At 38.4% G+C, this 72,089-nt stretch overlaps 2 protein-coding genes across 2 annotated transcripts; both read right to left on the reverse strand.

Moving 5' to 3' along the window:
- Positions 1-3,203: 3,203 nt before the first annotated feature.
- On the reverse strand, positions 3,204-6,004 carry LOC149198887 (uncharacterized). The gene is made up of 4 exons (XM_089400397.1): positions 5,561-6,004; positions 4,869-5,441; positions 4,196-4,759; positions 3,204-3,986 (listed from the first exon to the last, which is right to left on the reverse strand). Exons 1-4 carry the CDS (start codon positions 6,002-6,004, stop codon positions 3,264-3,266), a joined length of 2,304 nt encoding a protein of 767 aa, XP_089256523.1. The 3' UTR covers positions 3,204-3,263.
- Positions 5,207-55,223, reverse strand: LOC149198888 (TMV resistance protein N-like). Its single transcript, XM_089402199.1, has 5 exons — positions 54,907-55,223; positions 8,104-8,261; positions 7,030-8,018; positions 5,561-6,944; positions 5,207-5,429 (listed from the first exon to the last, which is right to left on the reverse strand). Exons 1-4 carry the CDS (start codon positions 55,221-55,223, stop codon positions 6,666-6,668), a joined length of 1,743 nt encoding a protein of 580 aa, XP_089258325.1. The 3' UTR covers positions 5,207-5,429; positions 5,561-6,665.
- Between the last annotated feature and the right edge of the window lie 16,866 nt (positions 55,224-72,089).

Consider the following 72,089-nt stretch of genomic DNA (forward strand, 5'->3'; position numbering starts at 1 on the left):
GAAGAATTACCTGTGGGTTGTACTTCCAGTACCAAGTAGTTTTTGCTTGCTTCCGCTGTTATAATCTGGTATCTTCTTGTGTCCCAGAAGGTTGCCAAGCCTCCTTCTCGCCCTTTGCTTTCGATTTCTAAAACTTCAAAATTTCTTCCTAACTTAACTCGTAGCTTATCTATGAGAGCACTGTTACATTTGGTTTCTTGTAGAAACAACATGTCCGGGTTATATTTTTGCATCTGCCGTTTCAGAATCCTCTGTTTGGCCTGACTGCTTATCCCTCTTGCGTTCCATGAGACAATCTTCATATTTAAACAGTTGGTTGGAAGGACGGGTAATCACTCAGCTGTCTTATCTTACCGGCGTTGATCAGCATCTCTCCGAGCTCCTGCAGGTGTTCTATACTTGACTTGCGGCCTCTACGGCGTTTGTGCCTCGAGCCCGAGGTTCTTCCCAATATTGTTTTGTAGTGTGGGGTGCTTCCTTTGATTATGCCTAACTTTCTCTTCTGTTTTTCTATTATTGCCTTCTGCCGCGCTATGAAGAGGTCATTGACCTTCCTAATTTCTTCCTCCGGTACTGCTTCAATCCCTTTGGCTCTCCAACTTTCTACCAGCGCGGTGAGGTCCATCCCTTCCATAGCTAGGGTTTCTTCTAGCTCCAGATCCTCACTCCCTGCTTCACTTGTTAACATCTCTGTTTCTTCTTCCGTTTCTGTTGTTCTATCCTGCATGTGGATTTCACCAGTGAATGCTCCTTCCGCCGTTCCTTCTCCTGTGGGTTCTTCCTGTCCCTCTTGCCCTGCCTCCACATTGGGTATGTTCTGCTTTTCCTCCGAGTCAGTCTCCAGGTCTAGGATCTCAAATGGGTTACTGAAGTAGTTTCTTTCTGTATTTCCTTTAGTGTTCCTTCTCCTGTTGGCCCGCTGCCTGTTCTTTGGTTTGGTAAAGTTGTTCTTGTCTCTGTTGTTCTGAGTTTTCTCTTCTTCTACCTCCTTTCTATTCAAAGGACAATCTCTTACCAGATGTCCATGCTCGTGGCATTTCCGACACCTAAAAGGTATTTGCTCATAGTCTAAAGCCTGAAAGTATTCCTCATCCCTGTACTCGAGCCATACACCTTCATGTAGAGCGCCTGATACATCCAGTTCCACACAGATTCTAGCATAGGTGGTGTATCTTTTCTGCATGGTGGCCTCCGATGCTTTAACAAAGGTGCCGAGCTTATCCCCTATTTGCTTTAGGGCATTCAAGCCCCAATAATCGATTGGGAGAGAGAAAATTCTAATCCAGACCGGCACTTGAGTGAAGGAATCCTTCTTCGGGACGAAGTTTGGCTTCCAAGGTCTCATATATAAGCCTGCTGCTGCTAGGAAATACGGGCCACCTTCAAACACTCTATCCTTGTCTTCTAGACTTGTAAAGACTACTGTAAAAAATCCTTTGGCTCCCAGATGTAACTGCACATCTCCTTTTGGCTTCCACTGTTGTCTTATCCATTGGCACAGAGTCCTCTCAGATGGCCAGATTCCCATAAATTTACAAATGATGGCATGTTCAGCCATGTGTTCCCTGTAGGCCTGGATTTCAGGGTCGATGATTGTCACCCGTAGGCTATCTTCTTTCTTTGGCTTACATGCATTGCTGGTCACATGGGTTCTGTTGGGGATCGCGCTGGTCTCCCCCTCCTTCTCCGGTTGGATTATACTTTTGTTTTTTGGTTCTTTGTCTTTTGTTGGTTGTTCCTCCTCATCTTCTGAGGGCTGCACCTTGGCAGCAGTTTTGTCTTGTGTGTCTGCACGGTTCTGCTTCTCTTTATTCTTGTCTTCTGAGGTATTGTCTGTCTTGTCAGACATTATAGGTCTTTTTTCCTTGTTTTTCCTGCTACTCTGCATCGTGCTGTTCAGTCCTTCGATTCTGACTCCTTCTTTCATTTTCTGTTGTTGTTTCTGCAAGACAATCTGCTTAAAAGTTGGGGTCCCACTGGACCCCTCTGCCCCCATCCAGTCCGACAGCAGTTGCCCCTTTCGAAACAATGCTGCCAGTCTGATTCTATGGTATTCCAGGCCTGTCACAGCTGCGTAAACGCATAAACCCTAGCTCCAATTTTTCTCAGAGCCGCCATACTTTTGTGTTCTTCTCTAGAATAATTATGTATCAACAAAAACATCTTGAAAGTCTTTTGTCTAGCCTAGGGTGATGGTAGAGATGTGATTCATAAAGACATGCCTTTATCTTAGTTTGATAATAATAGTGAACTCATGTTCTTATAAAAAAAATCAATTGCTTAAGTTCCCTAATAAGAAAGCCTTATTGGAAATATAGTTCAATTCTTAGTGATCAACACAACATTGAAATTTTGGGTTCCAAGAGGAAATGGAAAACTTTCTAGATGACACATACTTCCTTTTAAATTGTTTTATAATTCCTTTAAATTGCATTTAGCTTCCTATTAACATAAGATTATCAATATTATTAGGATGCAATTTTGTTAATATATTCCAATAGCAGTAGTAGATTTATTTATCTAGATAAGAAATATCATGCTTCATGCCGGATAGATTAAAATATGCCCTTTCATAGGTTTTTTCTTCAAGGTTTCAATGGTGGTATAATATGGTATAGTCCATTGAATATTTACCCCTTTTATTAAAAGGAGAACTACTCATTGGGAGACGTGGCCATAGCCTCATATTAACTTATGGCAGTAGCTTGTGTATAAAAAAACTATAGATACATAAAACATATGTTGGTGTAGGATGTGATATAAGCAAAGGCACCCTAAGGAGTAGTGAAGTTCACTGTACATCTTTCATGAGAAACCAATAGTTAATTTTTCTTGGATAATACATTGGAATATATAAGATCTTAAAACATGTAACTCTTTAGGTTATCCATGTTGGGAAAAGGCTAATTGTCATTCTGATACAACTAGTTAAAAATATGGAAATCAATGCATAATTTAAAAAAAATTATTCTTTTTTCCATAGTTTAAAACTGGTTTGGGATTAATGGGTATTTGGTTTGCTTGAATAGATTTATGTCTTATTTCAAAGAAATAATGTGTTTGATTATGATTCTCTTATACTTTTAACTCTCCACAACACATCCTTGAATTAACAATAAAATTAATGATAAGAAAGAATGTTATTATAGTGAAAAAAATGAGAAAACATATTGAAAATAATAAATAAAATGTAGCTCATTTATAATACATAGCATTAAATACATCATCTTTGTTCACAATACTGAAAATAAATAATTTGTTTCTCAGCAGACATCATCATCATCATCATCATCACCATCATCAGCATCATCAGCATCATCATCACCATCATCACCATCAGCAGCATCAGCAGCAGCATCATCATCATCATCATCATCATCATCATCAGCATCATCATCATCATCACCACCATCATCACCATCATCATCATCATCATCTAACTCAAACAATGCTTGTTCTTTTTCCTCCTTGGAGCCCTTGATCAAGACTTGCATCAATCTCTTGGCTTTCTCTTCCATACTCTTTGAATATAGGGAAATCATATCTTGCCCATTTTCTATAATTATTTCCCCATCTTTATCTATTAATATCATCCATGGAATGTGATAATCAATAGAGTTAAAGATTCTTTTCAGCTTTGCATTGTCATCTCTTTTAGACACCATTTCTTCTAAAGAAGAAAAGTGTGTCCAAAATCTTATAGCCTCGTGTTCCAATAAATTTAACAAAGGCATCTCCTCCATCTCAACTTTTGGCATTTCAGGATTTGGTAGTGGACAATAACTAACAGAAGTGGTATCTGTGAGCTTTGATCTTTTTGTCTCATTGAAATCAAATCCATTGATATAAATTATATGAATATCAGCAATAAACTCTATTAACACATTCCTTAAAAAAAATGTAAACTCCTTCATAGATATCCCTTTTTTAGAGCCATCTCCACCAAATAAGCATATCATTTTTTGTTGAAGCAATACCTCTTTTACCTTTCAAAATAAAAGAAAAAATTAATCTTAAAACAATAATAATCATCTATTTAATTTTTTTAACTTATTATTTTTAATAACAATATTAAAAAAACAAATATAAATTAAATACTAATCTTTAATTTATCATCCCCTCCCCCAAAAAAAATTATATAACAAGACAACCTTTAATCTATCAAACTTTAAACCAACAATGATGGACTACTCACCTTATGCCATACGCTTTCTTGATTGTAGAAAAGAAGCTCTAAAGTAGACGTAGTCTCTATTTGAGACCACTCTTCCTCCTCTAATTCTTTAATTTTGTCCACCGTAAAGGGATAAGCCTTTGGCCCCCACCTATCTAGCAAAGGCAGTACAGGTTTATCAGCTGTAAAGACTTTCCCATTTGGTTCTATTACCGTGATTATACTCATGTACTTTATGCAATCCTCACCGACCCCAAAGTCATATCCTTGGTCCGGTAGACACCCTTTAATGAGGAAATACTTCACTGCTCTGCTTAACATCCATGGATTTTGAAGGACCAACCACGGAGCATCTCCTGAGAACTGCTCAAACATCTCCAATTTTATATTTGTATTTGGGTGCACAAGTGGAATTGATATAACTTCTAAATTCAATGCCTCTTTCTTTGTGTTATACAGTTCCATCAGAGACCCCAAACGAATATCATAACACATGTCAAGAGGCCTGATGTCTAACAAAATCCTTTTTCCTTTCAATTCTTCCACTCCGCAGCTACAAGGTTTGGAGCTTTCATTTGAAGCGCCCTACAATTATCAATGTCAACAAAATAAAGTAGAGAGAGTCAATAATGTGACGCGAAATTTGTAAATTCTGTTTTAAAAAAGAAATATAACAAAAGTCAGAACTTAATACCTTCTGTGATGCATAATTCTTTCCAAAGATTCCAGTCGGAAACAATTCTCTTAACAACTCTATGTTACTCTCTCCACTTCTTGCTTCAAGTTCCTTCAACCTCTCGTAACTTCTACACTTCCTCAACAAAAATTCCTCCACTTCACGGCGATTCAAAAGTTTCCAGCAAGGACGATAACCTTGAGCACCCTTCTCGTCTCCCGCTACCTTCGTTCTCATCTCAAAATAACGGTTCGGATCATATCCAGGTAATCGTCGCTGTTGATCTGCAACATCTAACAAAGAGATCACTTTCCCTCTCACATCAAGATTGCGATCGTCCCGCTCCCGATGGCCCATATAAATTATTTCAAATTTTGTTTGTATTTCATCTATCGTTTCTTCAAATAAAGGCCACGGGAAATCATAATCATAATCATAATCAAAGATGACAAGAAAGAGGGAGTCTGCAGAAAGATGGTGAGACAGATGGAATGGCTCTCCTTCTCCATTACTGAGAAGGCTGTCGAATTCTGTTAACAACTCCTTTTCTAGAGTCGCCTTCCGGTCCTCCGACAAATCCTGAACAGAAATCTGAAATCAGTACAAAGTAAAAAAAGATACACAATCTATATTCATTTTAAAAGTTCACATAAAATACATGAAATAACACGATCGGTATATCAATATGGATGGATGGATGTTATGTTAACCTGTCCTGTCAACACTGTTAATGGATTTCCTTCTCTTTCAATTTCTCCCCATCTCTTCACCAACATTTCGCTTTGCCGCATGTCTACCAACTGTAATGTTTTTATCTTCACCACCTTGTCCATCTCTTTCCCTTCCAACAAGAAGCAATCATCTAGATATAATCGTCGCAATGAGGCAAGACACTGAAAACATTCAGGGAGTCCTTTTAAACTGTGGCACCCACTCAAGAATAAAACTTCCAAGGCGGCGAGGCAGTGGAAGTCGTTACACAAATCTTCAAGGTTTTTGCACTCATTTAAATACAGCTCTCTTAAATTTACTAATCCCCCAAATCTGTCTGGAAGCTTCTCTAAATTGCTACACCGCACCAATAAAAGAACTCTGATAAAGGAGAGGCTGCAGAACCCATTAGGTAGTTCTTTTAAGCTTGAACAGTCTGACATATCCAGTGAGGAAGCCAACGACTTCAGGTCTCCAATGCTTTCTGGAATACTTCTTAATTGGCTGCATCCCCTAAAATATAACTCAGCAAGTGATGTTAAGTTTCCTAAGCCGTGGGGGAGATCTACTAGCCTCTCGCAATAGGATAGATCCAATAATTTCAATGCTGTGAGTTTCTCAAAATTACTAGGAAGCACTTTTAGATTCTTGCAACCCTCAAATTGAGTTTTTCCAGAGAAATCAATGATCCAAAATCTTCAGGCAATTGCATTATACTCGAACAGTACTCCATTCTGATTACTCTTAAAGATTGGAGCTTTGAAATTGAGGCTGGTAACTCCTGTATAGATCTGCAATTTGAAAGTGTGAGTTCTTGCAAACCACGTACTAGATCACCCAGGTCTTCAGGCAATTTGTTCAACGCTACAAAGTGAGTTAATCTAAGTATCCGCAAACTCCCGAGATGCTGAAGATCGCCGGAAGAGATTTCGAAGGCATGAGAATGTGACCTTCCATCAAACTCCATGTACCTAACACTCGAGGGAATCTGCAAATTATTTGTGACAAACATAATCAAATTGAACCATTAAAAATAATAAAACTATCTCACACACGAATTCATTTTTTGAAGAAAATTGAGGAAAGAGATATTGGACTAAATATTTAAAAGAGACTTGCCTCGTGGAAATTCAAATCCCTTGGTTCATACTTCAAATATTTCAATCCCTTTGACTGGGACACATCAAAGGGAAGATGGGGAACTGCAGCTTGTAGAAAAACCAACTCTTTAAATGTTTGACTACATTTGCCCTCTACTTTTATCAAGTTCCCCAATGCAAGAACTCTTATCGAACTGCACAACAACTCCAATTTTGATGCTGATATATCTAATCGATCTTTATTATTTTCACTCAGCCATATACCTTTGATCTCTGGAATTTTCTGCATGATATTATTAAACAGAATTGAGTAGTTATCATAATGATAGAGACATATTATGGAACAAAATTAATTTCATCATTGATACCTTCTCATTTAGCAGCTCCTCAACTTGCTTTCCACTGGTGAAAGTGAATCTCATTCCCTCTGTCTTTTTCAGACCGATTGACAAAATGACATCGTGTACAACAACAACCCCATCTGTGCCCCTGCTGACAAGTGATCTACTTTCCAGCATTTTCAATTCAATCTCTCCCACAATATCTGCCACTGTGTCCCAGTCCCATCCTTTGAAAAATGAGCATATGTCCAAAAATGGATCTCTGCATATCTTAGGTAGATGGTTATATGCAAAGAGGTAGGATTCTATTTCTCCAACTTCACTGTCCCATTTTTCTTTGTCTTCCATCAATATTTTATAAGCTTCTTGTTTATCCTTTTCTGCACGCATGAATCCCCCTACCACTTCCAAAAGTTTTGGAATTCCACCATATGACTGTACAAGCTTATCCAATTGGGTAGAATCTAGTTGGTTGTCCTTGTCATCCGTTCCAGCATAGATTTCGCTCCCCAAAAGCTGCATGGCTTCTTTGTCATGAAGGCCTCTCATAGCATAGGTTATTGTTTTCACTTTTAACGCTCTGCGCACATCTGTATCACGTGCAGTGATAAGCAGCCTCACCTTCTTGGCCTTTTCCATATCCTTGGGCAAAAGCTGCCCCAGCTCCTCTTGCCGCAAAACATTATCTATGTAGATAAACGCGGGCACTTCCTTTAATATCCTGCCCACTTCTCCCTGTCCATCCTGGCTATTTCTAATATCGGGAGCCGTCCCATCCATCAAATCTTTTAAGATCAATCTCTGCAACTCTACTATCTCTGGCTTTGAATCGATATTTTTGAAGAGTTGAACTTTAGAATATTTCCATCCTTGAATGTCAGCGAACGAAAAGACGGCATCTGCAAGGGTGGTCTTACCTATTCCACCGAATCCATGCACCATAATTGCAATGGCATTCTTGTCACTCCCCCATTCCAAAAGATCGATAATTTCTTTTACCGACTCCTCTATTCCAACTGTTTCAACCGCATTAATTATCAGATCCATGTTTGTGGGAAGAACGAATTTAAAATAAACAAATTATTTCAATCATATATTCACCTGCATGATCCGGATATCTTCTGGAGAGAGGGGCTTTCTTGCGGCCATTGGCATCTAAAATACAAATACCCATCTGGGTATTAATTTGCCTGTACATACCATCTATGTCTCGTCTAAAATTATCCAGATCATCCTTGTTTACTGGGGTTTTGAAAAACCTGTAATAAGTCAAGGAAAGTCCATTAAAACACTGGATTCTGCCTATTGGACATGGTCATCCATTAATTATGGAACACGTGGACTTTTTTTAGATGACGTGATGTAAATTTTAATGAGTAAAGGTTTGAGTTGTAAGGTGCAGGTTATTGTCTTATAATTTTTTGAGCAGGTTTGTCTCTATCAAATATTTTCGTATAACATTTTATATTTTTAAGTTTTATATTAATAAATTATTATTATTTTATCATTATAAAATGTAGTGTTCCAAAAGGTGGAGTATTAAGAAATGGATTATGTGATCTGGAAAACCACTCAAGAACCTGATGGATAACGAAAGCTTGAAATCTAATTTTTTTCAAATTTAATTAAATAATAAAAAATATTTTAATTCACAAAATTAAAATTAAAAGTTAATTCTTCAATATTTTATATTAATAAATAATAGTTAAAAAATTAGTTTTTTAATATTTTATATTAACAAATAATAAATGACATGAAGTTGTTTAGTGATAAATTAAATTAGTTGGGAGATTAAAATCTGGGGATTTTTTGTCCTAACAAATCTGATGGTAGGGGTGTTTGAATTTTGTTTCTGATGGTGGAAATGGATTCAGCACCATCAAAAATCCCAAAGCACCCAAAATCTTGAAGCTTGAAATTTGTACTTTGGAAATTTCCAAAAAAAATTACCCCATTTTACCAAAATCTAGGCCAATTTACTTCATTTTTAGACTACTTTATTTATTTAATATATTGTTTTTTCTTTTCATGTTAGTTATAGTTTTTTATTTTTATTATTTTTTTAATTTCTAATCCACAAATATTCACTCGAATCATTATTTTAGTTTTTTACTTTTATGTTATTTTTTGAGTAATATTTTCGTTCCTTATTTTCAATTTAAATAGCTTTTATCAATCATTACTTTATTTTTAATAACTTTTCTCAATAAGCTAATGTGGATTTTCATAGTTGTTCATATTGTTAGAGATTTTTGGAACTAAAATTATGATATAAAATATGAAGAAATATAACAGTTGATGAAAAAACAATTTTGAAGAGATAAAATTCAAAGGAGGGTCAACGGACAAAGTGTTAATTTTCACATTGCTCTATGTCGTTTCAATTACTTTTAGCCCAATTCAATTCTTCAATTAGCAATCTTTTCAATAAAAATTAATCTTTCCAATCATTAACAGTAATTGAACATAGAACAATAAATGCAATGATAAAGGAGACAATCAACACGTCAACAAGAGACATCGAGTTTGGTCAAAGACTAGGGGAAAACCCCACAAGGAGGAAAACCTTTTGAAAATTATTCTTCTATTAGATTGTCATAAAATGTTCAACAGAGAGTACAATGAGCCCTATACAAAATCATCTAAGAAAATAACCCAATAACATTCAAAATTATGTTTCCAGCATCAATATATATCAAACACAACTTTTCTAGTTTGCGGTCAAGTTTAGCCCTAAAGCCCAACCGCATGGAGGAAGAGGTGTGGATGTGGCTGGGACCTTCCAATTGCACCCTTGAGCCTGCTGGCCTGTGGTTATAACCGAAAATTTCCTTTGACGAGCCTGCAGTGGTGACTGAAAACCCTAGAACTTGTGCGAGCTTTAGACCTTGTATTTTTGGACCTATGTGAACCTCTTTCCTCAACCCAACCTCAAACCTGTGCGAACAAATCAATGAAGAAGAGAAGAAGATGATGCTTGGTGATGTCCAAATGAGCTTGAGGTCACTTGTATTAATAGGCTTCCAAGGGTGACCAATTTCCTGTTAGGGCCCACCTATCCAAATGTGCATATGTGGGCTTTTCTTCATAAGAACACTTTCCCTGGTCCAAATTGAGTGCTTCAATAGTAAAAAATGGTCCTCTCGAAAAGAGGAATCTAGTCCCATGGTTGGAATTTATCACTGAGTTGCAAAATTAACACTCCCTCTCAGCTAGGGACAAATTCCAACTGCATCATGTCATGTGTATCCGTCGTCATATCATGTCTCATCTCTGCTCAACTCTATCTGCTAAAACATTCTCAAATCTGAAGAAGAAGAATCTGGGAGCATTAGCTACCACTCTCTATAACGTTAGAGAGCATATCGCAATCTGAGAACAATATCAAGGAGCACATCTCAACTTGAAACTACATTGAGGAACATATCTCAATCCTGAATCTCATGGGGGAGAAAAACACCTTCAACCCCATATCTAGCAATAGGTGATATAGGGGATCACATCTCAACCCATCCTATTGCCAACTGATATTCCCAACAATGACCCTCAAGAGTCATGTAGTAGAACACCTACATCATAATCAACTTGGATTGTACAACCCCAAGTACACTCTCAACCCGTTGGCTAAATACGGAGCAGTAATCCCAACAAGCCTAGTTTGTGGGTATGATGCCAACTGGGGTATATTATGAAAAGACCAAGATAGGGGAGCAACAACTCTAGCCCTATGTAACAGATAGGGGAGCAACATATACAAACCTTTTGTCCAAATATCCCTTAACCCTAGGAGCCCTCTATCTCAATTCCTCACACTAGGAGCTCAGACAGTGGGGAAGAGTCATCTCAGTGTTCTTGATCGGTGATGCCCCTTATCAGAAGGGGTCGTATCCATTAGTCCAAGTTTCTCTTTGAAGACCAAGAACTTCCCTTTCAGAAAATCCTTGGTGAGAATATCTGCAATCTACTCATTTGTTGATATATGATGGCGTCTAATGGCTCCTCTATGCACCATGTCTCAAATGTAATGATATTGAATCTCTATGTGCTTGGACTTGTCATGAAATACATGATTATTTGCGAGAAATATCCCACTCTTGTTTTCACAATATATCATTGTAGTGTCTAGGACCTGCTCATATAGCTCTCCAAAGAGCTTCCTAAACCAAATTGCTTTGCAGCTAGCCATGCTAGCGACAATGTACTCTGCCTTAGCGAGTACTCAATGCTAAATAATTTTGCTTCCTGCTCATCCTAGATATCACGGAAGATCCAAGACTAAAACAACATCCAGATGTACTCTCCATGTCGACAATGTTTCCTTCCTAGTCAACATTGGTATATCCATGAAGTCGAACATCTTCGGCAGAATATCTCAAACCAAGGGTGATCATCCCATGCAAATATCTCAAAATGTGTTTGACAGTGATCCAATGTGCATGGAGAGGCTCAGTCATGAATTGACACAATTTGTTTACTGCATAGCATATATCTGGATGGATGTTCACTAAGAACATCAAAGCCCTAATCAATTGTCTATACTTGAATGGATTCGCCAAATTGGGTCCTGCAGCTTCTCCACATAATTTCTTGAAATTCATTTCCATCGGTGTGGGAAAGGACTTGCATTTTGTCATTCCAAATCTCTCCAACAACTTCATGACATATTTTCCTTGTGAAAGGAAAATCTCACTAGGCCTTTGCCACACCTCAAGGCCTAGAAAGTAGTGCATGAATCCAAAGTCCTTCAGCTCAAATTCAAAGGCTAGCTCCCTCTTACACTCTATCATTAGGGGCTCACTACCTATCAAGGATAGATCATCAACATATAAAACCAAAATCAACGACATACTTTGGACTACTTTGAAGTATAGGTTGGGATCAACATTGCTTCTTGTGAATCCCCACGTCACCAAATAATTGTCTATGTGGGCATACCATGCTTTGGGGGCTTGTTTCAAACCATACAATGCCTTCTTCAACTTGAAAACATGTGTCTTTCGATCCTCTACCTCAAATCCCCATGGCTTATCAATGTACACTTCTTCCTGTAACATGCCATGGAGGAATGTTGTCTTCACATCCATTTGATGAAGGCTCCATCCTTGATTAGCAACAAGAGAAACTATCAAACGAATGTTTTTATATCGAGCCACAGGTGAAAATATATCATCATAATCTTCTACCTCTATCTAGGAGAATCCTCAGGCTACGAACCTTGCTTTATATTTCTCAATGCTACCATCAACTCCATGTTTAATCTTGAATAACCACTTTGAAGTCACCACGGATTTCTTTTCCGATCTCAGCACAACATCCCATACATAATTCTTCATAATTGATTCATATTCTTTGGCCATAGCATCCTTCCAAACTTGTTCTTTCATGGCTTCTTCAAAGGTGGTAGGTTCGACTTGAATCATAATACTCATGGCTACAACATATCTCGGGTATCTGCATGGCTTCTTCCTTTCTCTAAATGATATTTGAACGGGAACTCATATTTCATCATCCTGTAATCTGCCATGGAGCCAAAGTGGTCTTTTCCTGGAAGGAAGATCACATGGAGGATCTAAGGGATCCATGGGCTCCATGGGATCATCAAAAATATTTGTCTCGGATTCAGGCACGAAAGGACCATCTATAATATCCATATCATAATTCTTCTTCTCAAGAGGAGGAGTCAGAGGAAGGTCCCTTACTTTCCTAAGGTAAACATCTTCATTGAACGTTACATCCCTACTAATTTCAACCTTCCTTTTGTTGAAGAAAAGGGTAACTAGGTTCGGTATTTGTCAATGTAATTTTGATCTTTGTACTTGTCAAGAAAAAGAATTATTATTTTTATAAATTATATGAATGAGTTTCATGCTCATTCCATAGGTCTAGGAAAGTCAAAGAGTCAAAAGAAAATTGAAGAGCTTTTCATGAGGCTATGTGTAATGTATATGGGTCAAACCGAATGTCTAGAACAACCCTCCAAGACAAGCACAATCCTCAGGATGAAGTTGGCCAACAAATGAACTAAATAAAAGTCATGTCAGATTGCAAATAGAGACACATATGTTCACACTTACAAGTTGGCTTAATATGTGGGTCAAACCACTATAAATAGGCGTGTAAGTTCAGAATTAAAGTCAAGAAATTTCAGACATCTCTCTACAACTCGAATCTCTGAAATCTCGAACAAGTATAGGGGTCTGCAATCCGCATTATAGAAGGACACATTTTCGGATGTCTCTGAAACAGTCTCAATGTAGGAAGATCTCGATGCAGGAAGAATACTAACACAGTCTCAGTGGATATCAACAGTCTTTGCATATATGTGATGAGAAGGATCTCAGTATTACTGTCTCGGCATGGTTAAGGATCACGATGATCCCACAGTAGAACACACAGTCTCAGCGTATCTATTATGAAGAGGATGATACACTCTTGACATACTCACAGTCACAGTCTCATTGTAATGATAAGAACCTCAGTGATCCTTTAGTGATGTTCTCTGTGTTGGCATACATTCTAAGTACAACTATACTCTCATAGAAGTAATCATGTAAATACAATCATGATCTCGATGAAGACAAGGTCGGTATAGAGACCTAGTTGACATGGTGATGATCTCAGTGAAGGTGCAGCAATCATCTAGTTGAAGGTGCAGCAATGGTACTACTGTAATGCAATAATGATGACCTTAGTGAAATCGCAGTGATGAAGATGATCTCAGTAGTAACAAAGGAAGAGGATTTGTGTCTTGGTCTTGGAGTGGCATAGAGGGTAGAGTATAATGGTCTTGGTGTTCATCAAATAGAATCTCTATAAGAAGAATTATGTGCGGGTTTCTCTCTCCAAGAGAGAGAGATTTTGGACTTGGCAAAATGCCTACTTCTTGTGTTCTTGTCTCTTTGTTTTGGTAGTAGTTTGATGAAGTAAACACACACACTCAGAATAAGAAGAAGATTAAGATAAGATAAATGGAAAAATCATTTCACAAATTTTTATCAAGTATAGAAGAATCTATCTAATGCTAACTACCCTAGATTCTTCAACACCTTTGACCAAGAATATATATTCTAAAAGCTTTAGAATTTTCACAATATCCAACAAATGTACCTTTTCTTCCCATGGCTTCTAGCTTGTTTCTTTTGTCCTTTGGAAAATGGAAATATATATGGCATATAAAGATACAGAGATGGCCAACATCAGGCTTGACACTTGTGAACACTTCTTCAAGGGTCTTGTTGTCCAATGCTTGATGAGGCACCCTATGTTGAACCTATACAGAAATATTTGTTGCTTCTCCCCAAAGGAACTTTGGCAAATTTTAATCGTGGAGCATGGCATGGGCAGCTTCTACAATAGACCTGTTCTTTCTTTCAACTACTTCATTTTGTTTAGGAGTATAAGGAACAATTGTATCTTTCTTGATATCTTCCTTCTTGCAATAATTGATGAACTCGTTCGAAATGCACTCTCCACCATTGTCAGACCTTAATACCTTGATTTTCTTCCTTGTTTGATTTTCGACCAAAGCTTTAAACTCCTTGAACATTTCGAAGGCTTCATCCTTGTGCTTCAAATAATATATGCATGTCTTTCTTGAGAAGTCATCAATGAAGGTGATGTATTAGAGATGTCCACCAATAGAATGTAAAGGCATCAAACCACATATGATCTGAAATTGGAGGAGAACTTCTCCTTCCTAAAAAGTGATCATTCTTCTTGATGTTTTGCAAGGAAAAATGAGTCTTATGACAAAATAGGTTTTCAAAGCTCTCTTCAAGGACTATGAGTTAGTTTTTCATGTAAACTTAAAACATAAGCAACATCTCATCATCCAACTCATATAGGCATTCATGAAGAGCAACAACAAAGAATTTGGTGATGGAGTTCACCCCTCTTGGGCTACATCTTTGGGCCTGCCAACATAACTAGACCGCTCCATATATTCAGTGAAAAAAGTGCATAAAGTTTGCTAATAAAACAAGTGGTTATTTTCCCCTTCAAGGAAATGTTCTACTACAAAGAACTCTCACTATAAACAGCATGACAACCTACAGTCAGTCATGAAACCATCAACAATAAAAAGTGTCTCCTACAAAGACCTTGTACTCCATCTGAAAATGAGCATACATGAGCATACAAGCACTTCAATTCCACATTGAAATACAAAAGAAATATTTCCTCAACAAGACATAGTGAGAAAAGAATAAATGAGTTGAACCCTGCAAGTAACAGTCGCTGCAGTAAACATATGAAGGTAAGAACTCCTCCAAAATACCTTCAAACACCTTCAAGAACTGCTCCAAAACATTGATTAATCCATACATCCATGGACTTGAACCTGCAAAAATTCTCTTTAGATGTGCTCCAATCAGCAAATAGAGGTCACCATTGGATCCAGAATGTCCAAAAACCCTACCTGGACTCTTCTTGAGCTCCAAAAGGCCAAAAAATCACCAAGTTATGGCTCCAACAAGCTCTGAAAACTCCTTCTCTGTTATCCGTCCTACAAAATGGATAAACAATATAATAGTGCTACAATTTCTCCAAGTTTTATGTTATGGAGGCGACCATTTCACCCATCGAAGGTGCAATTTGTTAGATAATTAATTTTCCCAATAACCCTTAAGTGCAGAAACTATGGCCACATGGGCCATGTGGATGGGGGATGGGGCTAACTACCCGCCCCCGTTGGTCTAGCCCCTTAAACTTCAGGGTTGTGGTCTTATTAGTGCCCACAGGGCCAAGGACTGAGCCAACAGCCCGTCCTTACCACCGAGCCCCCTCTTCCATGGCGTTGTGGTCAAGTTGGTGGCCATATGGCCCAGGCTAGCCCCCATTCAAACTCCCTACCGGTGAGCACTCTACCAAGGTTCTATGGCACCCATACGACTGGAACCTAGGGATATCCCAAACCCCTTCTCTGCTAATCTCGCTCCACTATACCGATGAGGTCATATGCAAGTCACCGTGATAAGGGCTAGAGTTAATCTTAAGCCCTTTTCCATTGAGCTCTACTTCGGTGCACCTGTGGTCTTGTGGATGGTTGGTGACTAGGGATTGGGGCTAGTCCCCGATCCCCAACCCTTTTGTGCCATGCTCATATGGAGAGAAGACGACCAGGGGTCAGGGCTGACCGCCTAGTCCCTCCTCTCATATATGCGCTTCATAAATCTTAAATAGGTTTGAGGCCCTTGTGGGGGTAAGAATCACCCTTGTGGCGCAGTGGCAAGGTGATAGGCTACTAGATGTAAGGTCGTAGGTTCGAATCCTACCCATCCTATTTGACCCATACCAAAATTTTGGCCAACTGTGGGGTGCCATGTGACAGCCTCTAGTTGGGCCACATGGCACACCCTAATTAGTCCACCACACACAAATCGACCTAATAAAATTTTACCAATACGAGGTTGCCACTTGGCATGATCTCATTGGTCCATACATACCAAGTCAACTGATGATGTTAGCAGTACGATAGGCCAGTCAATTGCCCAATCAGCAAACCTGCTAATTTTTTAGCTATTGGGACAAACTATTAGGACACGATAACTTGATCATACGATATCGGATTGAGGTGAAATGATTGTTGTTGGATTCAGAACAATGAACATTTACACTTGATGTCAATTTTGAAAAATTTTGGGCACTTTAATTTTGAGCTAAAATTTGATCACCAGATCATACCTCCCCACTAGGAACTTTTGGACTCCAAAATTTTACTTTTCCTAGTAAATAAAATGAGGTTGAAAATCAAAACTTACCCAGAACTCAATCCATAATGCTTTGTTTTCAATTGGTGCCCTTCAAGCTCCAATGAAGGTACTTCGCCTATCTTCTTTGTGAATACCTACCGTCCTGTCAAGAATCGAGGAAAAATTCTTATTGTTGATGTAGGAACAAAAACACTAATGAGTGGGATATGAATATTCTCTTTAAACCCATATTTCATGGCTCAAAAAACTTCATCCTGAAGTTCCTTTGTTGAAGACAAACTTGACTTCCCATCTTGGAAATCATAAGCAATATAATGCCTATCATGCATTGATTCAAATTTTCTTTAATGTCCTCAAACTGAGCTTGTACAAAAAAGTACACTGCTACAAAAATTCAATGACATAATTAGATTTTCTTGCAAAAACATAGTCATCTTGTATAATCTTAAACAAAGATTTTATTCACAACAAGTTTCATCTTGAACACTTGCATTGGTGAGTACATGACAAACTTGGACAACAAACATTGTACATTCCAAAAGTCTTCAAACATTTGGACTTATAAACAAGCCAACTACATAACATGTCATTGAAAAACACATACTTGTTGTTCATAGTGATTATTCTTGTTCACTTTATACAGTACCCAAAACAGGTAATGACAACAACAAGCTTTTACAATTTACAAAGCAAAAAACTATACAAACAATCTACCCAATCTTTGCCTCTTCTAGGCTTATGGGTTCTCTTCTTGTATCTACTTTTCTTTGAAGGTTTCCTTAAGAACGTTGCGAGTCCTCTTTTCCACTTCTTTCCTCCCTTGCATTGGTTTGCACAATCTCTTTATCCTTGTTGGAACAAAGCTCTAGATGAAGTTTCCAACATCGATCATTCCCATGCCCATGCATCTTACAATGGGTACAAAAGTACTTTATCTTGCTTGCCGACAAGTCCTAAAATGTGAAGGAGATTCATCAGGCTTGATGCCAAGAATCTAATCCATTCTTTTGACCATTACCATGTGTTTCTCACAAACAGCCACACAATGGTCAAATGCATCACACAAAGTGCAAGGATACATGTTCCACAAATAGTCAAAATTACCAACATTTGGAAAACACCCATGAAATTTATACCTTTCCATTAGGCTACAACTTTGACGATCTGGACCAGACAATGACATGCAAGTTCATTTAAAGCATTCATCTCTCTTAGGAGACAAATGAACATTGTCACCATGATCTTGGTGTGACATATCATCCTCTGATGATTGATTTTCCTCAAACCATTTATAGCATTCTCCAAACTCTCTTTGACCATATCCCAATCCTTGATATTTTGGTATCTCTTGTACCATGATTGGATTGGTGATCCTTTAGCCATTGATGTCGAGGCCTCCTCCTTCATAACCCATTTTAGATAGAAGCTTCATAATAATGCCTCTAGTATGTTGTTCAAATGCTGCAAAAGAGTTTCTATGAGAATAAATAGAAGGATTTGAACTTGAGATGCCTATTACCTCCTTTAAATTTCTATCTACCTTTTCTGCTTCATATGACGATGATGACTTTGTAGATGACTCTAGCCACCCACTCTTACCAAATGACATATGATGAGAATCTATGAGATGATTACAAAATGCACATGCATCATTTTTCTCATACAGTTCATAACCTCTGTTTGAACCATGCTTACATATTGGCTTCACATTGGAAGATTCCTTTACTGTCACAGGAGTGGAACTTTCAGCAACTTGTTCCTCAAGCACTTGCTGCAACTGAAGGCGCAGATGCCTCTTCTCCTCTTCATCAATTTTAAGCATTCTTCTCAATTCAATGTTCTCCATTCGAAGAGACAAATTCATCTCCTCTATCTCTTATAGACCCTTCTTTCCCATTAAACAAGCTCTGAAAATTTGTTCCCTATTATCTGTCCTACAAAATGGATAAGCAGTCTAACAACGCTACAATTTTTCCCTTTTTTCCACCATGGAGGCGACAATTTCACCCGCCAAAGGTGTAATTTGTTGGATAATTAAATTTCCAAATAACCCTTAAGTACGAAAACTATGGCCACATGGGCCATGCGACCGAGGGTCGGGGCTAACCACCCACCCCCGCTGCTCTAGCCCCTTAAAATTCAAGGTCGTGGTCTTATTAGCGCCCATGGAGCTGAGGACCAAGCCAACATATGATGAGAATCTATGCGATGCTTACAAAATTCACATGCATCATTTTCCTCATACAGTTCATAACCTCTGTTTGAACCATGCTCACTTATTTCTTCACATTGGAAGTTTCCTTTACTGTCACGGGAGTGGAACTTTCAGAAACTTGTTCCTCAAGCACTTGATGCAATTGAAGGCGCAGATGCCTCTTCTCCTCTTCATCAATTTCAAGCATTCTTCTCAATTCAATTTCTCCATTCAAAGAGACAAATTCATCTCCTCTATCTCTTAGAGACCCTTCTTTCACATTAAACAAGCTCTGAAAAATCTTTCCCTGTTATTCGTCCTACAAAATGGATAAACAGTCTAACAATGCTACAATTTTTCCCTTTTTTCTGCCATGGAGGCGACAATTTTTCCCGCAAAAGGTGCAATTTGTTGGATAATTAAATTGCCAAATAACCCTTAAGTACGAAAACTATGGCCACATGGGCCAGGTGGCCGAGGGTCGGGGCTAACCACCCACCCCCGCTGGTCTAGCCCCTTAAAATTCAGGGTCGTGGTCTTATTAGCGCCCACGGGGCTGAGGGCTAGGCCAACAGCCAACCCTTACCACCGAGCCACCTCTGCCATGGCATCACACTCATGTTGGTGGCCATATGACCTGGGGCTGGTCCCCATTCAAACTCCCCACCAGTGAGTGCTCCACCAAGGTTCTATGGTGCCCATATGACTGGAGCCTAGGGCTATCCCAAGCCCCTTCTCCACTGAGCTCCACTCTAGTATACCAACGAGGTCATATGCAAGTCCCTGTGACCGGGGCTAGGGCTAATCTTAAGCCCTTTTTCATTGAGCTCTACTTGGTGCACCTGTGGTCATGTGGTTGGTTGGTGACTAGGGATTGGGGATGGTCCCAAAGCCCCAACCATTTTGCACCATGGTCATATGGAGAGCAAGCAACCAAGGGTTGGGGCTGACCACCAGGCCCCTCCTCCCATATATGTGCTTCATAAACTTTAAATAAGTCTGAGACCCTTATGGGGGTAAGAATCACCCTTGTGGCACATTGTCAAGGTGCTAGGCTACTGGATGTAAGATCGCAGGTTTGAATCATGCCTAGCCTATCTGACTCATTCCAAAATTTTGGCCAACTGTGGGGTGCCATGTGGTGGCCTCTGGTTGGGCCATGTGGCACACCCTAATTGGTCCACCACACAAAACGACACAATCAAAATGAACCTATTCGACCAATACAAGGTTGTCACTTAGCATGCTCTCATTGGTCCATACCTGACAAGTCAACTGATGATGTCAGCAGTATGGTAGCCCAGTCAGCCGCCTAGTCAGAAAACCTGTTAATTTTTTAACTGTTGGGTCGAACGATCAAAACACGATAACTTGAGCATACGATATCGGATTGAGATGAAATGATTATCGTTGGATTCAGAACAATGAACACTTTAAATTGATGTCGATTTAGAAACATTCTAGGCACATTAATTTTGAGTTAAAATTTGATCACTGGGTCAACATATGTAAGAATGAATGAGATGGTGAATGTCATTTTTCTTGTTCTCGCTAGAGGGGAATGGTCCCCTTGTCTTCTTTCCATTGGCACAAATTGTAAATAATCCATCATGTTGGCTTGAAAATCAGGAATACTAGAAACCAATTTATTCAATTTCAGAAGAGCGTCATAACGTAAATGTGTCAATATTTGGTGCCATAACTCACTTAGATAATTAGTATCATGGACCAATGCTATAAGAGGTCTTCCAGTAACTCTGTAGAGTCCTTCAAATATTTATCCCAATGTAAATGCATCTCTCATGGGTGATCCAACAAGAAAAGTAAGAACATTTCCCCTGATGAAGGCAATCCTCATCCCTTTGTCTTACAAAGCAGATATTTATACCAAATTATTCTTCAATCCTAGCACATACATTAAATCATGGAGCACAATAGATTCCCCAAACTCCAAATGGAATTTGATGGACCCAAAGCCTTTCATGGAATGAGTGGAGTTTTCTCCAGGAATAATTTTCAAATTTGACTCCCTCTCTACCAAATCAGAGAGAACTTCCTTATACCCAGAGAAATGATGAGTGGCCCCACTATAAACCAACCAACTATCCCATGAATCCAAAGGAGAGGAACTATTAAGGGAAGAAATAAGAATATATTTAGATTGATTGCCTACATTACTTTCATACCTAGAGAATCTTGACTTCTTTTGAGGATGATGATATTCTTCATGATAACATAGAGTATATCTTCTTCTTCTTTAATCTCATCCATTGTGATCATTCCTTTGGTCATCTCTTCTTCTTCGATCATCAAACCCGTTGTTGTTGCTTCTAGTGTTGTATCATGGACCCTTGTTCTTTTTGGGGCAATCTTGAGCATAATGACCAAGTTTCTTGTGACAATTATTGCATTCAATGTGAGATGTCGCTCTATCATTCCTTCTCTTTGCATTTCAAGGAGGAGGTTTTCTTGAATTTGATGGACCTCCTTTTCCTTTCTTCTTCTTGTTTTGAGTGACAAATGTAGCGGGCTCTCCCTCTTCATTTTTTTTAATCCTTCCTCTTGATATCATCCTTGATTCTTCTTGACTGAGCTTTCCAACAATCTCATCAAATGATGAGAAGACATTTTTGTTGCTTATGGTAGTAATGAATGTTTCCCAAATGGGAGGGAGACCTCTAAGAGTTACAATCACCAATTTCTTGTCAGGCACAGTTTCCCTGAATCTTTGCAATTGATCTCTAAGACGAGATATCCTCATAATGTAGGATTGCACAGACTCTCCTTTTTTCATATTCATGTCTTTGAGTTGATCTTTCAAGGAGATGATTTCATTCAAATTATTGATGCCATACATGTCATCTATTTTATCATACATTTCCTTAGACTTTCTCAAATTTTCAATATATGTAAGAAGACTATCTTGTGAACCATTAGCTATAATTTGATTTTCTTTTGACTCACCTTTCTTGTGATTTTTCTTGACAGTAGCAGAAGCATTTTCCGAAGGCTTGGGTACTTTTCCTTGAATGTATTCCAAAGCATCATTGTTATCAGATATGATATCCACCCTGATCTTCCATGCAACAAAGTTAGATGAGTCACCCAACTTCTTATGTTCCTTGAATAAAGAGGAAGACATCTTGACTGTTGAGAAATCCAAGGCATTCAATGTTAACAATTTCTCTACTTGATAAATGCTTGTGATATGTTTTTACTTCTTAATTTATGATATTTCTTTGTTATCTTCTTAGTGTGTTCTTTTCATCAAGACAATTACCAATAAATAAAGACAAGTGACACAGTATATAGGATTCTCAATACAGGGCCAAAACCTCTCACCTTTTGAGAGGAAAACCTGATAAAATTCTTCTTCTAGATCTTCAATTGATAGGTACCAAGACCATGACACAAACCCTTAACTATTGTATCCTCCCAAGAACCTTGTCACCCACCTTGATTTTCTACCTCTTCCTTCCTTTGCCTTTCCTCCTAGAGAAACTCAGTCTCTATATCTTATATTGCACCTTCACAACTTCCCTAAAGAATGTCGGTCTGTAGGTCTTCTAGAGAGAACCCCAGTCTCTAATTTGATCACTTAGTAGAGTCTCTCTCTTTCTGCCCCAAAAGAACTTCACTGCCTTAACTTCGCACTGCCCAGAAGAATCTGCTGCCTAGACTTCGCACTTCCCAGAAGAATCTACTGCCCAGACTTCGCACTACCTAGAAGAATCTGTTGCCCAGACTTTGCACTTCCCAGAAGAATCTGCTACCCAGAATTCACACTACCCAGACTTCACACTTCGCAGAAGAATATTTGCTATACCCAAAATATGATGTCCCAGAAGAATCTTTGCACTTCTATTTTTCTGCTCCTTCACTCTCCTTTTAGCCCTCTTTCTTTTGCCTTCTCTTCGCACTTTTCTAGTGAATGCTTGTCTAAATTGTCTGTCTCCAAATGAGGCCGAGTAGGGTTATTTATACCCTTCTTTTTTGTCCTTTAGGCTGAATTGACAACTTGAGTTTAGGTTGACCTCATCTTGCAGTTTCTTCATGGTTTGTAGGTCAACTTGAAGGGGCTTGGTGACAAGTTCTTGGAGGATGCTTTACATAGATAATATTGACCTATTACAAAGTGTAACATGATTTCATTTACATGAAAATGACTCTTTTATGTCTATATGAATAAACCCTAAAGACTCTCAATGGGAGTCTTGACTCAAAAACAAAATCCCTTGCTCATGAAACCCTTGAAGCAAGTCAACATAATAATTACATTTTTCTTATTTACATTTCTTTACATATAATTACATGTCATTATGAAGACCAAACCTAATTACACTTTTCAAAATTGACTTGATTAGATAGGCTCCTTAAACTTTCCAAAGATGATTGCTTCAATGCTTGTCTCCTTTTGGGCTTGTCCTTCACCTTAGCTCTAAAACCATGTTAATTTTCACACTACTCTATGTTGTTTCAATTACTTTTAGCCCAATTCAATTCTTCAATTAGCAATCTTTTCAATAACAATTAATCTTTCCAAACATCAACAGTAATTGAAGATAGAACAATAAATGCAATGATAAAGGAGACAACAAACACATCAACAAGAGACATCGGGTTTAGTCAAAAACCAGGGAAAAGCCCCACCAGGGGGAAAACCCTTTGAAAATTCTTCTTCTATTAGATTTGTTGAAGGATCTAGGGCAATAAGGTATAGTAGGATTCTTCGTTACTTGATAAAAAAATTTGGAGTCTTGTTACTTTTTCTTGTTAGCTTAATCTTCTTCTTCTTATTATTAATGCATGTGTGTGTGCTTCATCAAACTGCTACCAAAAGCATAAGAACAAGAGCACAAGATGTTGGCTCTCTGCCAGGGCCAAAACCTCTCTTCTCTTGAGAGGGAAACCCTTCGGTAAGTTTTCTCTTATTGAAGATTCTTTCTTGATCAATGCCAAACCCTAGACCCTTGACTAGAAGAACCTCCAAGCACAAGTCAAGTCCTTCCTTTTCTCTACACTATGTTTCCCCAACACTTTGTCTACCTCCTTCCAGCACTTCATTCCCTGGCACTTCATCCTTCTTCCGGAACTTCATTCTTCCTTGCACTGTAAGTAGATATTCTGGAAGAGATACTTTTACTTAGTGATATCCTTCACCTAAGGATACTCATTCCTTCTCTTGATCATCTGAGTTCCTTCTTGGTGTATGGTGGAAAGCTTAGTGTGACAGCACTACAGCCCTAATTCTCGCACGTGTGGGAGGTACCCTAGATAATTAGGGTCCTTTTTCCTTTTCTAGAGAGACAGGCTTCTTCGACTTGGGAGACCTTGTAGGCCTAATTTTAGACCCAACCAGCACTAATTCATGAACTGTTTGATCCTGTTGTTATACCCACAGAATTACCCACCTCTTCTTTGCACGTGTAACTATTTCTAGCCTTAGAAACAGTCCTCTTCACTTTGTCCTTCTTCCTCCTTCCTTCGCTTGTCTTGGAGACCCTTTAGGCTTATGTTCTTATCCCAAATAATGAATTTTTTGTGACTGTAATAGAGGGTTTCTATGATAGCAAAGAGACCCTCTTCTTCTTCACACGTGTGACTGTCTTTTAGCCCTAGAACAGACTTCCAAGGCTTCGGTATTTCTTCCTCCTTTTTCGCTATACTTTTAGACCCTTTCTTCGTCCCTTCTTCACCCTTTTTCTCGAATACCTTCGTTGATTTCAAAGAGATGGATGGCGTTGTTATGGAGTGGATAGCCTCTATATATAGAGGATTGTCCCTCCCTTTAGGCTGACTAGAAGACAGTTTGTAGGCTGACTTGTTGTCTTACTTAGGATGGCTTCTTTGGTGGTGTAACATGCTTGAATGAGCTTCTTTGGTGGTGCCTTTGCATAGGAGGAGACTTGAATTTGCTTGGAGGTATTCTCTCGAATTTAGTAGATATTCATACATGGTGTAACATGCGCTTAAGGCCTTCAACATTTCCTTTTGACTATTTGACTCACCTATAGCACTTAACATGTGCTAGACCTACTTCAATGAGCAAGAAACACGTTGACATATATTATAAAAATAATATTTATTTTCTTGAATAAGTACAAATATCAAAAGTACATTTATGAAGACCGAACCTAGTTACATTTCCTTCAACAAGATTGTCATAAAATGTTCACCAAAGAGTACAATGAGCCCAATGCAAAATCATCTAGAAAAATAACCCATTAACATTCAGAAATATGTTCCCGAAATCAATATATATCAGAGGCAACTTTTCTAGTCTACAATCAACTACAGTCAACTATGGTCAGATGTCAAATTTAGCCCTAGATCCCAACCGCATGGAGGAAGAGATGTGCATGTGGCTAGGACCTTCCAGTCGCACCCTTGAACCTACTAGCCTACGGTTATAGCTGAAAATTTCCTTTGACGAGCCTGCGGTTGTGACCCAAAACCCTATAACACGTGCAAGCTTCAGACCTTGTATTTTCAGACCTGTGCGAACCTCTTTCCTTGACCCAGCTCAAATATGTGTGAACCAATCAATGAAGAAGAGAAGAAGATGATGCTTGGTGATGTCCAAATGAGCTTGATGTCACTTGTATTTATAAGCTTCCAAGGGTGACCAATTTCTTGTTAGGGTCGACCTATCCAAATGTGCATATATGGCATTTTCTTCATAAGTACACTTTCCCTTGTCCAAATTGAGTGCTTCAATGGTAAAAACTGGTCCTCTCGAAAAGCAGAATCTAGTCCCATGGTTGGAATTTGTCACTAAGATGTCAAATTAACACAAAGGGATTAAAGAACCCAATAATGAGGGGAAGAATAAAATAAGACTAAAAGACAAAAAATAGGGAAGGAAGAGAATATTAAGGGGGTTGGTGTGGGGCGACGGGGGGTTAAATAAATTGTGGGTGGAATCATAAAAATTAATAAGAGTAAAAAGGTAAAATTTAAAATAAATATAAAATAAGAGGGGGACAAAAAATAGATAGATAGGGGAGGGGAAATAAAATTGAATCTAAAATAAGAGGAGGGGAACAAAATATACATAGAAAGGGTAGGAGAGAGAGGGAGGAGCCAAATTAGAGAATAGAAAAGACAGGGGGGTTTAAAAGTTTTAAAGAAGGACAATAAGTTAGGGAATGCGAGAGGTGTAAATAAAAAAGGGAAGGCAGGGAAGAGAGATAAAAATTTGAAAAATAATAAAAATGGGGGTGGGGGGTAGAAAGATAGGGGGAGTCAGAGAAAGGAAGAGAGATTGAAAACCAGAAAAATCAAGAAAAAAGGGGGGCGGATTATAATAAATATCATATGATAAGATGATGGATGGTAGACTTCCATGATTTTCTTATCCTGTAACCATCTTCTCTATTAAAATTAAGAGGGTTATTTTCTATTTCAAGAGCTTCCCGAATAAATCAAGAGTTATGGAAAGGAACATATGCTAATATTTTGATTTGATCTAAACAAATGAGATGCTTAGAATGAAAAGAGTGATCTACAATGGATGAATGCCCCCAAACCCCAATATTTAAGGGCAACCCAAAATTTATAAACCTAGTGTTCCCCTTCGACCTATTGTTAGTGAAATCAGAGCCCCTATCCATGCCATTGACTGTTATTTGGCCAAAAAAATCCACCCCCAAGCCAATGGTACAGTAGAAGCCTTCAAAAAGATATTGGAGAAGGGTTTAACCAAGATATGCTCAGCAAATCAGGATGATTACTACGAGAGAGTGCCAGCAACTCTATGGGCATATCATACAACTGTGAAGCAGTTACACAAGAATACACCTTTCCATCTTTTGTATAGATGAGAATCTATGGTGTCAGCTGAATTTTCTATTCACAACCTTTCCATTACCTAGGCCACTCATATAATAGACAAGGAATCAATTCATGAGTAGCTAGATGAACTCTCGGAGCTCGATGAGGCAAGGTTTATGGAATATTTCCACCAAATGGTCGAGAAGCAAAGGGAGAAGGCGCGGCATGACCAACATATTAAAAGGAAATCATTCATAGTCAGCGAGCATGTTCTGCTATATGACAGCAAGTTCTTGAAGTTTATTGGAAAACTACAAATGCATTGGTTATGATAGTTTGTTGTTGCGGAGGTAAGGGAGTCATGAGCAATCAAGCTTGCGCAACTAGATGGGGTATTGCTACCAGGTCGGGTGAACAGTGCATGCATGAAACCTTTCCAAAAATCAAAAAATGTTACTTAGAATTGATGGGATCTCCAAAAGGAGACCATAGGTAGGTGTAGGTAAGAGTCGGTATGAGTCATTTATTTGTGTCATCATTAGCCGCGTCCGTCAATTTTTATTTTCCTCTGATCAATCAGTCCTTTACAATTCCAAATAAAAATTCAGCCAAGTCAGTCCCAGTTGTGGCTGTGTTAAGTTTAGGCAACAATGGTATGTTCTATGCTTTAGAGCAATTTTACTTCAATTTCTTTGTGAGCCCAATATCAATTTCAGTTTAGCAATGACATAAACATGTAAGTAAAATTTTGATAGAACATAAACATAAATAGTAAAAGAAAAGCCAAGACAACAGGACACAAGATGTGGCACCATCCAGGGACAAACCCCAATGTGGGGAAACCCTTGATCAAATCTTCTTTTAGTCTTCAATAGTTCAGCAGAGAGAGATAGTACAATTTACAAATTCTGGTAATTTATAACAGCAGCAAAAGAGCCCTAACCAGAAAAGTTGATGCTGGTCAACAAGGCAGATTTGACCTCCAAAAAAGCTCGGTCAAACCCATTCAACTTGGCCTCCAACGTTCCTCTGAATCATCCCAAAACAATCCTGAAAATCACGTTCAAACTTGGTCAACACAGAAGTCAAACCTGCGGTCAATTCTGTACAGTCAACGCTGGTCAAACAGTACAAAATGCCTCGATTTCTATGCCCAGAAATGCGGCCTGCCCAAATAGAGATTTCCCTCAAAAAAACGCAGTCAAACAGGTCAACGCTAGTCAAAACCCTTCCTGAAATTTGGTCAATGCCCAAAACAGAAAATGACTATCTTCTTCTTCGCACGTGTGGAGAGGCTGCCCAGAAATCTGTACCCAATCATGTCAGGAGAGAGAGGTGTGTGAGAAGTGAAGTGTGTCCAAATGAGGATGAGGCATGATGTATTTATAGGCAAATGTTGAGGATGAATAGACGTGACTGTTGGGCTTCTAAACCTACATGAGTTTTCTAGCCGACCTTGACAATTTGTCCATAATCAAAATAAATTCATAACTTAATTTGTACATGTCAAAATGGGATGATCTTTAGATCAATCCTACACCTCTCGGAGAGAGGAATCCAAGAAAAATATCAAGGGTCAGAAATAAGATGACCCATGTGGATTTTGGCCCGAGTTGCCAATTTTAACATTATTCCACCACATCACAACTGATTGTGGTTGGGGGGGAGGTGGGGTCACACGTGTTAAGAGTCCTTTATGTAATAATTAGACGATAATGTTGGTGTCAGCCCAGATTCCCATTAAATCTTTCCAATTATAGCAATAATTAATTCCTAAACGTCTTCCATCACTATAACATAATTACCCATCAACTCCACCTTTCCTTTTTCAGAATTGTTTCGTTCGAGTCAGGTCCAACTCAGTCGATGGTAGGATTAACACGATTAAGTATGCATAGGGAAATTTGTTGTAGTAATTAGTTAGGAGGTCTCGTAAAAAATGTTGTGTTGAGTTGGTCTACTTAATTTTCATGGCAATGTCGAATTCCTGAAAGTCTGAAGCCAAGGTGGTAGAGTCGTTTCATTTGCAGTCTGGTTCTAATTTCTGTTGTTCTAGAATTAGATACCAGCCCCCTGTAATTTGCGTTTATTAGCGGCGCTTCGAGATGACGAAGAAAATTGTATATGTTCCAGAGTTTGGGTTGGATGAAAGAATTGGAGTAAGGGATCCACTTTACGGAAAGTATGACAAGGTCGGGCTAGTCGACAACGATCTTTCAAACTCATTCCAATTTCCGGCCATGAAACACAATGTCTACATGGATTCAGTCACAAAGGAAGACGAGAGTGAAATAATCAAAGTCAAAATTGATTTCATAGGAATCCAACGGTCCACCTTACTGAATTTGAGAAGTTTGCTGGTGTTTGGGATGACTCTAGCAGCGATGCAATGTACAAAGTTATTGGTCAGTAGAATGCATGGAGGATCGCTCTAGCTCAACAAAGAATACCCATTTCATGCAATAGAGATTCAAAGGCTCACAGGTTTGTTAGCAGGAGGAGACATAGTTTCAACCACATTCCAAATGACTTCCAAGAGAGCGAAGAAGACAAGGGATGATGACTACTACACCAAGTATGATGCTAAGAGAGGAGGAAAGGGAGCGCATAGATTTGATCAACTCCCCAAAAATCAAGTTCACTTGCTACATTATTGTGAGGAAGCTGAAGCGTCACTTCTCCAAGAATGAGTGCACGTTGAATACGATTTCAGTCGCAGAGCATTGCGTAGTAGGCTTCCAGCTAAATTGGTGTGCTTTTCTTCTCCAGGAGATGTTCGAAGCATGTGAAGATGTATACAAGTGGTCCACCCATTTTATTTATGGTTATCTTGTTGTTGCTATGGCAATGTGCAAATATTGCCAACCAGAGGGTCTGGAGCTAGATTCCATCACAGAAGACCGTTTGGTCCTAAGGTATGCACCTTAGAGAACTTCGAGGGACCCAAGCAACAAGGAGATAAATGAGGCTTCATTTAGTAGATGGTACATAAAAATGTTGGCAGTAATCAGGGTTGCGGAACAGATTCCCAGGTCCCTAATTGATGAATATTTGGCAGAGATTTATTTCATTATTAGTCATGGGAGCACCTAGGTATGGCAACACTACGTTCACACACATACTTTCCAGATGTGGCCCCATAAGTTTATGTTATTAGCCAAATCTTTCCACATAGAGGTCAGTTCGTTGCCAGGAATTGCAGGGGAGATTTGGGAACGTAAACACATATATTTCTTTGACGGGATGGTACCTCAAGAAATACTAGGAGAGACAGTTGCGGATTCCAGGAAATGCCTGGCCAAGGAGGAGATACAACCAGTCATCAAACTGCTGAAGAATCAAATGAGCTCCTTGAAGGAAACCATCGCCAACATGGCGATCTCAACAGGTTCAGTTTCCAAATTTCTTGAGTTTCAAGTTTAATACAACATGGTCCTTTGAGTACTTCCCCTTTAGTTGTTGCAATGTTGGTAGTAGGACCTCATTCACAGTCCAACCCCACCATCCCAAAACCCCGTAATTCAAAAGCTAAATAACCTCCAGTCGGGACCAAAAGCAGAAATCCACTCTGGCCAGTCACATTGTTGACCTCACCATTGAAGAGCCCCAATCCAATACTACCTCATCCATCATTGAAGAAATTCCACCCTCCACTTTAGTTGCGACATCTTGCTCATGCAAACCATCATCGCATACTCCATCCACAACCGCTACCCTCTCAGACACTATACCCTCTGGGACACTATTGGGCACGAAGACGAAAATGGAAGTTGATTCCGTTATCCAATCCATCATAGAAGTCCCCAACGGAGAACTCGTCATCACTTCCATGATGTATTTATTGCTCGAGTAGGGTCCACTACTGAGCACAGGACCCATCATTACCCAATCACTCACCACCACTATCAACCCAGTGTCACTGCCACTCCATATGTTTCCTCTAGTTACACCACTCCCCGTCTCCATAAAAATCACTTCCCCATTGGTTGAACCATCACAGCAGGCCACCTCTCCCCACGGACACTCAGAAAAGTCAGTCACCAATGGGGAACCCTTGCAGAGTCGGTTCCCATATCCATCAACTATGCACCAGGATGATCTTCAGGGCTGGTCCTTAGCCCAATTCTTCACCTTTATTCAGCAAGCCGCACAAAATGCCACAATGCTACACAATGATCTAATTGTCGACCATGAGCAACAACAACAACAAATTGTTGCCCTCATAGCCGAACGTGATCAGCTCTGCCAAGATAAAAAATAACTCCAGGGGCGCCTAGAGCAAATCACCACAAAATTCCAAGTACTGTGGCCTTCCATTTCTGATGTTGTGACTAATGCCCCAAAACATTTTTCAGTTTTCAAACTGGTTGAATGCTGCAACCATATCCAGACTTCATCCAATGACTTAATCTCTACCAATCAGGAACTCAAGAAAAGCCTCGCAGCCATAAGAAGTGCATTGTCGGACCCTGCGACAACATATGCCAATGAGATAGAACGGAAGATAAACGTCGCAACCACCCTCAAGGATTCCATTGTAAATGTTGCAAATGATGCCTACACCCTCCTACAACAAGTTCACGACTGGTCAGGAAGCCTTGTGAAGAAAAACCAACCGGTCTACCCACTCCATGACCAAGTCAATGAGCTCATCACCGATTCCAGGAACACTAAATACAAAGAACAGAGGAAAACACTCAGGGCATAGATAGGCATTTTGGAGGCATGCATTCAACATATCGAAGATGAGTCAGCCACGAAAAAGAAAATACTTTGGGATCTTTGTACCCCAGTTCAAGCACACCTAGAGACACTGCAACAACTAACCGAGGATATGGAAACACATTGGACTTCCTTGTTGATTCCCCGGCCAACCCACCCGACATCCAACGCAACATCTAAATTCCTTGGTCAGGTAGCTGCAATCACAAAGGTCTGGCAGACATTGTTCAATGACTACACTCAATTCTGCCAGGTGACCATCACGATTGTCCCTGAATTGGGGCTTCATTTAAAGAGAACAACCAAGAGGAAGTGCTAGCAAAATAAGCAGCACCACTAGCGCTAGCAAAAGCATCAGCAACAGTCCCACCAGTAGAAGCATCAGCAATAGCACCACCAACAGGAGGATCAACAACACTAACAACGCCGAAGAAAGATTGACTTGGGGACGAGTCAATGAATTGTGATCCGGACCTATTGGGGCCTTTGTTTTTGGAGAAATTAAGATGTTTTGGAGAAGTCAAAAGGCTGGTGACAAGTGGCGAAAATGGTCGTTAAAGATATGCGGAAACAATAGTCAAGGAAAGGGGAAGGAACTTGTGGAAAACCAGAATTTGTGGAGGGGTGGTGGGAAGAAGCAGATACAGTCAAGCGAGAAAAAATCAAGGGAAGCCGAGGAATGAAGACAATCAAGCAAGGGAGAATGAACTAGAAGTTTGGCACGCAAAGAGAAGAAAGAAGAAGATAAAAGGCAGAAAGGAGAACCGAGAAGGGTTGGTTGTTGTGTCGTGACTGCTATGGTGGATACTGCTCTTCCTGTGTAGCGGAGCGATGAGAGCAGCTTTGTGTCTATCCTTTCGTAACCTTGTATTCGACCTTGTTAGAGTTCTAGATGTTGAGGAATAGGCCTTGAGCCTGATGTAATGTATTTACCTTGCATATTAATGAGGAAGACTACTATTGGGATCATAGTGTTTTACCTGTGTGTTATTCGGGTTCTTCAAAAATTTTATGTATGCACATGTTTAAGTAGTCTTTCTCTTACAGCATATATGACCTGTTATGATCTAACTTCCTTGTAGAATGACTCTATGTTATCTGCTCTCTATTCTTTGATATGGTTTTCCTTGATGTTGGATTCTAACCCTCATCTAACTAAATTTGTGGCACGCCTCTGGTGAGACTCCTTAGTCTTTCTAGGTAAGGTGAAAATGTTGGTGTTGTGTTAAACTACAACGGAGCCTTGTTGGCCCCTATTCCTGAACCCAGCGTCTCGACCCTATTTTTATTTCTACGCAAACATGAGCCAACTAGAGCCAAACCAGGGAGCAGAAGTTCAGGTGTTTTCTTCGTGCCTCATTGAAGATCCATGGGAGAGAAATTCATTACTAAGACCATACATGTTTGCAAAATCATGAACATCACTGAGAAGTAGGACACCATCTATTGAGATCATGGTAGGACAGATCAGTACAAGGCAAAGATATTGTGATATATAACCACATCTTATTGGATTGCAAGGGTTGTGGGTCACTACCCTGTGGGTGGTGATCGTTCGAGCAGCAAGTCCACTGACCAAGAGCGATGGGTGCATCATTGAGCCGAGAGTGCACAGGAGTGCCATGCAGAGAGGTCAAAGCCATCAAGGGTTGGCACTTGCATTGGTTTGCAGAGAATAGAAGGAGAATTCATAAACCACTCAGTTGTGAGGGAAGTGTTAGACATTCAATCATGTTGTGGAATAACCAATATTGATCCCCTCTCAATGTACAAATGAGCTGAATAAATCTAGATCATTCATGGTTGACCATTGTTGGTTGGTGTAGTGACATGGTTAACTAACTGATGTAGTTTATGATTTTGGCATATTCAGAATTATTGCAAACCATTTATCATTTAATTAAAAATGATTCCATCCATATTGCTCAATATATGCCTGCTTGGATTAAAGGTCTCCAATGATGTTTAACTTGCTCTAAGTAATTGATCAAAGTGGACACACTTGGGATGATGACAATTTGTTTGCAGCATAAGAGTGTGTCGTGGACAAAAAGTGCACAGTTAATGCACCTGATCTAGAACATTGAGAGATAAGACTACCCAAGGTGATGAGAATAATCACAAAAAGGGTCGATTCCTTGCAGTATATTCATGGAAGTTCTCGCACCAGTCAAATAGGGGATCGAATTGCAGACATCCTCAATCTCGCAAAAAATTAAATTGGGATAGCACTATACATCCACTTTGTGAACAAAGAAAGATGATATATGAGGACAGTAGCATCTCTCCTGCATGTTGAAATGTGGCAACAAGAATATTCCAATTTTAATTTGTCCTTGAATTAAAATTGAGAATTAAAATTCGAATTTAGTCTCACCAACTGCTTGGAAAATAATTAATTAATTCATCTTGAGTTAATTAGTTGGAGAAATTCAAGCTAGAAGTCTTTGTGAAGTCATGCAATAGTTATCCCTAAATTAAGGAGATTATCCCTTAATTAAGGAGATAAGGATGAGTTGTATTTGAGTTGTAATTAGTTAGCTCAGTTAACTGAGTTAAGTCCAATTAAATTAGTTCCAAACAGTTTGAGGAACTAATTGTGAGTTCAGTCAATTAATGCATGCATGCATCAAACTAGTGTACTCCAGATAACTGAAGATTCTCTCATAAATAACTCATGCATGTCAGTTTAGACAAAGACCTAGTTGAGATTAAAGGCAGGGACAGTGTACGATCAGTTGCAAAAAAATTTCCTATAAGAAAATCTCTTGCATGCTAAAGGAATTCATTCCTTGAGATTTGCCTAGTTTTACAGTGTGTTGGAGTAGTGTGTGAGATCAGTGTCACACAAGGTTACTGCTGGAACACTCAGGGAAAACAGTGTAGAATTTTCTCTACAAATCAGCTAGCTCACTGATATCATGTAGAAATTTCACCTACAGATCCAACTGATATATGCAATGTACTAAAGCATAATACTAGATCTACATCTACCATAAATTTTGCGGAAGCTTAATCGAACATGAGCAACATCAATAAGAACACATATAACTGATAACAAAGAATCAATCACACATAACACAGAAGAATTTACCCAAGGAAAGCACCAGCCTAAAACTTTGTCTCTGTATTATCATACATAGGATTTATACAAAGCCTTAGCTCTCACACAACTAGCCAGCTCTCAGTACAATCCTCACAGATGAAGGTGGAAATACATTAGGATTACACAAAGCCTTAGCTCTCACAGCTAGCCATCTCTCAGTGCAATCCTCCTGGATGCTCACAGGCAATCAATACTTCCCCTAAGCCTTCTCCTCTACCCTCCAAGCCTCCTATTTCCTTGTGCAGTTTTTCCTGGGTGATCCTCCTGTTACCAAGTGTAACACTGATCTCTCACACTGATCTCACACCCTGTAAAACTGCACAATCCTCAAGGAACCTTAATCCTTCTGCTTGGATGATTTTCCTTTATAGGAAAAATCCATCCAACTAATTGTACACTATCCCTTCTTTGATATCAACTGGGTCTCTGTCTGAACTGACATGCATGAGTTATCCATGAGTGAATCTTCAATTATCTGAAATACATTAGTTACATGCATGCAAGCATTAACTAACTGAACTCTCATTAATTTAACAAACTGTTAAATTAATCTAACTGGACTTGACTCAGTTAAACTAAGTCAACTAATTACAACTCATCCTTACCTCTTTAACTGATGGATAAATTCATCAATTAATAGATAAACTGTTGCATGTGCTCACATAGACTTCAAGTCTGATTTTCCTTAAATAATTAACTCAAACTGAATTAATTAATAAATTTACAAATTGTTGTTAATATCGAATTCGAATTTTACTTCCTACTGGGATTGACTAAAAATAGAAATCCATCTGAACTACTAAAAATAGAATTTCTATTTTTAGCACTTCCATTTTTCATTCCTTGTTGCCCAACCCAGCACTGGTAACCAAACTGCTATTTTTAGCAGTGCTATTTTTAGAACTTCTATTTTTAGCACTTCTATTTTTAGCATTTCTTGTTGCCATTTTCAACACTCCCTCTCAACAAGAAAGGCTTCCTCTCGAGCCTGATCCTGTACCTTCGGAATGTTCTGCATGCAACACTTATACCAAGTGTGGTTGCTCCAGCAACTCTCGGAACAAAAAAAACTCCCAACTGACCTCTCTGTTGGGCTAGAAACATACTCTGATGCTAAAGCTCTACCTGCTACTGACAAGTGCTCCCTCTCTGACCTCTGCGCTACTGCAACATCTTCATGCATCTCGCACCATTTCACCCTTCTCTGTGCTACCCTGTACTGTGCAACACACTTGTGCCTCTCGCATTGCTGCAGCGTGCATGCTCTGCGCTGTCATGGGATTCCTTGCACTGTAGCTCTCTCTGCCGCTCCATCCGCATCTGTCTCTACCCAATCAATTAGTTCCTGCTACTCCACATCGGGGCTCCCGTAGCAAAGTCGAATCAAAGAGGTTGGGTACCTCAAGGATCCTGCCCCTATTCCAGCCTTCTTGGGACAATCACTCCACATCGCCCCACCTCCTACCTGGAGGTATGGATGCATGTGATCCCTCTGCCCACCTGGCTCAAAATTTCCCCCTACTGGAGGTCTCTGCATGAGTAGATGTCTCTACTCTATCTCCTCTCAGCTTCTCTAGTTATGGCTGCTCCACAACCTCCTGAAGCTGCTTCCCCAATTGTGGCTCCTCCACAATCGTCTGAGACTTCTTCTGGCGCTACATGTTGAGAGGTAATATACTCTCCCTCTCAACCACCAAGTATCTAACCTTTGCCTTGCTCCTCAAGGCTTTGCATGCATCTTGTACCTCAAGTGCATACAGGTTCTTGGCTAACACACCAATCTGTTTCATATTTCCCGTCGTCACGAAATTTTCTAGAAAAAGCACTAATTTTAAATCAGCAATATCTCCCTCATTCGAACTCCGATTCAGCCGATTTTTTTATTATTATTATTATTATTTTGGGTATTTTTCCACAAGGAATCCAAATCTGCTATTTGTTTCTGAAAATTTTGTACATAAATTTTCAGATTTGCTCTGCAAACTCTCGGCCCAAAACTCAAAACTTTGAAATCTCCTCTCAATATACTGTTCTCTCCTTTGATCACCTTTGCTCTGATACCATGTAGAATTTTCTCTACAAATCAGCTAGCTCACTGATATCATGTAGAAATTTCACCTTCAGATCCAACTGATATAGGCAATGTACTAAAGCATAATACTAGATCTACATCTACCATAAATTTTGCGGAAGCTTAATCGAACATGAGCAACATCAATAAGAACACATATAACTGATAAGAAGGAATCAATCACACATAACACAGAAGAATTTACCCAGGGAAAGCACTAGCCTAAAACCCCATCTCTGTATTATCATACATAGGATTTATACAAAGCCTTAGCTCTCACACAGCTAGCCAGCTCTCAGTACAATCCTCACAGATGAAGGTGGAAATACATCAGGATTACACAAAGCCTTAGCTCTCACAGCTAGCCAGCTCTCAATGCAATCCTCCTGGATGCTCACAGGCAATCAAGACTTCTCCTAAGCCTTCTCCTCTACCCTCCAAGCCTCCTATTTCCTTGTGCAGTTTTTCCTGGGTGATCCTCTTGTTACCAAGTGTATCACTGATCTCACACCTTATAAAACTGCACAATCCTCAAGGAACCTTAATCCTTCTGCTTGTATGATTTTTCTTTATAGGAAAAATCCATCCAACTGATAGTACACTGTCCCTTCTCTGATCTCAGCTGGGTCTCTGTCTGAACTGACATGCCTGAGTTATCCATTAGTGAATCTTCAGTTATCTGAAATATAGTAGTTACATGCATGCAAGCATTAACTAATTGAATCTCATTAATTTAACAAATTGTTAAATTAATCTAACTGGACTTGACTCAGTTAAACTAAGTCAACTAATTACAACTCAATATTACAACTCATCCTTATCTCTTTAACTGATGGATAAATTCATCAATTAATAGATAAACTGTTGCATGTACTCACATAGACTTCAAGTTTGATTTTCCTTAACTAATTACCTCAAACTGAATTAATTAATTAATTTACAAATTGCTGTTAATATCAAATTTGAATTTTACTTCCTATTTCTAGTCCAGGGACTGACTAAAAATAGGAATCTATCTGAACTGCGAAAGATAGAACTTCTATTTTTAGCACTTCTATTTTTATCATTTCTTGTTGCCATTTGTTGGAAATAATACTGAGATGAATCAGTATTATCTAACTCTTTTAATAAATCTTCCTTATTTGTTCCTTGAATTATTTTTGCATGTCAGTACCATAAAATAATGAACATGAACAAAGAAAACAGATAGTCACACCAAAGAACACAAGATGTAAGGTGGAAACCCAATGTGGGTGAAAACCACCTGCTGCAATATGTCTCTATCTTCTTTCAAATTAGAAACTCCTTTTACAATGGTTATGTACTGGTGCAGTCATTTACCAGTACGCAGGCTGCAACCTGCAGAGAGCTACAACTCTCTCTCTCATTTTCCAGTCTCTCCTGGAAGGGAGCTACAACCCCCTACTTTTTTTCTTACAAGGACCACTTTTCATAAATTTTCAAACTGGATCCATAAGCATCAAATGATCATCAAGTATAAGAGAATCACCCAGTCAATGATAGGACCAAACCCAGAACACAACAATGATAAACAAAGATTTTAAGAGAAGTAAGCACCCTGCTCAACTGCTCGCCTGCTTACGTAAGCACCCTGCTCAACTGCTCACCTGCTTACAGTACGCACCCTGCTCAACTGCTTGCCTGCTTACAGTACGCACCGTGCTCAACTGCTTGCCTGCTTACGTACGCACCCTGCTCAACTGCTCGCCTGCGTACCTCGCTCTGAGTCCATTGAACTGCCTGCGGACCTCCGCACCTGCAACCTTCTGTGCCTGTACGCACCTGAAACCCTTCTGTGCCTGCGTATGTACGCACTTGAAACCCTTCTGTGCCTGCGTATGTACGCACCTGAAACCCTTCTGTGCCTGCGTATGTACGCACCTGAAACCCTTCTGTGCCTGTGTATGTACGCACCTGAAACGCTTCGTTCCTGCGTATGTACGCACTTTTCTTTCACTGTACTTGCGTACCTTCGGGCATAGATGATTTCAAGACTTCAAGAATAACCCAGACAGACAGATCTACAGATCTGATCATGCGCCGAAGAGATCTCGATCCATCAATAGATTCGCCTTATTTAGATCTAGACATTACTTCCAAGAGATCATAATATTTCAGATCTAGCCCTCATAAGATATTCAACACAAAACATGCTCAAGCCAAATGATCTCCTTTGCTTTATATAGGAAAGCTCTTCCTTAAATCATGGATCAATACCACGGGCCGACACCATAATAACACAATACCGTCGGCTAAATACCAAGAGTAAAACATAAGAAAACCCCACATGTGAATTTCTTTGCCTTGAAATGTGTGCACTGGGGGTACGCACCTCCTGAACGGGATAACTGCGGGTATGTACGCACTTTATGTAACACTGACCTGCGTGTACGCACCTTATGTAAGGTGTACCTGCGTACCCCTTATTTTCTTCAATATTTGATAGCTGATCATCAATCTCTGCTGCTGACTTGAAGTACTGTGATCTATCACCTGAATGGGTTGCCATCAAGGACAACACTTTAGCCATAATGCCAACACCATTTTCAACAAACAGCGCAAGGAAATAGGAGGCTTGGAGGGAAGAGGAGAAGGCATATGAGTAGTCTATTCTGTCTATGAGCAGTGTGAGGGATTGTACTGAGAGCTGGATAGCTGTGAGAGCTAAAGCTGTGTGTAATCCTGATATATTTCCACTTGTATGATAATACAAATAGCGGGGTTTTTAGCTGAGGCTTTCCCCAGAGTATTCTTCTGTGTTTCATGTGTATTGATTCTTCTTCTCTGTTGTATGTGTTCTGCTTGATCTTGCTCAAATTGATTCAGCTTTCGCAAGTTTGATTGTAGAAGTAGATTAAGTATTTTGCTTTAGTTATATTGCATAATCAGGTTAATCTACAGTGAGAATTTCTACACTGCACATGAAACTCATCGCCACCTCTTCCACGTGTTTTTTTGGGAACCAATACCAATATTTAATTACTTTGTTGGACAACTTTAAGTTGGGTGTTTAGTCATCAACGCAGGGGATTAAGTAGACAACCACATTGACCTATCTTTGTGGCTCGGGTTCAAATATCAAGTAACAGATTCTTCGAGAATGGAAGGAATGGAGGAGATCCATTGGCATTGGAAGGAGGAACTCAAGTAATGGTGGAAAATCCCAAATGAACCAGGAAGTCGAACTGTATCAAGGGCCATAAGGAATATAATATTGGTAGGAAAATAGGTTGTGAAATTTGCTGGGAATTTTATCTCAGATATTGAAATTTGATAGGATATTATTAAAAAAAGAAGGAAAGGTGGAAAAATCATTTTATTCCTAGCTATTATCTTCCAAGTCTATGGGCTAAATTGGAAGTAAAATGATTGAGAGAATGTTGATATAATCTTCCTATATTTACCTGCGTTGGTATGTGAGAAGATGAGTCATCTTGAAGAGACCTTGGAAAACACTCAAAAACTTCTTGATGAACTAGTGAGAATATATGGTCCTTTACATATCAATACCTCCTTAGACCAAAATGATGGTCAAAGAATCATAACATTCTCGAAAAGAGTCCATGTCATTCAGCAGCCCAAGCACCCATGGAAAGTGAAGGAAGGACATGGAAGAGGAGCTAAGCTCTCCATAATTGGATCTGAATTGCAACAAACAAAGTTAGTCATAGACCTTCGTAAGTTGGAGGAATTAGACGCATGTATGTCCAGGGTGGGGCAGCTAGAATGGAAGAAACTCAGTTGGGCTATCAAACCATCCCTGATTGCATTAATACAACCCAAACTCTGGGAATATCCTCGTGAAGAGGCCTCGCTCACAGTTGCTTCTTATCTCAACAGGGTCATAGCTTTAACATCACCACCACTGCCTTACAATAATGATATCATGAGAGAGATATTGTAGTTGATAGTAGAATCCCTTCAAGGGTTGAACAACATCATGCTTCCTACCTTTCAGAAGCAGTGCAAAATCCTAGAACTCATGGCAGAATTCAGCTTTGGCACATTCATGTTGAATTTGGAATGTGAGGACTTAATCTTCCAAGTGTTCCAGGAATTTTACACCAACATTACATCAACTCATCCAGATTGTGTCAAAACAAGCATGCAAAATATTGGGTCTCTATTCTTAGAAGGAGATGCTAACATCAACAAGATATTAATATCCAAATTTCTGACCATTTGGAGGAAGGAACCAAAGGTATCACCAGTTTCCTATGATCTAGTTGAGAAGTTGGTCAGGAAGAACATAAAATTTCACAGAAGGGTGCAGACTAGGAAGGAGTTGAGAAGGATTGATGGAGGCAAGAACAAAACCTGCAAAAAGAATGAACTAAGGTGGATATGAATATGCTTTATCTGCAAGGGACCTTGGGCCTTTAACCATTCATGTCTAGGTGATAGGAAGGAGGCAACATAGATAGAAAAAGAGGAGATTCCTTTAGATCATGGGGAGTCTTTTGTATTTGGGTCTATTCATTTTCAAGATGGTGAGTAGCAGCGCGATATTATTTAGGGAGACTTGCAGGATGACAAGCATTTGGAAGTGCATGAGGAAATTCTACCTAATGGTATTGATGAGGTAGACTCCTATACAGATGAGTCCATAGGTCTCCAGGGGGATGTCCATAAAGAATATGAACAGTCAAGTATAAATAGCAGTCCACCAGTGCATTTATGTTCGAAAATTGGAGAGGATGAACAACATATTGTATTCATAGATGGAGGAGACAAGGGAAATTTGAGTAAGGAACTAGTAGTAGTGAACCAACATGATGAGCATGATCATTAGGAGCATCATGATGAAATAATGTGCAAAATGAACCATTCCCAAAGAGTCAGTCAAAGTCTCAAGTTGAAGTTGTGGTCATTAGGCATTCGGTGCAGACAGGAACATAGACATTCATCAGGGCATTAGAATCACCAATAGAGAACTTTAAGGGAAAGATCATGCATTTCAAGACACATCGTATGATGTTGAAGCAGAGAGTTTGGATAGCCCAAGACATTATCTTACAAGAAAACAGAAAAATTGAGGAGCTCATAGGGGTATGTGTCGGGTCAGTGGCCAAGTTGTCTAGTGTAGAGGAATGTCTCAAGTCCCTCACAAGGCTACAAGAGGAATACTGTTACGAATTCCAAAGAAGCCCTCTACAGGAGTACATAGATAAAGCTCGCAGCACTACCAACCTGCCTTTATACATTGGGGAGATTAGGGCAAAATTATCCAAATGGATCATGTTGGATGACCGAGTGGAGCAACATGAGTTGAGCAACTGGCAACATCAAAATAGTAGACTTATTCCATGTGCAGCCATTCATGCATTAGATCCTTCCTACGGGATGGATTGCCAAGAAATTATGAGTTGGAACTCTATTGATGGGTTGATTCCTATGAGGATACCCATAACCAAGGGCATATTGCAGCTTGGGCCCTTAGGCATGGGCAATGATGGAGGGTTGAGATGGTATCATAACCCACAGGTCCTAGGACATAGGTGGCATTGGGATCTAGGTGAATCTATTGAGGGCACGATTGGTCAAATAATTGTTTGGGATCTAGGGATCGAAGGATCCATTCAAGGTCATTTAGCATAGAGGCATGGGATAACACTTAGGTTTGTATGGGATGTTGGTATTAGTATACATATGATTTTGTTGTGGATAGAAGTGGATTGCTTAAGGGAAAGCAATCTTTGGGTGGGAGGATTTGTAATATTCCCTTTCTTGATATGGTCAAAGTGGACGAAATCTGCCCATGGTATTTACCGCGGTATTCGCCAATGGTATTTTCCTTTGTTTTTCGAAGGAAAACAATAAAATAAGGTTTTGGGAGAGTCCATCAAGCCTATGAAAGGGGATAAGGGCCAGACAATAGGATCATGGAGAGTTTGTCTATCTTATTGTGTTTTGTTCAGAACTTGGCATGGCCAGTTCTAAGTTGATCCTAGGACGAAAACCCCACGGTGAAATTTGTATGGTGGATCCATCTAGGATTCACAAGTGGGTTTCAGTGTCTTAGAGTAGTCGTTGTTGAGCAGTCGTGCATGCTATTGGTAGGGACTTGAGTATGTCTTGTTTGAGCATGTATCTTGTTTTCATTTATTGATATAAATAAGAGGTTTCATTTTCATATCCCTTTGGTGTTCGTTTTTTTTATTGCAAGAATTTTTATTAGAACATTCTAGTGTGCCAGATCTATTGGAAATTTATTTGTTTGGGATCTTACAAGAAGGAACAATCTAGGGAGAGATTTGAAGGCAAAATTGTTGAACTCAATGTTGATTTGCGGTAGCATCAGATGTGCTCTAGGCCTCAAATTTTGCAGGGAAGCTTGGGAACATGTATTCCAAAGAACCCAGAAAGAGTTTTGGTAAATTCAACCCAAAGAAATTTTATTAAAATAATTAATATTTTTTAATGGGACCCTAAGTCTAAACTTAGGAAATTAAAAATATTAATGGGTATTAATCTAATTGTGGGTGTAACTTCTAGAAGAAGACAATGATCAAGCTAAAATGATCTTAGCCATTGATTAGCTTCTAATTTGGGTCATTGAATGTAAATGAGAAGATTATTTAAGGGAGCTTGAGGGTCATTTGGAAACACACCAAGAGATCAAGAGATCGAATTTATGAAGTGAGAAGTTCTCAAGAGGAAATTCTGATCGAGTATATTTCTTTTAGTTGAGGGGCAAGGATAGTTGGGTTGGAGTATCTTCTCCAGAGCCTAGGATAAGCAGTAGAGAGAGGCAGAGAGACACCATAGGGTTTGATGTTGAGCCAAAAGGGCCCATGCAGAGCTTGACATTGAGCCAAAAGGGTTCACGTAGAGGCAACTCAGTCGCCCACACAGAAGTCCGAGTTTTACAGAGGAGCTGACATTTCTGAGCTGGGAGGGATGGAAACTACTCCAGAAGGCAAGACATTTCCTAGTTGAGCTGACACAGAGCCTCAGAGAGCTCCACACAGGCCCACACAGTTACTGCGCAAGGGAAGTGTAGTTCTAGTCGGGGACAATTGATTCAGTTGTCAGAACAGTCGGAATTGCTGAGTATAGTGAGGGAATCTCACTAATTTTTTTTACCAGTTTATTTCTCTGTAACTAGATTGGTGGGAGGGCATCCAAAGTTGTATTCAAAAACTACTTCTTAATAATAAAAAAACCCTCAGAGTTGTTGCACCGATTTTTCTGCATTGGGTTTTTCTAGGGACTTTTGTCCAAAAATAACAGTGTCATTTTTGTTGTATTTTCTTTCTTGCTCAGTCTCTTGTTTCCGCATAATAATTTAATTAAGTGAAGGCTACAATGTATGTATTACAAAACTTTTCGTAGGAAACTGCAAGTAATTTATTTAAAGGAATTTAACAAATAGGAGTAATATCATCAGTTGCTGCAGTAGGAATTACGGTCAAGGAATTTTCACTCTCAACACATTCTTAGTTCACATGAGCACAACCTCAATAAATATGTCCAAAGCGATGGGAATTCCCTTTCCTGCTCCTACCCCTCCTCTGACATCCTCAAATTCAAATGGAAGGTCTGAAGAGGTGGAATCCTCCTAACAGGAGGAAAGAGCCTCCAGTCTGGCTCACCCAAAACCTAAAGCCAAGAAACAAAAGGTGGTCGGCGCCCATAACTCTCTGGAACCAGTAGGGTAGGCAACAGACTTAGCCATTCAGTCTAGTGTTGAGGGCATAACCAACAGAGAACCCTCACGAAGGGAGGTAGATTCCTAAATTGGGAAAGCATTCATGGAATTGGAGCATCCCTCTTGTCTCCCTAAAGGATATGACAACCTCTTCCTCTACCTGGAGCAATAGGAACATGCTAGGAAGTAAAAGGCTTGGAAAGGCAAGTTTCCAAGGGAGCAAATGCATCTCACCTAGACCAAGACCAAGACCGACGAGGATAAGGAATAGCCCAAACATGCATGCTAAATTCCCTAGATAGACATTCTGAGAGTCTCAATTTTACATGTCATTTAGTTTCTCTTGTCTACTTAGTTTTAGTTATGTTTACTTTGTTTTAATGTCATTCCATCACCATTATGGTTAATACCTCTTTGGGAGACCATCTGGCTTCCCTCTCGAGCTGATGGTCTCCCTAATTTTCTCCTCATTATATACATGTTTTCTGTCTACAAACAACTTAGGGGTACAAACTACTCTTGACCTCCAGGATTGTATTTTATGTAAAATTTTGAAAATATACAAATATCACCCTGCTTACCCCTTAATTTTTTTTATTAAACTTATTTAAAATTTAAGATCAAAGATTTGACTCGTGAACAGTGGGGAAGTTGACAACGAAGGTGAATAACTGATTTCAAGAGAGAAAAAACAGAGTGAGCCTTTGTTTCTGAACAGAAAAAGGCTCTTTTTCCTTTTGTGTTGTATCTAATTCCTGATCTGAATTGAATAAACAATTCTTATGTTGTGGGTTGAATGATACTTTCTTTGGACTCTTATAGAAAAACTGTTAGGCTCACATGGAATGTAAACAACCATAAATGATGGAACAATGAATTGCATATATTATTGACACGATATACATTTATAGTACATAGTGTGACCCTTGGATTCATATTCCAAGTGGTCTCTTGGACTCCAGTGGCTGTTCACATTCCACACCAACCCATAGAGGATTAGGTGTCCAACATTCCCCCCCTTAATCCGAAGGGGTATGTATGAGTCCAAGAAGAGAGTTGTAATACAAAATGTGCAAAAATGCATGGCAGCACTAGGTTGAATGTGCTCTCTGAAATGTTGATATAAGGAGGTGGTTTAAGGATGACCACCAACACTGGAATGCTTAGTGCAGTTCCAAAAACTCTTCCAAGTCTGGCAAGAAGCTGAAATCTTTTGCAAGAGGAAGTGTCCCTAATGCTTTGGAGAGGGAGACCTTCAACCTGAAACAGGGAGGTCTACAACCTGCAATGGTTTAAGGATGACCACCAACTCTGGAATGCTTAATGCAATTCATGGAACTCTTCCAAAATTAGCAAGAATTTGAAGTCTTCTGCTAGAGGAAGTGTCCCCAATTCTTTGAAGAGATGTCTCAACCCCGCATAGATGGTTTAAAGTTGATCATCAACCGAAGGCATGCTCATGGGCATCTTTGTCGCTAGCTACAACTCTAAATCTAGTATGGCAGGTTGTGGCTTAGGCTCGCTTGATGTGGCTTTGAAGCTTGTAGATGACCATCACTTCCCCCCTTGTCAATACAAGGTGAGATGATGGAGAAAACTCAAGTGCAATACTGTTCAATACTCTAGAACAAGTTCTGACATATGGCTGTAATATCTTCTTGTTTGTTGAAGCCCATTGCCAAGAAGCGATCCATCCAAGATGAATCTTTGTTCTTGTAGGAGGCTTGTTTTTGTAGCGCCTATTTGAAGAATGAGTGATTTTATGACAGTTCTCACATGGATGAAGATCAAAACAATGATCTTTCATATGGCCAACTCGGTCACAGTGTTGGCATTTAACAACTTTTGGTTGCAAATGTGGAGGAGTAGAATCTGGAACAACTGAAGGTGAACCATAATGAAGAACCCTAACACTCTGAAATTTGATGTGCTTTGAGTAATCTGGAATATGAAAGGAAACTTCCTTATCATATCCAAGACATGTTATGTGCTTATTGCTGATGAGTTCTTCCCAAGGTTTAATGATGGGCTTGAGATGTGCAAACTGAACTTCTACATCTGCATGAAAATATGCTCTGGAGCTGCGCACTAAATCAACCTCAACTTTATATTCTTGGTGTTGATGGGAGTCTGTCTCAATGTTCTGAACAGAAACAGGTTCAGAATGATGAATCCATTGTTGTAATTTTTCTTGCTTAAGTTGAGACTCCAACTACAAAAACTCAATATTTTCCTGTGCATTTTGCAGACATATGAGTGCTTTTGTTGATTTTGATAGTGTCACCTAGAGTATATTGTATCAAAGTTTCCAGGGACTCTAATAATTCATAAACTTTGGCCATTTTCCAAACAACTCAAGCTAAAGAAATGAAGGGTGTCGGCTTCAACCGATAATGCACCCGTTTAAAATGTAAACAAATTGCGAATATTATTCAGTTTGGATTGATCTTCAAAATAAATGTGTCATTGATTTAATAAAAAATATCAAACTAAAATGTTGAATATAGCACCCCACACCAAGAAAAATTTCAACTATACCTCTAAGATTGCGAGAAGAGATAATGATACTATCATTACTTACTATGCAGTGTTTTCTAATGCTAGAAAATATAACATATCCATGGTGAGGGGTTAAGAATTCTTTGAAGCTTCCTGAAAATGATACAAACACACTCGGTTGGAGAAAATAGATCATACTTCGCTCCCTTCCATCTGGTTCTTTAATTTTTATTTAGGTCGCGGTAATCCGCATTTAGGTCTAGCCAAAATCCGCAGCTTTCCCTTAGATCTATCTGTTTTCTCCCCTGTCTTTGTGCAACAATGGTGCTTCACACTGAGAAAACAGTGTCCAACAGACTTCGGGAGGTTGGAGATCGAGTTGGCTATGAAAAGTCACACTAGAGCCAAGGGACTGAGGTTCGAGGGAGAGGACCGAGTGGAAGGATCCCACAACTAACACACAAGAATGCAATGGGCGTAGAGGGAGTAAACAAAGATGTTGGGCATTGGGTTTTCTTGGTAGAGAGAACATTCATGCAGAGACGTTAGTCTTCATTACATGGGAGCTCCAGATGTTAACCAACAACATTCAGGCATGGAATATTAAAAACGCATATGACAGTGTATGGAAGGTGGAGCGTTATACCAAAGGTAAAAACACAACGTTATAGACCGGTGGCAAAGGACTGGCGCTCAACTGTGGTATGCTTGCAGAGGACCAGGTGTTAACTGAAGACCGTTAATAAATATGGAATCGGCCTCCAAATTCGACTACTCCAGCATGGGCACTTGCCAGACCAGAGACTTGAAAACCTCTCAACTGCAACGTTGTCGTCCGGTGTGAATACCACAACAACCGTTACTTTTATGACGCCTCTGGAATAACATGTGTAGCAAGCACTATACCTATGTTAATTAGAAAGCGCTATACCTACTGATTCTGGCATAAGGTGTAATTGCAGAGTCCTCTCTGTGGCGGTGTTGTAAAATTATGGGGGTCATGTTGCCTTTTCTTTGCTCACAACATTGTTGCTTGACAACATGTCTGGAAACAGATTGTCGGCATCTCAGAACTGTGATAAAAACCCTGCGGATTCATCTCATGATGAACACAAGTGGTCGCCTACATTTTTAAAACATCAACGTTCTTTCAAAGACTGGATCAATGGTAGCACTATGACGAGCAACAACATTAATGATGTTGAGCTGATGATATCGGTCCCTGAAGAATTTTTGAGTAATGATGAAGAATCAATGAACGCCACCCCACAACTAGTTGAAGAAGAGCAACCAACTACGCCTCAATCTGAGCTCATTGGACTGCATAGTGACTTGGACTTGGATGTTGAACAATGCACGAGGGACAAGGAATTCAAAGGTTATCTTTGGAGGAGGCGCGAGATGAAATTCAGTGGGGACGGATGAGACCCTCAGATTTCCCCCCCATACATGTATATCAAGATGAGAATGGTACCTTGTGGTCTAAGGACAATAGGAAACTGTGGGCTTTTCGAATGGCCAGCGTTACCTCCATTGCAGCGAAGCTTTTCTTTAACCAATTTTTCTAAATGCCTCCTAACAGTGGTCAGTGGGAAGAGGTATCGATGGCGTAATATTTTATACCTAAGTGGATATGAATTTGAAACTGATGCATTCAATACTTTGAAGATGCCTTTTCCAGCCCAGGTACGCTTCTGTATTCAGAAGGAATGTTTGACATTGCCAGAGGAAAAATTCAAGGTTGTGATTAAAGATAATCATTATGGGAAAAGTAGCTTAAGGAAAGATCTTGGGTGGCGGTAATAGAAAGATAGGCTTAGATGGCAAAGCCTTAAATTTGATGAGACCACAAATCAATTCCAAACCAAACTCAGATTGGAGCAGCTATGAACCAGCTATGAACCATATGATATAGTGAACATAAAGTGACATGAACCAGTGCTCAAAATAATCTCAACGCATATATAAATATGACCCTCATATAAAACGAAATTTAATGCAGGAGTAACCTTCACATATAAACCTTGAACTTCAATTAATGCACAGAGAAAGAACGTATATACCAGGATTTAGTGGGGCAGAGCCAAATTTAGGTCCTGTGTTCTAACGGTGAAGATTTCAGAGAATCTAGATAATGCCTAGGTTTGGAAACAAACTCACAGAGAATGAACATAAAAAATAGTGGCTCAAATTGGAGCATGACAGGAATTCTCCTGCTCTGATACCATGTTAGGCTCACATGGAATGTAAACGGCCATAAATGATAGAACAATGAATTGCATATATTATTGACATGATATACATTTATAGTACATAGTGTGACCCTTGGATTCATATTCCAAGTGGTCTCTTGGACTCCGGTGGCTGTTCACATTCCACACCAACCCATAGAGGATTAGGTGTCCAACAAAAACTTGTTAAAAGTGTTTCTTTTCTCCTTGTCTCTTTGATTTATTAGATGTGATGTATGAATTATGTTAAAATTGGAAACTAGGGCCAAACTCCACATGGGTCATCTTATTTATGACAGCTGATATTTTTCTTGGATTCCTCTCTCCAAGAGGTGTAGGATTGATCTATAGATCATCCAATTCTGACATGTACAAATGAAGTTATGAATTTATTTTGATTATGGACAAATTGTCAAGGTCGCCCAGCAAACTTATGTAGGCTCAGAAGCCCAACAGTCACGTCCATTCATCCTCAACGTTTGTTATAAATACATGATGCCTTAGCCTCATTTGGACACACTCATCTTCACACTTCTCTCTCTCTCCTCATTGATTGGGAGCGGATTTCTGGGCCTCTCTCTCTCCACACGTCCAAAATTTCAGGAGCGAAATTTCAGTAGGCAGAAATTTCAAGAGACCGAATTTTTGGATAGTTTGACCATGCGTTGACCAGCAGCGTTGACATGTTTGACTGCATTTTTGGGTAGGTTATTTCTGTTTGGGCAGGCCACATTTCTGGGCACAGAAATCGAGGTCAAACATTGACTTTGACCAGGTTTGAATGGACTATTTTGGGTTGTTTTGAGGGTTGCTTCATCTTGTTGTTTGGAGGCCGAAGTTTACTGAAGTTGACCAAATTGTTGAGGGTCAAATCTTCCCTTTTGACCAACATTGACTTTTCTTGTTAGGTCTCTTTTACTATTGTTACAAAATATCAGATTTGTGAATTGTACTATCTCTCTCTGTTGAACTATTGAAGACTATAAGAAGATTTGATCAAGGGTTTCCCCACATTGGGGTTTGTCCCTGGCTAGTGCCACATCTTGTGTCCTCTTGTCTTGGCTTGTCTTCTACTGTTTATATTTATGTTCTATCTGCATTTTACTATCATGTTGATGTGATTGCTAATCTAAATATTGATACTAGGCTATTAAAGAAATTGAAGTAAAATTGCTCTAAAGCATAGAACATACCATTTTGTCTAAAATTAACATGGTATCAGAGCTAAGGTGAAGACAAAGCCCAAGCAAGAGTGAAAGAGAAATCACCAAAGACAGTTGGACAAGGACAAAAGGCTCAATGGGTTCCTCATCCTACTTCCCGGCTGAAGACAATCTCCATGATAAATCTAACTATCATGGATGGAAGATGTCTCTTGATTTGACCTTGGAAGAACAAGAAGTGATGGATTATGTGCAGGGTAAAATCCCTGAGCCTCCTTCAAATGCACCGGTTGTTGCGAAGACCAGGTACAATAGGGATGAAGTCAAAGCAAAAAAGATTATCAGGGATTTCATTGACAAGTGTTTGGTGGCCTACATCTCCGAATTGAAGACCTCCAAGGAGATCTACGACATGTTGATCAACATGTTCAAGGTTAGTAATGCTAATCAAATTCTATTTCTCAAGAATAAGTTGAAAGATATTAAGAAGGGCAAGGACGAGGATATTCAATCCTACCTCTTAAGGATCAGTGAGATCAAGAATGGTCTACTTTTGATTAGAGAAGTCATTCCTAATAGGGAACTTACTCTCACCACCCTTGGAGGACTCCCACTTGAGTGTTATGTATTTAGAACCACTATACTCAACAATGATCGAATTCCAGTGTTTGAAGAATTAATGTCAAGATGCATTCAAGAAGAAACAAGAATGGTGGAGCAAGAAATGCCTTCTATTAGAAGCAACCCCACTGCATTCTTCGCTCATGCCAAAAGGAGAAATAATGCAGGGTCTAAAGGTCATTTCCATGGAAAGACAGGATCTAAGGGAGGAAGGAAGGGAAAGTGCTTTGTTTGCAATAAGTTTGGCCACTATGCAAAGGAGTGTCCAAATAGAAGGGACACATCACATGATGATGATCACAATCGTTCTAGGGGCAACTTCAACAACAACGATCAAAGGAATGGCAGGTCCAATGGCAAGGGAAAAAGAAATGCGGGACATCAAGGAAATTGTCGACCCTCCAAGAGATCAAGGAACTCCAGGTATAAAGAATCTAACGTTGTTAACAATAGGCAAAAAGAGTAGTATCTTATATCGGCCCTCTCCACTGCCTCTCCTCTGGACACTTTGGGAAATTGGCTGATTGATAGTGGTGCCTCAAGGCACTTCACCGTATACAAGGAAGCCCTCTCTAATATGATGGAAAAGGAGACAAACTTGAAGATCATCCTTGGAGACGATGCCACCTATCTCATGAAGGGAGTAGGGAATGTTACCCTTCAATTGAATCAAGGTAACACTATTCATTTGCAAGAAGTACTATATGTACCCGATCTCAAGAAGAACCTGGTGTCCATTTCAGCAATGGAAGATAAAGGATTCAAGGTGGCTTTTATCGATGGAAAGGTACTTGTTTGGAAAAGAAATTTTAAAGATGATTTTACTCTTACGTTTAGGGTTGACACTTTGTATCAAGTTGGAGGAAGTCCATTGGGAGCCATGTCTTGCAACACATCTCTACAATCTGAACTGTGGCATTGGAGGTTTTCCCATCTTCATTATAAGGCCCTACCCGATGTGAGACAGATGGTGACAGGTATGCCCGAATTCAAAGTAGAGCATGAAGATGTATGTCCAGGATGTGCCGAAGGAAAACTTACAAGGGGACCATTCCCCTCAAGTAATAGCAAGACCACAAACATATTGCAATTGATCCACTCTGACATATCTAGTACGATGCCCATAAACTATTTGGGAGAATATTTATATTATCTCACCTTTACGGATGATTATTCTCGCAAAAACTGGATCTACTTCTTGAAGAAGAAGGATGAAGTGTTCACATGGTTCTGACACTTCAAAGCCTTTATCGAAAACCAATCCGAGAAGAAAATCAAGATATTGAGGACTGATAATGGGACCGAGTACGAATCCAATGAATTCCAAGATTATTTCAGAGAAGCTGGCATTAAGAAGGAGACTACAACACCATACACTCCCAAGCAGAATGGTGTGGCTAAAAAGAAGAATCACATTATTATAGAAGTTGTGCGTGCCATACTTCATGATCAAGGGCTTCCGAAGTTCCTATGCGCTGAAGCTGCAAATACCGACGTGTATGTTCAAAACCGATGCCCTCATCAAGCATTGGACTCCAAGACTCTTGAAGAAATGTTCACTGGTAAGAAACCTGATGTCTCTTATTTTATAATTTTTGGAAGCCCCGTATATTTTCATCTGCCGAAAGAGAAAAGAAGCAAATTGGGTGCATCTGGGAAGAAATGAATCTTTGTGGGCTATAGTGAAAATTCTAAGGGATATAGAATCTATGTGGCTAGTCAAAGGGAAGTTGAGATAAGTCATGATGTCACCTTTGACGAAGATATGACCCTCAGGAAGATCAACGACCTTCCTATCCCAAGGAAGGACAAAGAAGCTGACACCGAAAAACAGGGTGAAAAAGAAGATGAAACAATGCCAGATGTTGATGAACCTATGGATCCTATTGATCCTCCTCCTCAAGAGGAGACCCTCATGGCTTAGGGAGACTCTCGAAGATATCGAGAGACATATTGCACCAAGGGGGACCTTCCGTGAAAGCAAGAAACCAAACAAGTATCAAAGATACTTGACCATCATGAGCACTATCATTCAAAATGAGCCTTCATCATTTGAAGAAGTCGTGAAGCAACAAGTATGGAAGGAGGCTATGAATGAAGAATACGAGTCAATTATGAAGAATGATGTCTGGGATGTGGTGCCTAGACCTGAGGACAAATCAGTTGTCACCTCTAAGTGGCTCTACAAAATCAAGCATGGAGCTGATGGAAGTGCAGGAAAGTTCAAGGCTCACTTTGTTGCTTGAGGTTTCTCTCAAAAGGAAGGTGTAGATTACGATGAAATATCTGCACATGTTGCCCGGTACACCACCATCTGCTCGATCATAGCTCTTGCTGCCTCACAAGGATGGAACCTACATCAGATGGATGTCAAGATTGCTTTATTGCATGGTTCGATCAAAAAGGAAGTCTATGTGGAACAACCCGAGGGGTTTGAGGTTCATCACTGGGAATCTCATGTATGCAAATTCAAGAAAGCTCTCTATGGATTGAAGCAAGCACCCCGAGCTTGGTATGAGAGGATCGATAGCTATCTGATGAAGATGAGATTCACTAGAAGTGAAGCCGATTCGAACCTTTACTTTAAGGTTGAAAATGTTAAACCTCTCATTTTGGTACTTTATGTGGACGACCTCTTTCTGACAGGTGCAGACCCTCTCATTCACAAATGTAAGAGGGAGTTGGCTTTTGAATTTAAGATGAAGGACCTAGGACCGATGCACTACTTCCGAGGGTTGGAGGTCTAGCAAAAGCCAGGTGAAATTTTCCTATCTCAAGAAAAATATGTTGTGAAGATATTGGAAAGATTTGGGATGGTGGACTGCAAGCCTGTGACTACCCCGATGGAACTTAACTTTAAGAAGTTATGTGGTAGCGCTGCTGGACCTGAATTGGGAAATGCTTCTGAGTATCGTTAACTCATAGGAGGATTGATGTTCTGGGTGAACTCCCGTTCGGACATATGTTTTGCAGTTAACACATTAAGCCAATATATGGTTGAGCCTCATCATATACATTGGATTGGCGTCAAGAATCTTTTGAGATATCTTCGGGGCACAATCACTCGTGGATTGAGATACACTATCGAAGATGTGAGGTTGCATGTTTATTCTGATGCTGATTGGGCTGACAGTGTGGTGGATCACAAGAGCACTTATGGATGTCGTTTTTCTTTGGGTTCTGCTTCGATAACCTGGATGAGCAGGAAGAAGAAATCGATTGCCTTGAGCACCACTAAGGCCGAATACATCGCTGCTAGTATGGCCTCTTATGAAGCTGTCTAGTTGAGGAAGCTCTTCAGTGAGCTGTTTGGACATGTGCTGGATAACATGCGATCCTATGCGATAACCAGAGTGGGATCCGATTATCAAAGAATCATGTGTTTTTCGCTCCAAGCATATAGATATCAAGGACCACTTTATCCAGAATATGGTACAACCAGGAGCAATAAGAGGTACAAACTATTGCGGACTTCCATGATTGTATTTTATGTAAATTTTTTAAAATATACAAATATTACCGTGCTTGCCCCTTAAAAAAAAATTATTAAACTTATTTGAAATTTAAGATCAAAGATTTGACTCGTGAACAGTTGGGAAGATGACAACGAAGGTGAATAACTGATTTCAAGAGAGAAAAAACAGATAGAGCCTCTCTTTCTTAACAAAAAAAGGCTCAGTTTCCTTTTGCGTTGTTGTATCTAATTCCTGATCTGAATTGAATAAAATATTCTTATGATCTGGGTTGAATGATACTTTCTTTGGACTCTAACAGAAAAACTTGTTAGAAGTGTTTCTTTGCTCCTTGTCTCTTTAATTTATTAGATGTGATGCATGAATTAGGTAAGAAAACCTCTTTTAAGAGCTGCATTACCTTCTCTATTTCCACTTTTAGACAACCTATTACAGCTGCAGGCTCTTATTTATGTGTATGTTTGAAAAAGATTGTAACAGATTTGCTTTCCCAGAAGATAGCATATTCACATCGAGTTCTTTGTTTTGGTTAATTTGCAGGTTCTGGAGTATTTGATTGTTTGCTTTTATAACAGAGTTGTGGGGCTTTCATCAGGGGACCTCTGCTATATGTGCATATCAAAATAAACCGTGACACAAATAAATAGATTAGAATGTTGATTTACTCACTTGGAATATTTTGACGAGTCAATCTGATAACAGCACATGGTGCAGCCTTCAATTATCAATTCGGTTGCCTCTTTGATTAGATTGTGCATTCCTTCATCTTCATTCAACTGAGGGCGTTCTTTAAATTGTTTGACAACTTTGGCCAGAAAAATCATTTCCTTCAGAAGACGTAGGCACTCAGCTTTATTGGCTTTAACTTCTTCAAACCTCTCCAAGATATTCGCTACCACAAGAAGACCTGCAGTAACCAAGTGTGCCGTTCCCATACCCTGGAGGAGACCTTTAACAGCTGTCTTGATCGTCACCGGGAATAACATCTTTCTGAAATAAACATAAACAAGAAAAATTTAGGGGATGCACAACACAAACAAGAAGAATTTGAGCATATGAATAAAAGGGTTTGTAAATAAAACATTGTCAAATGATGAAGGTCCAAGTTTACTACGCACAACGACAGTGATTCCCTCTGATATCAGCTCCTTTAATTTGAAGAATGTTTTGGAGGTAGTGGGCCAATATTGTTGAGCCCCTTTTGTTTGTGGCGGTTTTTCCCTTTCCTGGAACAAAAGGAAACGGAATTTCATTCATGCTGTTTTCTAAATCTGCAGGTCATGATGTCCATATAAAATCACACAATATCTATAGCGATACGCTTTTACCTTGATGAGTTGCAAGCGTTCGGATATGCGCTCAATAAGGGCATCCAGATCCACGTCCACGTTGTCTCCTTCAAGCCCAGCAGCAGAGGAGGACGGCGTTGTCCCTTGAAGGAAGAGTGGGCTTCTCCAGGTTGAGTAGAGGAGGAGGCAACCGATTGTTGGGAGTGATGAATATCATCTGTAGCGATGGCCACCGTTGGAAGCGCAGGAGTTAGCAGTTTCTGGAACGGTGGAGGAGGAGGCAGCACATGGTGGAGCTAATGGAATGCAGGAGGCACCACCTGATGGAGGAGAAGGCACCACCTCATCCTGCTTTACAACAACAACGCAAGAGGCGTCTTGATGTGCAGAAGAAGATGAAAAGGACGGCTCGATACTCTTGCCTTGGGCACCAGAAGTTGACGATGATGGAGGGGTTTGGAGATGATGTCCTATTGCTACGATTTCTGTCGGAGAAGGAGCGTTTGGATCAACAGCTGCAGCATCTTTGTTTGTGTTGGTAAGAGGGAGGAGTGGGCTTCTCCAGAAAAACAAGAAAAACCGGTTGGGAGTGAGAATATCATCTGTCGCCATGGCCACCGTTGGAACTAAGAACAGGAGGTAGCAGTTTCTGGAAAAAAGAGGAGGAGGCAGCACATGGTGTAGCTAATGGAATGGAGGAGCACCACCTGATGGAGGAGAAGGCACCACCTCATCCTGCTTTACAACAACAGCGCAAGAAGCGTCTTGATGTGCAGAAGAAGATGAAAAGGACGGCCCGATTCTTGCCTTGGGCACCAGAAGTTGACGATGATGGAGGGGTTTGGAGATGATGTCCTGTTGCACCATTTCTGTCGGAGAAGGATAACAACCCACAGCTGCTTTAGAAGCATGTGGCAGGAGAGGAAGAATTGTTTGGACGACTAAAAATGAGGAATTAGGAATTGTCGGGTCTGAAAATGTTTTAGAAGTCGGAGAGGAGGAATTGTCTGAAAGATTAAAAATAAGGAATTGAGGAATTGTTTTTTGTTCAGAAGAAAAAAACGCATTATAGATTAATTAAGGCAAATATAATACACATTGTATACAGCAAACCAAAAATTCCGTATTCTGGAACCCACGTAAGAACAACCCACAAACCATGAAAGAGAGAAATGTACGAATTTACTGATGTACAAATAGATTGAGAGATTGTCTCGAGCCAGAAGAGGCAAAATAAAACCAAAATAAGAATCTGAAACCATAAGTTGGGTCTAAAAATGTTTTAGAAGTAGTGTAAGGAGCGGAGGAATTGTCTGGACAATTAAAAATGAGGAATTGAGGAATTGTTGGGTCTGAAAATGTTTTAGAAGTTGTGTATGGAGCCAAGGAATTGTCTAGATCACTAAAAATAGGAATTGTCTGGACCGCTAAAAATGTCAAGGCCAAAAAAAATTATGAAATTTTGTAATAGCAGTGTTTGAATCATATTTTTTATGGTGGAAATGGATACAACATCCTCAAAAAAACTTCATAGTACCTAAAATCTTTAAATTTCACAAACTGTTTTTTTGACTAGAAAGTTATAAAAATTCTAGCCATATTTTGATAAAATCCTATATGAATTTTTGTAAATCCAAATTACATCTCTCAAACTTCAACATCAAAATTGCCTCAAAAATTTTAATGGTGCTGAATTTATTTTCACCATAAAAAAAAATAAATAAATTACCAAATTCCTATCACTTTTGACCGTCCACTCCATTCGTAGTCAACTACTCCGATAATTATGATTGTGCTCACGGGTTACCTTCGGATGAAATGACGCGTATCATGATGCGAATTCTATTTTCGATACGTGATTCGAAGGCAACATAGTCGAAGTGCTAAATTCAAGGAAATTCTTTTTTCACTTACAAGTCATTTTTTAAGGTCTTCTTTAAAAAATTTAGAAGTTTTTTTTGAAGGGTTGGGTAATTTTTTTCTGAGGATGTTTTTTTGTAGGTTATAAAACTTAAATTAAGATGGATGGATTTTTAATATTTTATCTTACGTATATATATTTTATAAAGATAAATAGTAAAGGATATATTAATAAATATAAAGATACTAAAAATTTTAAAATTTGTGAAAAAAATTATTAGATATTTTTTTAATTTATTATTATTTAGATGTGGTGTAGTATTTTTAGTTGTAAATTGGATAATGAGTTGTATATAGTTTATATCATTTGTTGTTTTTATAAATAGGTTTTTTTTTTAATTTTCTAGGCATCTAGTGAGATTTGTAAAGGTTGTTTTCTCTCCTTTGTTATTTCTCATTATTGTTGAAGTTCTAAGTAGACTCATCGCATAACCTAGGTTTTTGGATCTTCTAAAAGGAACCAAAATTTCTAAGTCAATTCAAGTCTCAAATCTTCTATTTTCGATGTTATTCTATGTTGTGCACATGGTGGATGGAGAGACCTGGTCTCTCTCAAAAGATCAATCAACTTGTTTTACTCTTCCATTGAATGGAGATTAATGTCCAATAATTTTGTCTGGTTTCCCATGGAAATTTCGAAGCCATTAGTACTCAAATGATAACTCTTTTTCCTTTTCCTCATAAGTAGTTGTATGGCGGTCTTAATTATCCAGGGGATTTTTTGAAATCAAATAAACACAAGAAGGTAGTCTAGCTATGGATGGTGAAAAAGGTGGAAGCAAGAGTCTCCATTTCACCTCTTAGATTCCTCTCTCATAGAGGCCATTTAGTGTTGATGAAGTTTGTACAACAAATCATTCAATTCTATTGGACCTCCATTGTTTCAATTCCTAAAGGAATTCTTTCCATGTTCAGAAAAGTCAATTTCCATTTTTTATGGTTCGGTGCTAGGAACGTAAAATGTATAACTCTGATTAAATGGGATCAATTAGTAGCTCCCAATGACCTTGGAAATTGGGGTGTCAAAAATATTTATCTGTTTTCCCAACCTCTTTCCAAAAAAATTTGTGGAGACTCACCCAAGGAAACTCTCTTTGGGCAAGGTTACTCAGGAAAAGTATTTTCTGGGAATGTCATTTCCTTATTGGTTCAAACATCCTAGAAAATCCGCCAAAGACTCTATATTGTGGAAAGTACTTGTGGGAGATTTCCTCCTAATTGATAAATGGGTAACCTAGTGGATCAGGGATGGTCATAATATAATATCATCAAAGATCATTGGATCGGTGTTGGTAACAATTATCTCCTCCCTGATCCCTTTCTACAAGTGACTTGATAGAAGAACATTTATTATGTGATTGATGTGAAGGCTTAATCTCCATAACTTAGAGATAGAAGTGGATGGAAGTCAGTCATCTCATTAGGCCTAAATGGAGATGTTGTTACGAACTTGGATTGTTTCATTGGTCTCTTGATTCAAACTTCATCACATTTAGGGATAATGTTCCAGACTCAATTTCTTGGTCAACTAAGCCACAAATAGGTGAATTCACGACAAAGTTGGGGGTACAAAGCTTGGTTTGAAGATAACTTTGATGGTTGGAAGTTATGGTGGTGGAAGGTAATTGGGAAATCCAATGCCCCATTCAAAGTGAAACTTACTACTTGGTTGGATCTCAGTCAAATTTTTTTAACTTGGAATGTACTTATTCAGCATAGTTGGATTGGGCCCAACAGATGCCCTCTATGTAAAATTTAGGAAGAATCCTCATTAGATTTTTTTGTCCACTGCAGGTATTTATCTCAAATCATATATCTCATTTCGAGGGAATTCAATCCCAAAGTTAACTAGAACGGTTATGTTCTTACATATTCTATCAAATTTTGGTTATCGGATAAGTTGGTAAGATCCTTTACCAACTAGCCATGCATTCTTTCAATTGTATTTGGAGAGGTTGTAATTCGAGCCCTTTTAAGGAATTTGATCTTTCTCTTGAATCCTGTGAGACTAAGATCATCTCCCTCGCAAAAGAATTTAAGTCTAAGCCAAAGAAAAAAAAAATCCAAGGATGCCTCATATGTTAGAACTAGATTTTGACATTCCATGGGGATTTTTCGATGGGGCCTGTAAAGGCCACCTACGGTGTAGGTTTTGTACTATACTTCAACCACTTTCATTTTATGTCCTATACATTTTCCCTTGGTAGATGATCCAACAATGGGGCTAAGTTCATAACCCTTTCATTCCTCTTGGAAATAGCATACAAAAAAAGAGATAAAAAAATATTTAAATAATGGTGCTTCAAAATTGGTCATTGATTATGCAATCCATAGAGGCTTAGTTAGCAATGTTAGTTTAGAATCTATTATGCATGATACACAATAGGCATCTCAATATTTTGAGTGGATTTATTACTGCTATATCCTCCAAGAATTAGACGAGGAAGTTGATGCTTTGTCCAAAGAGGCTCTTTATTTGCCTACTGGATATTGTTGGAATTTGCGAATTTAGTGATGGGTTTGAGGTAAAGTCCATGGAGACCTTTCTGTGATTCATTTTGACAGTATTAGTCTATTATATAAGTTAAAGGGATTTTTATTTTTTTGTTTGAAGGGAAGTATGAGATGGACATAGACATATATGGTTGATGATTTTATTACACATTAGATAGTCTATTTACTATCAGCAACATGTACACATTCGATAAATGAATATATATGATAGTTTTCCTTAAGAAAATAAAAAATATACTCAAACATTCTTTATTTATTTTTAAATCGAAGATACCATTTTTTGGTTAAATTATTAATAAGTTTTTAAAGGAGTATTTTATTATCATGTGATGAGTGTGTTGGTAGTTATTTCCATTGATGTCAAGTTCAAGGCGAGCCTATTGATTATATTAGTAATGTGCTAAGCTTATGATGTCACTGATGTCTTGGTTACTTACTAAGTAGCTTATATTTGAAGGCATTTTTCCTATAGGTACCTTGTTTGAAAGACCATGAAAATTTCTTGGTTGGATAACCCTCTTAGAGAACTCTCCAATGATATATGGAACTTAGTCCAGCTCCCTAATAATAAAGAGAAAACCTAAGTATGAAGTGATGGATTGTAGAAAGACCTGGTCCAAGTTCCGATGGGTCAATGGATATCTTGTCATCCGTCCATATGGGGGTTAAGAAAATATGAGAACCAAGAATATGACCATTTATTCAGATTCATCTAGCCATCCAGACCCATCCAAAGGCACCAAGGCATTCGGGCATTTGGGCCTATGAGAGTGCAATAGGGAAACCACTTATGAAAAGAATTGGATCTCAAATTTCCTAGTGCCAAATACAAAGAGGGCCCCAATATGATGTGGTAGCACATCTGGTATCAGATGGAAGAAACAAGTGACAAGTTGGTGATGTGGCACCCTTAGGTGAGGACATGTGGCATGTGGATCTAGCTCTTTTGAATGCCCAAGTGTCCCTGTTTTGAGTGAAACATGGTAGTGATGTGGCGATGATGTGATTGTGACATGGCATGACATGGAAAAGAGATGATGTAGTAGATGGTGTGGCTACGATATGAAAAATGATGTGGCTTATCTCGATCTTCGTGCAAGTATGTTGTTTTGTAAGGCCTCATAGTGTTAATATTTTTTTGTGATTTTCTTTGTTTTTCAGTCTAGAGGCGCATGGTCATATGAAAATCTAGTGTTCTAGATGTGCATACAGTATGCACCATTAACAATAAGTCAAATGTCATATTTACCGAACGAAAACCACAACATGAACCTCAAGGTGAGTTGGACCCCACATCAAAGTTTAACATTGTTGTTTTTGGTCATCTGGCTAGTCTACGGTGTAGTTTCTCTATGAAAGGAATGGGTATTAGATCCTAGATCCTCATAACCAAAGCTCAACGTAAAGTTTAAATGTGTTATCCAACCATTTTACTATACAATGGTGTAGTGTAGCGTGAAGGGGCGTAAGCACAGGATGTCAAATTTCATAAGAAAATGTCGTATAATGAGAGTTAACCAGATTGCACAGGATATGAAACTAAGTGCATTGAGCCTAAGCTCCACGTTATTTCCCTCGGTCACATAGTTTGAGGTGGTTAAATCCTGAGTGCTAAGTCTAGAAAATTGGTGTCTTTCGAGCACCAAAATCTGTTAAACACAATTTTTTTTAAATGGTAAAATGCCCAAATTTCTGAAGTTTCAAATATGAATGAAAGATCTAATGAAACTATGGTTGATGTTAGAGGATATAAATTTTGAATGTAATTTGACAAGAGAATTTAAAGAAACTTGTGTTCTCATGATTGTGAAGGGGAAAAGATTGATAAGGATAAACAATATTGTGGTAGTTTGTGAGAGGGAGCGAAGATGCAAAAATTTATATAAGTTGAGTTCCTAATTAGGAAGAATGTATGAAAAAGATAGTGTGTGCACGAGAGGACTAGACAGAGGTTGAAACTACTAAATGTCATAAATCTAAAGCATATAAGAGACAAAGTGTGTAGAGGAGAGTTAAGTAGAGGCTAAATGTGGAGATTGGCTGAGACTTGAAGTTGTTGTGTACAAGAAACTTTTTAAGAATCAAAGAAGTCAAATCTTAACTCTAATCTACCAAGAGTGTATTATGCAACCAACTCATTACATTCAGACACAACGTTCATCAAGATTTCATCTCAAATGAGGGGCTACAATAGTAGTATAGGTACCTAACAGAGTGAATAGGAATCAAATCTCTCTAGGTGCAACTCAAACATCAATTTGCATCTTAAGGGATTTGATCCCTCTCGTTGCTTGTTAGGTATGAAGTTAAAATGGATCGATGTTGGTTATATGTTCTCAAATATCATGGTTCTGAAAATGAATCATTATCATTTATATTTATTTTAGTGTGATATACATAGTATGATTTTTTCCATAGAAAAAGTTTGTAAGTTTATTAATAAAAAGAAAATTACATTATAACAAATTGAATTGAATCGATTTATTGTTTTTAATATTTTTTTTACTTTTTTAATCGAGCCAGTATTATGTTTTATTATCATTATTATTTGACTTAATGCTTTATTTTACGAACACTACAACATTTCTCCCATATTGAGCAGACATCTAAAGGTTTACACTCATTTACAACCATTACAACATCTTCGTCACACCTCTCAGCACAACAAGAAGATGAAAATAAGGTGCATGCGACGTTACATCACCCGAATTATGAAAAAGTAAGACACAATAAGTTATAAAGTTTTGAGTAGCTTACATTGTTGGATTTGTTAACACAAAAATGACATAGTTATATTAAGAATGTTTTATAACACCACTAAAACATAAGTATAGCAAGTTGAGACGTCTTTGGAGTAAAGAATGTAAAAGACAACAAATCTACCCATGCCCCTTCTTTCTCAAAATTATTTCTCCATTTTTTAGAAATCTACCCATTTTTTATAATTATAACCCTTTTCTCTCTCTAGATTCTCTATCTTCTCCCTGATTCTACGCAACAAGTTTGACCTGGAATTTTATTCAATTTTCCAAAGCTTCAATTTCTCTTCCCTACTTCCATTATTCTCCTCATTTTTCCTCGTCTTCATGTCATCTCTCTTATATTAATTCTCCTTTGTTTCCTTCTATCCTCAATGCTTCTTTCTACTTCCCTTCTTCATGAAAGAGATTATCTCCAGAAACCGTTCTTGCTCAAATCTCCCTACTTTTCCCACTTTCATATCCACACTTTAACTGTAATGACCTCCACCACATGATTAAGGTCCAACCTATGAAAACAAATGAAGTGGTGGGATTTTAACACAAACATAAATGTTAATGAATGCCACTAGAAAAATCACCTAACAACCAATTAATCTACCACGCATACACCATGTGGAGGAAGAGATCATAGAGCCTCTCCTAAGTAAATATGCACACTATTGCACACCTCAAAATTGAAAGCTACATGTGGAAGAGAGTCGCTAATTTTATGCATGAGTTAGATGGTCTCCATATAATCCTAAGAACAAGATGGAAGGTAGTTCATTATCCTAAATCATTTTAGGGTTAATTTTAGTTGTTGGATAAGACTTGGGTGATCGAATGGCTAAGGATGAATCCTAGGTATAAAAATCATCGTTATCACATTGATTCTTCAATTTTCCATGTTTCGACCATCTTTCTATGTGAAAACTACTATGATATGGTAGTTTGGTGATGCTCCTATGTAATACTTTTTTGGTAAATAGAAACACAACCTCATGTTGAGGTTCATTCTTTGTTAATAATTTAATCTCACTTTCTTTGTGATAAAGCCACCCTAACATGCATACGCCAACAAATTGGTGCATATTTCTCTTCTTTCTCCAACACCACACCTTGAACCATTTTTAATTCCAAAATGGAAGTGTTTCTTTGTTGACTCATGGAGTTGTTTTCTACTAAAATAAATGTTCTCATGGAGTGAAATGTCTCCATATCCAACAAATTTTCAGAAGAAACCTCTTGGAGCAATACAACAATGTATCCTGCATGGCATGTTTCTATTTTGTGTTTGTTTCTATTGAATCTTTTCAAGCAACTACATCAATCCTAGATGTTGTAATAACATTATCCTCTCCTCTACCTTCTTCTTCCAAGTTTGAAACCTTTAGAGCTGCAAATTTTATCAAGCTTGCAATTTCCTTAATATCACTTTGCCACACCCCATCTATCTTCTTGCTTGTGTGGGTAGTGTCACATCCCAATAAGTTGATTTACCTTTATAATTCCCATTCTTTCTTAACTTTTATTTGTGCAAGATTATGATATTAGCCTTGGGTTATTGACAAGTTTTATGGTCATAATATTGTTTCTCTATCTGTGCATGTTGTAGGTAGAATTATTAGTATAAATAAAATTATGTATTCAATCATTCTGAGTTGACTAATATGTGCACCATGTTGAACATGTGTTTCTTATGTAATGAGATCATATGATGGTAGGAAATAATTATTGATGATATGAAATAAGTGTGAATTGTGTCAGGAAGGCTAGATTTGTGGGCCTCTTGGGAGGAGTTAATTAACAATTAGTATGGACATTTGAATATCATGAAATTTTAACAATATGTTGTCAAAGCATCATTAAATGAATAGAGTTGAATTTGATAATTTATCTATATTCCTATATTGGAATTGAATATAATAATGTTTATGTGTTTGATCATGTTTCATATATGTATGTATATATTGTGATATGATTTTATCAGCCTTATTGATGCAAGCTATTGGTCACCTAAAAAGTGAGCTAGGTGCATATGATTGTGTGGGAGAAATATAGGTTTGGACTTTGATATTAAAACACAAAGATGGTAACATATAAGGTTGAAAATTTGATGTTTCCTTACTATTTATATTCCCAACATACTTTATATATGGATGTGTGTTCTTAAATTTGTAGTGTTGGTCTCAAAATTAGTCCTTCAACTTATTTAGGTAGACTCGAGACACCTTTAAAATAACTTTATTTGCAAAAATATTCCTAAAAGTGGTTCTAAAAACTATGCAAGTGCAACTCTCAAAATAGATCTTGAACCATGTAGGTTTAGGGGCATGATCTCTCTTGCCAACTATTGGGAGCCTCCATGTTTCCTATAAAAGAAAGGTTCTTGGTGTGGCTAAGATAGATTAAGTAATATAACATCCTTATGTTGGTGGAATTAGTCTAGCCTCTCACTGATTTAGCTTTGGGTAATGTGGTCTCTACTTATGAAGATTATTGCCTTCATTCTTTATTAGTGATATTGCCTTGAGAGTGCTTTGTGGATCTATAATGTTCCACCTCTCAAAGTGTAAAAAAAAGATCCATTTATTATTGAAGATCTCTTATACAAGTAGCTAAGGTAGGAAGATCATAGATTCCAAAACTTGGAGGTATAACAACTAGATCAGGTATGTTTTTGTTAGTTGGTGTATAAATTCTATTTATAAATTAATATATATTTATCTTTTTTCCTCCCTCCAGTTCATTGTTATTTCTTTTATGAATTTCATTTAGATCTATGAATTGGCTATGACTTGCTTCACCTGAAAGTAATTAAGGTGAAAAACCTTTTATTTTTATTCATTTGATATGTACATGTTGGAGAAAGGGTTTATTTGTATCTTTTATATGTAGATATAAAACCAAGAGTAACTCTAAAGTCAATTTGAAAGTAGAATTGGATTGTATTAGCTTACTTGTATCTACATCGAATTGTGAGAACAATCTATGTTCCTTCTCCTTCTTTTTGGATCTAAAAGTAGGATCGAACTTGGACGCTTTGCAAGTTATAAGAAATCGGGTCCTATAAATTGTCTTCATTCAAAAGTGTTCAAGCACGAACAGGTAAATGAAAATGAACTAAATGATATACATGAAGCATGTGATACTCAAAATCAAACTGATGAGATGTAAGAGCAAAGAAAAAACACATCAGTACAACCAGATGAGAACGGAGTTCATCCAGGATGGAATACGTCTTTAGGCCCTGCTCCAATGATGATGAGGTCGCTTTATTGAGTGCAACCACTGAATAATATATATATATATATATATATATATATATACCAAAACAAGAAATAACTCTCTTGACGAGTAGCAATGTCTCTCCTACAAATAACCCTCATTGAGAGTCATCTCTACAACAAGACAAAGAAACATAAATTGGACACTCCTCACAAACACAACATTAGGTCCATGAATCCACTACTCGGATTCAAAACATACTCAACATGATCGTCATCATCTCATGAATCTGAGATAAAAAACTATATACATGAACACTTTCCAATGAAGTGTCAATATTGTCTTATCTCGACTTGCACCATCTAAAGATCAACTGAAAATTGGTCACTCAAATGAGAAAACAAACATCCATAGGTGAACTCATTGTGAAATTTTGAATCTTTTGAGTATATACTCGACTATCTTTTGCTTAAGGCCTCTAGGCCCTCACTCTGGAATTCTCCTCTAAAAAGGCACGTGTAAAAAAGTACAATGGAAAAACTTATAACTCTGAGTGCAAGTGTACAAATCTACTTATTACAAACTCTGCATAAAATGGAAACCCTTTATGCCCTTTTAAAACAAATCCTTCATCTTTTTCACTAGAGGATGAACAGGTTAATGGTTAGACACCATTATGAATCTCGGGATGAATTGCTCAAAACATCCATCTATTAGCCTTAAACTGCAAAAATTACTCTACCATCATGTTCAGAAGAGCCAAAAACCCATGTCTAGGCTCTTCTTGTGCTCAAAAAGGCCTTAGGATGACCAAGTTATCCTCATTTTTCCAAAGTGCACTGTAAATTGTGCTACAAAAACCTCTGGTCTCACATCCCATTCAACAAAATGGTATAACCCAACTGGTTGAGTGTGTGGGCTATTATACCATAAGTCAGAGTTCAATCTTCCCTACCTGTTGGTAGTTGCGTTGGTTTTTAATATATATTAAAAAATAATTAATCGGGTTGTTGGTCCTCATCCTTGGTTCCTGCGCACAATTATGGGACCAGGAGTCATGGCCCACCCGACGTCCCCTTCTCCATTCCATTGGATCACATTACATGTAATATAATTGTGGTTCGCGCTGGTTGGACACGCCAATTGTCCCGCACACTACTCCTAACCACCAAGCCATTAAACTATAAGTATGGTTTGTTCCCTTTATATGTTAAGACTCATGGCATGGTGTAAGGGTAAGTCGATAGATTGTTACGCGAGAGGTCGGTCTCATAAATTTTGGTCTAATCTAATGGCCCACTTGGTGGCCTCTCATAGGGCCATGTGGGGTTGTCTGATTGGCCCATGTGGTGGCCTGTGATTGGCCCATGTGAAAACCATATGCCTAGTCACCTGATGACGTTAGTGCCACATGGCTTACTGAGATTGGTTTACCTTCCTACACATACAACCCAGTCATTTGCCACATCAATACCATACTACCACATGTCATTCACTGGTAGGTCAACCCTCTCCAGTCAATGTTGACATCAACAGACACATGTCACGTTTGTACAGTGCCATGTCATCTGTATGGATGCCATGTGGCCAAATTTTATTTATCCATTTAGCAATCCAAAAATGCCAAAAATGAGTGACACATGGCAGTCTCTTGTGCTACCACATCACCATGTTGATGTCGACAATATGTATTTCCACATGAAGTCAAAATTTCCCTTTGACTTTTTCCAATCAACCCTAAATTTTGACCTACAATAACTTTCGCATACAGACTCAATTTGATCATGTTCAAGTTGCATTGGATTTAGAATTTTAAGCTATACACAATGGAGCCATTTACAAGGAATTTTAAGACAATCAATTTTTGGGTGTGCAAGGATCGACCTGGATCACGCCTTCAAACAAAAAGAACTTTTGGACTCCAAAAGTTTTTACATCATGAAATAGACTTTAACTCTCAAATTTTCATACATACTGACCCAATAACAAGATAGAAAAGGCATAAAATGCCAAAAATATTGTTGCATATAAGGGATTTATACATGACATCACTTTTCAAATTACCCAACCAGGTATATAGAACAAGTAATCAAAGTTCTTAAATCAAAATGGTTGTACATTTAGTGTACCCATTGTTTGCCTAACCAGGCCTATGGATTCTCTTTCTGCACCTTCTCTATTTCAAAGGCTGCTTAGGGAATTGCATCAACTTCCTTTTTGTCATTTGTCACTCCCCTCACAGGGGATTGTATGACATCCTTGTCCTTCTTAGGATGAAGTTCCGGATGGAGTTTCCAACACTTCTTAATCCAGTTCCCACTTATATCAAAGTGGGTGCAAAAATATTGAACAGATTCCTTGGCAAGTAAGCTTTCAAACTTCATAGAGGTTCCTCATGTCTCTTCCCAATGATCTGGTCCAATTTTTTTACCAATTCCTTCCGTTGTTCACACTCAGCCACACAATGGCCAGATGCATGAAAAAATGTATAGGGAACAATTTTCCATAAATGATCATGAGAAAAGAAAGTACTAGAATGCTTATACTTGTCTTTTAAGCTGTGACTCCGATGAGGAGAATCTTACCTGGCATGTCCTTTGGAACGTTCATCTCTGTGTGAAGACAACTTGTCACTATCACTACCATCATGGTGTGACATACCATCACTTCGTAGGAGCCCTTTTGGCATGAACTCCATACTTTAGGATTTCTTTTCCTCAACTATTTTGGAGCACTCTCCAATTTCTTCATGGCCATAATCCAATCCTTCATACTGTAGTCGTTTCTTCACTTTGATAGGATTGACCATATATTGGCCATCGACTCCGAGGCCCCTTTCATCATAACCCATCTGAGTTAAGAGCTTCATACCAATTCCCTTTGTATGGATTTCAAAATATACAAAAGATGTGTCTTTAACATTAGTTGAAGGAGTAGAATTGGAAATACTAATTACCCCCTTTGACAAAAAACCCATCTTTTTTGTTCCAGTTGTTGATGACGAAGTGGATGATATCTCTAGCCAACCACTTTTACCAACTGGCACATGGGGAGAATATTTTAGATGCTAGCAAAAATCACAAGCATCATTCTCATTACAAGATTCATATCTTGTCTATTAACCATGCCCACAAATTGGTTTCATCTTTAAAGGTCTCTTTTCTACTTCCAAGAGGGAACACTGACCAGTCTGCTCTTCCACAATATTCTGCAACTGTAAACATATTTTCCTTTTTTCCTTCTATGTTGCTTCGAGCAATGTTCTAAGCTCAAAATTCTCCATTCGAAGAGATGAGTTTATTTATTCCAACACTTGGAGTCTTTCACGCTTCAATTTATTTCCCATGCTTGAAACTTAGTCAAACTTGGCTTTGATACCACCTGATCTAAAAATAGGATCGAACTTTGACGCTTTGCAAGTTATAAGAAAATGGGTCCTATAAATTGTCTTCATTCAAAAGGGTTCAAGCATGAACAGGTAAATGAAAATGAACTGAAAGATATACATGAAGCATGTGATGCTCAAAACCAAACTGATGAGATGTAAGATAAAAGAAAAAACACATTAGTACAACCATATGATAACAAAGTTTGTCCATGATGGACTACGTCTCCAGGCGTTGCTCCAATGATCATGAGGCCACTTTATTGAGTGAATATATATATATATATATATATATATATATATATATATATATATATATATATATATTCACTTAGAGTAATTTCTACAACAATACAAATAAACATAAACTAAGCACACTCACAAACATAGCATCAGGTCCATGAATCTCCTGCTTGGATTCAAAACATACTCAACATTATCTCTGAATATGAGATAAAAAACTATATACATGAACACTTTCCAATGAAGTGTTACTACTACCTTATCTCGACTTGCACCATTTGAAGATAAATTGAAAATCGATCACTCAAATGAGAAAAAAGACATCCATAGATGAATTCCTTGCAAAATTTCGAGTCTTTTGAGTATATACTCAAATATGTTTTTCTTATAGATATGAGTTTCCAATAGACAGATATAGTGCAGATCTAGGTATATAGCAAGAAAATCTTGCAAATCTGAGTGACTAGTAGCCAAATCTAATGTAGATCTAGGTTTACAACATGAAAACCTTATAGATCTGTGTGACTAACATATAGATCCACTAATATATATGTCAAAATATGAAATCTACACTATGAGGGTTAATTTATCCTTAAGTTTCTAGATTCCTTAATTATTGTGTTATGTTTATGCATGCAATAGATAAAATTTGAAAAATAGAGCACATAAAAATAAAAATCACAAACCAAAATGAGCACAAGATATGATATGGGAAGCCCTTACATGAGAAAACCTAGTTGGAAGGTGAGGATGTGTTTCTCTCTGCATTTCTCTCTCTTTCTCCAAATAGAAATGGATGCAAGTACAAAGGAGTGAGACTCGTGGCCCATGGGATGCTATAATGCACAAACTCTATATGCTTTCTCTCTCTCTATCCACTCTTTGTTGGAAGTAATGCTTCCATGTCATGTGTAGTTTTCATTGTGAGTTCCTAGGCGTCAGTCAAGAAGTTGTTGATTCTTCTGTTATGAATTGGAGTCATGATATAGATGTGTCGAAGTCAGTGTGTTATGCCCTATATATTTGTAACTGATGTGATCAATAATATCAAGTGTGATTTGTTGTGTGGAATCAATCTCTCTCTGATCGCTCTCTCCATTTTTCTAACATGGTATCAGAGTATGTACTAGCTTGAATCCCTAAAGGGAGGGCCAGGAAGATGAGAGAGTCTTGAGTTTTATCACTATGTACATAGATTAGGGTTAGTGTGATGTGTGGAGTGTTTATGTGAGTAAATTTTATTTTTGTGTGTAGAATTGTTCCTTGTGCGTTTAAGCTATATTGGGGCATAGGCTTTGTAGAATTGACGCTTCTCGACCTCCCATAGCACAACGGGTTAGTTTTGATACTGAACCATCCTATGGACACACCTCCATATGTTGAACACATGGTCTTCCATTGTCTTCCCTAGTTATCTAGGAAGGTAGTCTCAGTACTGAATGTATTCAGAAGTCAATTATACAAGATGACCTCTTAAACACATAATCAAATTAACCTATAAGATTATGTTCTTAGCTCCACACAACGACACCAGCTTATAACAGATTATACATAATCAAATTATTGATATGTTATTGTGTCACTGTATGCATCAAGAACCACCAATTTGAAAATATGTTAATGTATTCTATAATTGGTTCTTCATTTGGTTTTTCACATTACAACATCATAACATACTACAAGTTAGATCACAAACTTATAAACAAACACACAATCAACATGTTCCTCTTCTTGATCCAAGATGAAAAGCTCATAGAGTTTCGGATTCTCTACATTGACCACTAAGTAGATGTGCATGTATGGTGGAGTTTCGGATTCTCTACATTGACCACTAAGTAGATGTGCATGTATGGTGGTAGATATGGTTTATAGTTGTTATCTCCCACCTTTTCTAGTATCTCAAGGGACCATATCTAGCCTCTCCATGTCTAGTTTTTCCAATTCAAAAAACTTTATACTTTGAGGGACTTGATCCCTATTTACTCTTGATAAAGCTAGTTAAGAAAGAGTTACACGAAGAAATTTTTACATTTTGTTTTTTATAAGTAAAGGGTTCTATTTTTTATTGTAAATGTGGATACTAAGAGCTTTTTGTTATATATATGTTATACATCCTTTTATATTAAATATAAGTAAATAGTTCTATTTTTTATTTTAAATGTGGATATTAAGAGTTTTTTTGTTATATATATATATATATCGTTTTATATTAAATATAAGTAAAGAGTTATATTTTTTATTTTAAATGTGGATATTAAGATTTGTTTGTTATATATTTTGTACACTTTTTTATATTAAATATTAATAAAATTATATAGTTTTTAAGAAATATGAAATTTTTTCATTATGGTTAGTTTTAGTATAATTGATATAGAGATTTTATTTAAAATAAATATTGAAATATTTTAGTGAAAATAAAAGTAAATTTTTGAAAAAAATAATTGAAAGACCAGAGAAAAAGGAGATGTAGAAAAAGAGATGTGCCACTAGGTAATGGTGAACAAGAAAGTAGGTCTACATCTACAATTAGAA

The sequence above is a fragment of the Pinus tabuliformis genome, chromosome 2_1, assembly GCF_031772625.1.
Source record: "Pinus tabuliformis cultivar Carrire ecotype Pingquan chromosome 2_1, CPIR1, whole genome shotgun sequence".
Classification (NCBI taxonomy): domain Eukaryota; kingdom Viridiplantae; phylum Streptophyta; class Pinopsida; order Pinales; family Pinaceae; genus Pinus; species Pinus tabuliformis.

Bases quoted from the DNA above. Each gene is read 5' to 3' on its own strand.
- LOC149198887 (XM_089400397.1), bottom strand. From the start codon at position 6,004: ATGTCAGACTGTTCAAGCTTAAAAGAACTACCTAATGGGTTCTGCAGC. The intron at 5,442-5,560 runs GTTAACATAACA...TACTGATTTCAG, and splicing joins TAACAGTGTTGACAGGACAG to ATTTCTGTTCAGGATTTGTC. The intron at 3,987-4,195 runs GTGAGTAGTCCA...TTATTTTGAAAG, and splicing joins AAGAAAGCGTATGGCATAAG to GTAAAAGAGGTATTGCTTCA.
- LOC149198888 (XM_089402199.1), bottom strand. From the start codon at position 55,223: ATGTTATTCCCGGTGACGATCAAGACAGCTGTTAAAGGTCTCCTCCAG. The intron at 8,019-8,103 runs GTGAATATATGA...CGGTTGAAACAG, and splicing joins AAGATATCCGGATCATGCAG to TTGGAATAGAGGAGTCGGTA. The intron at 6,945-7,029 runs GTATCAATGATG...AATATCATGCAG, and splicing joins AGGAGCTGCTAAATGAGAAG to AAAATTCCAGAGATCAAAGG.